General features: G+C 38.3%; 5 protein-coding genes across 7 annotated transcripts; 1 reads left to right on the plus strand and 4 right to left on the minus strand.

The window, feature by feature from the left end:
- Positions 1–17011: 17011 nt before the first annotated feature.
- On the minus strand, positions 17012–18382 carry LOC137946590 (3-ketoacyl-CoA thiolase 1, peroxisomal-like). The gene is made up of 2 exons (XM_068792928.1): positions 18187–18382; positions 17012–17742 (listed from the first exon to the last, which is right to left on the minus strand). Exons 1-2 carry the CDS (start codon positions 18380–18382, stop codon positions 17012–17014), a joined length of 927 nt encoding a protein of 308 aa, XP_068649029.1.
- A 3715-nt stretch (positions 18383–22097) lies between these two features.
- On the minus strand, positions 22098–23144 carry LOC137946591 (pyrophosphate-energized vacuolar membrane proton pump-like). The gene has a single exon (XM_068792929.1). The coding sequence runs from the start codon at positions 23142–23144 to the stop codon at positions 22098–22100; it is 1047 nt and encodes a 348-aa protein (XP_068649030.1).
- Positions 23145–50541: 27397 nt separating this feature from the next.
- On the plus strand, positions 50542–59119 carry LOC137945461 (auxin response factor 1-like). Of its 3 annotated transcripts, none has more exons than XM_068791357.1 (15): positions 50542–51432; positions 52460–52534; positions 53447–53562; positions 53854–53949; positions 54064–54120; positions 54334–54486; positions 54579–54663; positions 55813–55903; positions 56035–56199; positions 56303–56422; positions 56520–56595; positions 56795–56957; positions 57060–57550; positions 57734–57924; positions 58554–59119. In XM_068791357.1, the coding sequence occupies exons 2-15, from the start codon at positions 52489–52491 to the stop codon at positions 58732–58734; spliced, it is 2031 nt and encodes a 676-aa protein (XP_068647458.1). In that variant the 5' UTR covers positions 50542–51432; positions 52460–52488; the 3' UTR covers positions 58735–59119. The 3 variants fall into 3 exon arrangements, with proteins under 3 accessions (XP_068647458.1, XP_068647459.1, XP_068647460.1); XM_068791358.1 differs by having other exon boundaries at positions 54337–54486; XM_068791359.1 differs by lacking the exon at positions 52460–52534.
- A 2248-nt stretch (positions 59120–61367) lies between these two features.
- LOC137946592 (uncharacterized mitochondrial protein AtMg00810-like) lies at positions 61368–62388 on the minus strand. The gene is made up of 2 exons (XM_068792930.1): positions 61996–62388; positions 61368–61847 (listed from the first exon to the last, which is right to left on the minus strand). The coding sequence occupies exons 1-2, from the start codon at positions 62386–62388 to the stop codon at positions 61368–61370; spliced, it is 873 nt and encodes a 290-aa protein (XP_068649031.1).
- A 2578-nt stretch (positions 62389–64966) lies between these two features.
- LOC137946593 (uncharacterized) lies at positions 64967–65410 on the minus strand. The gene has a single exon (XM_068792931.1). It carries the CDS (start codon positions 65408–65410, stop codon positions 64967–64969), a length of 444 nt encoding a protein of 147 aa, XP_068649032.1.
- Positions 65411–72089: the final 6679 nt, after the last annotated feature.

The following is a 72089-nucleotide window of genomic DNA, read 5'->3' on the forward strand; positions in this document are numbered from 1 at the left end:
TTCACTTGGTGGTTCTAACTACTATGTGATATTTATTGATAAATCAAGCATAGAGGTATGGGTTTATTTCCTGAAGAAGAAATTTGATGTCTTTGATACATTCAAGAGATGGAGAGAAATGGTTGAGAATGAAACATATTTGAAGGTGAAGTGCTTGTAGTCAGATAATGGGGAAGAATACAGAGATTGTGATTTCAAGTAGTACTGTACTGATAATGGAATCAAGATGAAGAAGATCATTCCTGGAAAACCTCAACAGAATGGTGTGGCTAAGAAGATAAACAGAACTTTAAACAAGCATGCTAGGAGCATGAGATTACACGCGGGATTGCCAAAGATGTTCTGGTCTAAGGTTATTAGCACCACTTCCTATTTGATCAACAGAGGTCCCTCAACACCATTGGATTGCAAAATACATTAAAAGGTTTGGAGTAGCAAAGAGGTAAACCTTTCTTTGTTGAATATGTTTGGTTGTGTTTCTTATATTCTACTGTCAGAAGTAAATTTGATGTTAAATCTAAGATAAGTTTCTTTATTGGCTATGAGGGTACTAAGTTTGGTTACACTTCTGGGATGACCAAACTCGTAAGGTTATCCAGAGCAAAGATGTGAAATTCAATGAAGGTGCTTGTTACGGTCCCGGATCTGACACAAGGATTACGGTCCCGGATCATGGATCGAGTAACACGGCGTGGGAGTTGTGAATCCAGCAGTGGTACTGAGTTGCTGGATTCGGTAAGGAGGGTTAAAGGTCCCTTCTTTGGGTACTCTTCCACCAGTGATCAGTCTCCCTTTTTATGATCTCATTCTAGTGCTAAATTTATAGCTAGAATGGAAGTAATTCAGGTGGAGAAAGAATGGAGAAATACCTGTTTTGCTCACGTTAATCAGGGTTTCAACCCTGATTTGATGCAGCTCGTTCTAGGACTTGAAGACCCAGCTTGATGGGGCAGCCTTGGCTCACGTTGATGGCTGTCCTTGCTCTATTTTCATGATGAATTCCCAGCAAGAAGAGTTGCTCTAACCCTTCAAGTGAAAGAACCAGAATTACTCCTCTTTTGCTGCTCATCTAGAGGGGATTGAACCCAACTTCTTGTTGACGCTGGTGATGAGAGAAGATCCTCTCTTTGGGCTCGAAAAAGGGGCAGGAAACTCCTTTTCTTAGTATGGATGATGAGGGATGAATTTGGGTGAAGATGGATGGCAATGGAGGGTGAAGGATAGGTTGGATTTTTGGAGTAAACCCTAAACTCGAGATCAAGAGGTGATCTCAACCTGTTTAGACTAGGTTATTCTAAAAGCTCAAAGCATTGAAGTATTAAGAATTAGTTTAAATCTAGAGTAAAGAAGTTTAGAGTTCTCCTCAACGAGCTCTAGGGTTTTCAAGTTTCCCTTAGGCTTGATCTTTCCTTTTCGTCTTCCCCATGTCTTCCTACTATCCCTACGGTAATGCCTAGAAGACCCATAACCCGTGGTAGACCCCAGATCCTACCAAAGAATCCTTATGTCAGATCCGGGACCGTAACAAAGAAAAACAAAGTCCCCCAAAAAAAAAAATCTGAGCCACGCTGAGGTTCACGACAACAGAAAAATAAAACAGCCACCATTCATTTTTATTCTCCTTCCAGTAATCCCAAAAAAAAATGTCTCTTGCATTGCAGAGACTTCATTACACAGCAGCACGAATTTGGTCATCTAACCGCAAGATTGAATGGAAAAATGAGGTTGTCGAAACTTACCCCACCCAATTTGGAAATTGGGTTCCCTCTGTTTTTCTGAGAGGGGGATTGCGAGTGGGAGGTGGTAGTCGGAAGTCACATCCCACCGGACATGTTTCCAACAGCGCCGACGGAGCCTCCTCCGTGTCCGGTGGCGAATGGCAGCCCTTTGGGGTTTCGTCGCTTGTGTCCCGGTCGGAATAGTCGCCGAAAGATATTCCTTCTCCAGTTCGGGATGGTGTTCTGCTTGCCGTGAGTCGTGTTGGTGTGATTTCGGATTTGAGGTCTCCCCCAATTTGACCAACGCCAACGATGTGGTAGCAGAAAACCCCTCCGATTTCCCCAAATCGTTGTCGCCGTTCGACTTTGGATTTCCATGCGCGGAATCTTGATTTTTGTGACGCAAAGCCTCTCTGCCCATCCGGATCCGATATTGCCCCCAAAACTTCCGCAGAGGCTTCCGCTGGTAGATGGGACGAAGTGGTCAATTTGGTAGCCATTTTCCCGTCCGAGACTGCTTCTCGATCGGCTACCTCTTGTTGCATCGTTGGAAAAAAATACTTCATTCAGTTCGCACGCCATTTCTGTATTTTTTCCGCTACAATGCCTACTGCAGCCATTTCTCTGATTTGTCTGTGCATCGCCATCCATGGGTCTACTTGGCTCATCGTGTTCCTGATCTGATACCAATTGTTAGGGTCCCGGATCTGACACAAGGATTCTTTGGGAGGATCTGGGGTCTGCCACGGGTTACGGGTATTCCAAGCATTACCGTAGGGGTAGTAGAAAGACATGGGGAAGACGAAAACGAAGATCAAGCCAAAGGGAAGCTTGAAAACCCTAGAGCTCGTTGAGGAGAACTCTAAGCCTCTTTACTCTAGATTTAACCTAATTCTTAATACTTCAATGTTTCCCTTTCTCATTACTCTTACCCCTTAAATAGGGTTCCCCCTATTAGGGTTTAATAAAATATTACAAAAATATCCCAATGAATGAAATATTTCAAAATATCCCTATTAATAAATAATTCCAAAAATACCCCTATGACCTAAAACTGAAATAAAATAAAGTAAATTAAAGAAAACACTAAAATAATAATGTTATTGCGTGCATAACATTATACCCCCTTTGGAAGACGAGCTTGTCCTCAAGCTCGAAAGTAGTGTCTGTATGCCGACGTCTCCACCGGTGCCGAAGTAGCATCCGCGATAGCTATCACCCCCCCTCTGTTTGCCACTTTTTTTTTGTGGGGCCAGTCCGAGTTAACCTAGGTCGACTCATTTCAAAAACCCTGGTCTAGCGTGCGACTCAGCGGACCGGGCCGATTAAATTTTCCTAAGTTAGGAAAATTTAATTGGGACTCGTCTTCTTCCTTCGGCAGCTCCTGAACTGTGTGGCCGGCGGATCATTTCCTCACGGCACCGACGAAGGCCGGCGATGGACGTCTCCTTCCTCTCTCCTGGCACCGGCGGAGTCGCCTGATTTTCTGGTGGCGAATCGCAGCCCATCAGGGCTTCGCCGCCTGGATAGTTTCCGAGACAGAGGGCTCTCGAAAACTTGTGAATCGTCGTTGCTCAGCCTCCCGGAACCGAGATCACTTGCAGAAAAGTCGATTACGGCACCGACGAACTATCCTGCTTCTCCAGTGGAGAAGAGAAGCCCGTTGGGGCTTCACCGTTGGGAGCATTGCCGAGATAGAGAACCTCTGTTTCTCAGCCCCCCGGAACAAGCCAGCGGAAATTTTGCCTACGATGCCGACAGAATTTCCTATTCCCCTCCGATTTCGGATTTGCGCCACCCCCAAATCCTCCAGTGCAGACGAATTCAGAATTTCCTCTGTTAGGAAATCACCTCCCCGCTGCAGCTTCGGTTCGGAGATACGCACGGCGTCCATTGGTGAGCCCCTTCCATTTTTTAAATTCCGGTGTCTCCGCCGTTGCATTTTGGACTTTTGGAGAGCTTTTTCGAGACAGTCTTCTGTTCGTCCGAGAGAGCTTCTACTGTGTCTTCTGTGCCGTTGTCGTGCTCGGAGAATTCAGGTCGTGTGACCTGTTTTGCGGTAGCGCGTGGCTCCCTTGTCCTGCATTCCATAAAAATTTTATATAATGCTCGTGTTTCTCCAAATTCTTTGCATAGTTTGTCAGCGGAATTGTATACCTTCTCCATGCGAGCTTGTGTTCCTTCTTGAGATATCGAATAATCCATTGTGTTCCCGCTCTGATACCAGTTGTTACGGTCCCGGATCTGACACAAGGATTCTTTGGGAGGATTTGGGGTCTGCCACGGATTACGGGTACTCCAAGCCTTACCGTAGGGGTAGTAGGAAGACATGGGGAAGACGAAAAACGAAGATCAAGCCAAAGGGAAGCTTGAAAACCCTAGAGCTCGTTGAGGAGAACTCTAAGCCTCTTTACTCTAGATTTAACCTAATTCTTAATACTTCAATGCTTCCATTTCTCATTACTCTTACCCCTTAAATAGGTTCACCCTGTTAGGGTTTAATAAAATATTACAAAAATATCCCTATGAATGAAATATTTCAAAATATCCCTATTAATAAATAATTCCAAAAATACCCCTGTGACCTAAAACTGAAATAAAATAAAGTAAATTAAAGAAAACACTAAAATAATAATGTTATTGCGTGCATAACAGTGCTCTGTATAAAGACAGGTTGAGAACAAAGACTGAAAGCACAAGTAATGAAGCCAAGAAGTTTAAAGTGATTTAGTTGAGAGATCTTCCAGTTATTGAGATGGAGAATATTGCTCAAGAAGACCAGGAAAACATAACCCCATAAGTAAATTAGAACATTCTTGTGACTGAAATCTGGAGATGTGCTAGAACTAGCGAACCACCACAAAGGTACTCCCTTGCACCAAGTTATATTTTGTTGATTGATAAAGGTGAACTAGAGATTTATGAGGAAGTCGTGCAAGTTGATAAATCAACCAAGTGGAAGTTGGCCTTGTGGAATGAGATGGATTCACTGTTATCCAATCCTACATGGCAGTTGACCAAGCTACCAAAAGGGAAGAAGGCCTTGTAGAATAAATGGGCGTACCAAATAAAAGACGAACATGATGGCAGCAAGCAATACAAGGAAAGACTAGTGGTAAAGGGCTTTCGACAAAAAGAAGGCATTGACTACACTGAGATTTTCTCTACAGTAGTGAAATTGACTACTATTAGAACAGTGCTTGTACTAGTGGGAAATGAAGACTTGCACTTAGAGCAGTTGGATATAAAGACAACTTTTCTTCGAAGTGATTTGGAGGAAGAAATTTACATGATGTAGCCAAAGGGTTTCAAAGCACAAGGAAAGGAGAAAATGGTGTGCAAACTTCAAAAGAGCGTGTATGATCCTAAAGAAGCTCAAAGACAATTGTATAAGAAGTTTGATACCTTTATGCGTAGTAATGGTTTCTTGAGGTGCCAGGTGGATCATCTATGTTATGTGAAGAAGTTTGATGACTCCTACATCATTCTACTGCTATATGTTGATGACATGTTGATAGAAGGTGCTTGCAAATATAAAATAGATAAGTTCAAAAGGGAGTTTTCCATGAAGTTTTGTAATGAAGGATTTGGGTGCTACAAAACAAATCCTTGGGAGGAGGATTACTAGGGACATTAATGCCTTGAAACTATCACAAGAAGAATATGTGAAGAAGGTGTTGACAAGATTCAATATGAACGATGCAAAACCAGTGAGTACTCTTGTGGCTAGTCACTTTTGGCTATCTAATGAGAGAATTTACAGAACAAGAGCGAGCCCACATGGCCAATGTTCCTCATGTTTCTGCTATTCGCAGTCTCATGTATGACATGGTGTGCACTAGACCAGACATAACTTATACAGTGGGAGTTATGAGCAGATATATGAGTAATCTGGGTAAACAACATTGGGTAGCAGTGAAGTGGATTCTCAGGTATTTTAGAGGCACTTCAAACTTAGTCTTATGTTTGAGAAAGTCAGACTTGGGATTACAGTGTTATGTAGATGCTTACATGGCTAGAGATATTGATGGCAGGAAGAGTACCACCGGATATGTATACACATTGTGTGGTACAATAGTTTGGTGGGACTCTAAGTTGTAGAAGATAATTGCTCTTTCCACTATTGAAGCAGAATATGTTGCCGTGATCAAAGCCAGCAAAGAGATTGTATGGCTGCAGTATTTTTCTGAAGAATTAGGTCCTAAGCATGGGAAGAATGTGTTCTATTATGATAGTCAGAGTGTTATTCATTTAGCAAAGAACCCTGTTTATCATGCCAAAACAAAGCACATATAGGTGTGTTTCACTTCATTAGATTGGCCCTTGAATATGGAGTATTAGCACTTCATAAGATTCAAGGGAGTCAAAATCCATCTGATATGTTGACAAAGACTGTTATGATTAAGAAACTGAAGTTGCATGCAACTTTAGTTGGACTTCTCTTTGAGGATTGAGAAGTTGTTATCGTTGTAGAGGTGGAATTGATGATGGATTAGTCTCCAAGTGGGAGATTATTAAGTAGGGGAACCTAATTAATGCCTTACATTGAGTTGGTACGCGGGTTGACCTTTGCAGTAAGGTTGTCGTGAGGGTTGGAAGGGGGTGGGAAGCCTCCCTCCCGAGGGTGTGGGGGCGGAGCCCCTACTAGATCCATGATATATTGACTACTGTTTCATTAAGGGAAATTTTGGAATTTCACTCTTGTAAAGCGGTTGCCCTAATTTTCTCTTTATAATTGGGGAGGCGACGTTATTAGGGTTTTATGAATCATTCAAGGAGCATCAATTGTGGTCGAGAGAGGTTAGAGAAAAACAACACCATTAAGTGTGTACGATCTCTCTGGTAAACTATTTCATCTTCATAGTGGATTACTGCAGTGGCGGATGATAGGACGTAGTCTCACTTTGAGGCAAACCTATGTAAATCTTGTTGTGTTTTTTCCGAACATATTTTTTTCCTACTTTTGTATTCATTATTATTGCTCTCGTTAATTTGAAATTTGGGCGTCTAATTCCTAACACTTCCTTGGTAGAACATTGTTGATTCTTCTACTTGTTCTAGCTAAGAGGTGGATCCCTTGTCTAACATCCTAAGCATGGCAGCACAAACATTATTAAAAGAGGGTCTAGCGGAAGAGTTGACTACCTACGATTTTACAACATCAAATAAGGCTGTAAATTAACAAGGCATATGGTAGAGAATAAATATTCTTTCTATTTCTCTAGAGTTTCTATGTCAACTGAATATACTTTAGCAACTTTCCACTCTTGTAGAAGGCCTCTAAATTTAGAAAAGTATTCATGAAGGTTATCTCCATGCTGTGTCATACACATATTCTGAAAAATATCATAAATATTTCGGAGGATGTCAGGAGTGGAATAAAGTCTCGAACAAGTTTCCTAAATCTCCTTGGTGGTATCCAAGTGAATAAAGTTGTTAGCAATCGATTTATCTATGCTATTTACCAACCTGCTTATGACTAAAGTGTCATCTTTCAACCACTTTTGATATGAAGGATCATCTTCACTAGGAGATAGTTGAGTTAAATTTCCAGCAAGATCTCTTGTAATTAGGAACCTTTTTTATTGATTTGGACCAAGATGAAAAATTACTTAGACCCTTTAGTGGAATAGTGGTAATTCTCAAGAAATCATGTTTGCTCAATTCAGCATAGGAAGGAAGCTTTTGCAAACTTTTCGCCATTCGCCATTATAAACAGCCACAAGACTAAAAAAAACTCTAGTTTTTCAAGAGAATAAATACTAATAAAATTTGAACTTATGATGGAGATGAATTAACTACTTTCATTGTAAGTAACAATAATGGATGTAAACAACAACTTAGCACCCCAAATTCCTGCACCTATGCATACTCAATGTGCTTGAAAAAATAGTACTATGTAAAATTTGATTCAATTACACCAAAGCTGGACTAGGTTATTAATTAATTCAAGCATAATATTCCAAAAAAAAATCAGAAACCTCAGGTAAATCAAACACTTCAAGAAAACAAACTTTTCATTCAGCCATGAACTATAAACCCTAACTTAGGGTGACGACTTAAAATTGATAAAACAACTATTAAATTCTAGAAATTATAATCATAAATCACTTGGGGAAGTTTTAAGTTTTTAATAAGGAATTTATGGTATTAATTTAATATAATTTGAAGTCATATGATCAACAATTCAAAACACTACTTTTCACCGTTATGTAGGCCTCAAAAACGAATATTTTTTGGAGAAACTGTCAAATTGGGTCAAAGGCTCTATCCCAAAATGACTAGACACATAGGAAACCTCTTCTTCCAACTAATAAATGCAAGATTTTCATACTCACTAATGTATGTGGGACAATCCTTAACACTCCCTCTCACGTGTAGGCACGTGGATAATTTGGGTAGAGGCCCTCACGTGGTGGCACGTGGATAATTTAGGTGGATACCCACATATGTGAACATTGATCTGATACCATGTCAAATTGGGTCGAAGGTTTTATCCCAAAATTACTAGCCACTTAGGAAATCTCTTCTGCCAACTAATAAATGCAAGATTTATATACTCATTAATGTATGTAGGTCTATCCTTAACAGAAACTTCAAACTCCAATTTGAAGGACACTAAAGGAAGCATAAAAATGGATTATTGAGAATTCAAAAGGACAAGAAAAGATGTTTTATGAACCTGAATTTAAAAAAAGAGAATTTCTAGAATTTTTTCAGCACAAACCACCTTCCATACTTTGGTGAAGACACCCCCATCCATGCCTCCACCTCTTCAACTTCACAACACTTTTTAGCAACTTATTAGAACCATAAAATCCCTACGCTGATACCATGTTAATTTCTAGAGTTTCATGTCTAAAGAGTCTAGAGTAAGATGATGGAGAGAATAATGTAAGAGGAGAACTAGGTTAGAAGAGAGAGCTCGAGTTGAAGGTGTAGGGTTTACTCAATTAGGGGAGCTCGTTGGTTTTGAGCAGATCTCCCCCTCATTTCATATTTATATATGAAGGTTAGAAAAGCTAGTATATCAGAAAGAAAAATATCTTAAAGTATTTCATAATTACAAGTTGTGCCACTCATCTACATAATTACAAGATATGCCACTAATACTTCTTCAAAAAATTCTTTTTTTATCATGGGCACAAGGAGCATCAAAAGATTTTAATAGTGTCATTTATTATTTATTTCTGGATTCCATAATATTGAGATCTTCAACTTAGAGTGTAGGAGAGAAGAAGGAAGGAGAAGAGGAGAAGAAGTGAAGTGAGATGAATGAAGAAAGTGGTAAGAATGGATGAGAGAATGACAAAGAGAGAGAGAAGAGTGGGTAGAATAAGGGTTGCAAAAGGATTAACAAACACCCCCTCCTCCTTAACCTTTATTTATAGATGTCAAAAGTACATAAATTTTCAGTATACCCTTCACCCTAGAGAGTGAAGAAGAGGCAAAAATCCTTAGCTTGGTATATGCAGTGGAGAGAATTTTGGAGTTGACTGACTTCGTGAACATATCAACAAGTTGTCTATGAGTGAAGACATGTTTAAGGCTTATGATTCCTGTTTGTAACTTTTCTCTCACAAAGTCACAGTCTACCTCAATATGCTTAGTTCTCTCAAAACACTGGGTTGAAGGCAATGTTCTTGATTATCACAATAGATTTCCATAGGGCCTTCTTTGTGGAATCTCAATTCTGCTAGAAGAGATTTAATCCATAGAAGCTCACTTACCGTATGTGTCATGGCTTTGTATTCTTCTTTTGCATTGGACCTTGTAACAAGGTTGCCTCCAACTAGAGTACTATATCCTGAAGTAGATTTTCTATGATCTAGTGATCCAACCCAATCTACATCGACAAAACTTTAAATATTGAGATGACCATGACACTTATATAAGAGCCATTGTCCTAGTGCCTTTTTCAAGTACCTGAGAATCCTCTTCAATGTTTGCCAATGAGACATTTGTAGTTTATGCATATATTGATTGACCACTTTGACTACAAAAGAAATATTTGGTCCAGTCATAGTGAGATAGATAAGCTTGCCAACTAGCCTCTGGTACTTACCAACATCAACTTCTTCTCCCGAGCCAACACATAATTTTGTATTTGTCTCCATGGGGGTCAGTTAGGAAACATCCCATCATTCCTATTTCTTCAACAATTCAAGAACATATTTTCTCTGTGATCAGATAATACCATGCTTTCAATACCAAGAAAGTACTGAAGGAGTCCCAAGTCTTTCATCTTGAATTCATTGCATATCTTGTTTTTTACTTGACTGATACCATCAGTATCACTACCTATCAAAATACTATCATCCACTTATACAACAAGTAGTATGACTCCTTTCTCAGTATGCTTGACAAATATAGAATGGACCACAGAGCACCTTGTGAACCCAATCAAACCATTAATGACTAAACTTGTCAAACCAAGCCCACGGAGATTTATTCAGACCATATAATGATTTTTAAGGCAGCATACCAACTCTCCCTCAACCACATATCCAGGTGGTTGCTACATATAAATTTCCTCCTTAATATCACCATTGAGGAAGACATTCTTTACATCTAGCTGAAAGACATGCCATCGAGAATTAGCAACGAGAGATAATAAGAGATGCACTAAGTTGAGCTTGGCAACTGGGGAAAAGGTTTCCTCATAATCAATCCCATAACATTGGGTATAGCCTTTAGCAACAAGGCAGTCTTTAAGGTGGGTCACTGTGCCATCTATATTTTGTTTGATAGTGAAGACCCATTTACAGCCCATCAGCTATTTGCCAAATGGTGGGGAAACAAGGCACCATGTTTGATTCTCATAAAGGGATGTTATCACTTCATCCATGGCTGTTTTCCATCTTGGATTTTTTAGGGCCTCCCAATAAGACTGCAAAATAGCAACAGAAGAAATAAAGGCAAGAAAGTGATAGCACAATAGATATAATCGATGGGTGGATAAAGATTGAGCAATGGGGTGAAAGTTAGATGATCGGTTGCAGGCCCTAGGTTCTTTCCGAAGACCAATGGGTTGGGTATCAAATGGAGGACCAAAAATAGGAGGAGGAGGAGAAGAAGAGCCTACCTCAGAGGAATTTGGAGACTCCACAGGTATAGTGTCAGCCAATGCTTCAGAGGGTGAGGCAGGTATATCAATACAACCATGAGTTGCTAAGTCATCAATCGACTCAATAAGTTTAGGAAACTCATTGCCTGTAGAAAAACCAAGTGAGGCACCAGTGGATGGATAAAAGGGATCCTCAAAGAATGTGACATAACTAGAAATAAACAGTTTTTGAAGAGACAGATTGTAACTTACATATCTTTTCTAAGTACGAAAGTACCCAAAAAATGCATTTAAGAGCCCTAAGATCAAATTTTTTAGTATGGAGGAAGTTATTATGAACAAAATAGGCACACCTAAAAACTCTCAAAGGAAGAGAGAACAACTTATCACTAGGAAAAAAAATGAGAATATGTTGTCTGGTTGCCAAGCACTGAAGAAGGTAACTTGTTCATGCTGTGAGGATATCATGGGGCCAATAGAAATGAGGCGTGTGCATATGACGGAGTAGAACAAGAACAACCTCAAGAAGGTGTCTATTTTTTCTTTCAGCTACACCATTTTGTTGTGGTGTGTAGACACAAGAGGTTTGGTGAAGGATGCCTTTGTCTTGGCAAAAAGGTTGGAAGTTTGTAGACAGGTAATCCCTAGCATTATCGAAGCGAAGAATCTTCAAGGTAGTGTTGAATTGGGTAGTCACCATTGTACAAAAAGACTTAAAAAGAGGTAAGACTTTTGATCTCTCTTTTAATATGGACAACCGAGTTGTTTGAGAGAAATAATCCACAAATGTAACAAAATACTTTGACTGGGAAACATTTGAGATGTTCATAAGGCCCCATATATCAATATGAAGTAAAGAAAATGGGGCAACACTTTTAGTTTCACCACAAGGAGAATAAGTACTCCGTTTGTGTTTACTCTTGACAGTCTTCATAGTTGAGACTAGAAATGGACTATAATGTGGGAATAATATGTTTGAGGGACTGAAAGGATGGATTTCCAAAATTATTGTGTCATTGAAGAACCATATGCTGAGCACTGGTGGTCATTTTTGTTAAATTTATGGAAAAGTGAAATAATTCATTGACATCAATAACTTGTTGTAATCAGAGTACATGAACCTCTATTTATAATAGAGGAAGGTAGTAGAGTTCAATTACAATAAAACTACCCTTGTCCCAATTACACCCAAACTCTAACACTTAAGGTAAGTCCTAACGTGACCCTAAGATAAAGATACTTTTGTGAGTCCTTCTTGATCTTCCAACTGATGTGATAAGGATGCCAGCTTTTGGTAATCATTGTGGGTCATACTTCTTATAGGCTTGGGCCCATCTTGTGGGCCTTCCTTGGTCAAGTGGACCATCTCATAATAATCTTACATATGTGGGCCTTCCTTGGTCGTTTGGGCTTGATCTTATCTTCCAACACTCCCCCTCAATCTGGGGGTGAGAGAACAACATGAACTCCCAGGTTGTTGTAAATGATGTATAAAATATTTTTTTATAAAATGTCACATCTTCCAACATTCCCCCTCACGTTGTTGCATCCTTCCGTGAGGCCCTGCGACATTATAAGTGAGAGTACAAATCACTCCTAGCCGGTAAGTCATTGCTTCATACTCCAGTCGTAATGCTGGATGTAGGGCACACTCTACTGCTATCGATAGTGTGTCTATCGGTGTTGCTCTGAAGTGTCCAACATCGTGTCCCTCCATAGGGCAACGACTCTCAAGTGGTAGGAGACATAATAGCCATTAAATGGATGGGGGAAGGGAGGGGGGGGGACTCCCAACCACAAATAATTTTCCATCTTTTTTATGGGGATGAAGTTCCTCCATCATGGACTTCCAACCACAAATAATTTTCATCTTTTTGACAAGGATGAAGTTCCTCCATCGTGGACTCCCAACCACAAATAATTTTCATCTTTTTGACGGGGATGAAGTTCCCCCGTTGTGGACTCCCAACCACAAACAATTTTGATCTTTTTTACGAGGTAAAATAAATGATGACATGATGTCACCTCTTATTCAATAATAATGTCCCCAAAGAGACATAATAGTTACAGCTGAATATAACACGACCATCTTCCAACACATATTACACGAACCAAATAGTAAAATTTGTCAAAGAACCCATGAAATAATCCGATATAAAAATTTCTTCTTTGATGCACAAGCCTCAGCTTTTGTGCTCCCCATTTCTTGAATATTTTGGTCACATAAACTTATCCACAACATAAGGAATAAAATACATCCTTCTTGTACTTCCTCTACTTCTCCCCCTCAAGCTCCGAGGTAATGGCAGTGATCCCAGCTTGAACCAAATATCATAGATCTAGCAATAAGCCCAAATAAGAGAGATGTATAAATAAGCCCTCAAACCAGGGAGAAGTGAGATATTTTCCTGATCAACTCAAAAAGTAACAGGCAGAAGTGAGATATTTTCCTGATCAACTCAAAAAGTAACGCAAAACAATTGGCATAAATTCGGATTTTTCAATACAACAAGATACCAGAATGACCTTTGATTCTTCCAATTCGAATATATCTTTCAATATAGATCAGATTGACATGAAATTTTTTCCCTATGAAACTAGACTTAAATACCTTTCATCCAAGTATGATTTAACTTCATTAAATATAATTATCATAAGATAAATAATCTGATAGTTTTCAGTCACTGTCATCTGACTGAACTAAGTTCTGTTTCTCTTGTTTTTCCAGAACGACCATTCACTCTTCCAAGATCAATATCTCCTTATAAAACAATTATACCAAGAATTGGTTGAATACAGGTGAGGGGATGACCGATGCTTCAGGGGGTTGAGTATTATCTCTAGTAAACGGCACGAGCGGGCATGGAGTGCTAGGAGGAAATATAAATCCTGGAGGTGTAGAAGGAAGTGTCTTCAAATAAAGTCACATCTTGAGATACCATCAACCTCTGAAGGGTAGGATTATAACAAATATATCCTTTCTGAGTTCGAGAATACCCCATAAAAATACACCTCAGAGACCGAGGATCGAGTTTACTCTTTTGTGGTGAAGTATCATGAACAAAATATGTGCAACCAAACACTTTAAGAGGAAGGGAAAAAATTTCTTCACCATGAAACAAAACAAAATACGGAGTTTGATTGCTAAGCACTAATGAAGATAACCTATTGATGAGAAAGCATGTTGTAAGAATAACATGAAGCCAATAAAAGTAGGGTACCTTCATGGTGTAGATGAGGCCCCGCTTCAAGGAGGTGACGATTCTTTCTTTAAGCAACACCATTTTATTGAGGTGTATAGGCACATGATGTTTGAAGAAGAAGCTCATTACTCTCACAAAATGATTTAAACTCATTAGAAAAATATTCCTTAGCATTATCGGATCTAAGGATTTGAATTTTCTTCCCAAATTGTGTCATTATCATTGCATGAAAGTTTTAAAAATAGAAAGAATTCTGATCATTCTTTTAAATAAAAACAACCAAGTCACTTGGGTAAAATCGTCAACAAAGTAACAAAATATTGAACATGAGAAATGTTGGAGACCTTTAAAGTTCCACATACATCAGAGTGTATTGATGCAAACGAAGCAGCACTGGTAGTTGTAAGACGAGGATAATATGTGCTCCTAATATGCTTACTTAATTGACATACCTCACTATTGAAAGTAGACAAAGATTTAAGAGATGGAACTAAAGAACGAAGTGACGAGATAGACGGATGACCAAGTCCCCCCCCCTCCCCCCAACAAGGGTAATACCCAAACATAGATTTTCTATCATCGGGTGATCCAGCCTAATCTACATCTGAGAAGCCTTCTATATTCAAGGGCCCGTGTTTTTTACATAGTATCAGAACAGGTACTCATATTTGGGCATCCACCCAAATTATCCACTTGTAGAACCACAAAAGAGGGCCTACACATGAGCTGGAGTGCTAAGGAATAGTCCGATTAGTGAGTAGAAAGATCTTGAGTTTATTAGTTGGGAAAGAAGCTTCCCAACTTGGCTAGTCTTTTTGGGATGGGCCTTGGATCCAATTTCACATTATGACATTCATCATCAAGCTACCCCACTGAGATTAGATTACGCATTAGTTTTGGTACATCCCTTGTGAATTTTCCTCATTGTCTCGTTTGACATATCGAACTGACATTACCAATACCGACAATATCCAAAGGTTCTTCATCAGCAAGATACACCTTCTCATGATCTCCAGCAACATAATTCTCCATGATCTCACAGTGCGTAGTGGTGTGAAAAGAAACTCCTAAATCTAACACCCAAGAGTCAATAAAATTATTAACCGACAAGAGTAAATCATCTTGTACTGCTAAGTTGGGAACTTTACTCTTGTAATGTGGTTGCCCTAATTTTCTCTTTATAATTGATAGGCACCGCTATTAGGGTTTTATCATCTTCTACCGAGGAGCATCTCAAGTTGCAGCCCGAGAGGTTAGAGAGAAACACCTATAAGTGTGTGATTGTTCTTGTAAAGTATTCCATCTTCATAGTGGATTACTGCAGCGGCAGAAGATAGGACATAATTTCACCTTGAGATGAACTTGTATAAATCTTGTTATGTTTGTTTTCGTGCTTGCTTTTCCTTTTTTTCAATTATTATTATTGTTCTCGTTAGTTAGGAACTAGGGTGTTTAATTCCTAACATGTACTTCTTCAGTCACCGCATTTGCAACATCATTTTTCTTTTTATCCTTCTTCGATGCTCTGTAGTTCTTCTTTATGTAGCCAGACTTGCCACAATTCCAACATTCTATATTCCTTCCGAATTTGGACTTGCTTCTACCATTCCTTGACTTCCCTCTTCCATTGCCCTTGTTGGAATTTATCTCGAAGTTCCTGCCCCTAATATCAACACTTAGGGAAAAGTTAGATGTCAACGATTCTCCTATGTACTTTCTATGAACTTCCTCCACAAGAATGGTATCCCGAACATCATTAAAAATCAAATTCTCGTTGCCTATAGAGTTGTTGCTCGTAGCCTTCATAGGTTCCCAACAATTTGGCTGAGAAGCCAAAAGAATTAAAGCACGAACCTCATCATCAAATTTAATTTGAATGGAGGCCAATTGATTGACAATCGTGCTAAACTCATTCAAATGCGAAACCACTAATGTATTTTTTGTCACTCTTAAATTGAAGAGCTTTTTTCATGAGATGTATCTTATTATTTTCGGAAGGCTTCTCATATATGTTGGACAAAATCTTCATCATCCCCGTTGTGGATTTCTCTTATACCACGTTGTGATTAACGTTCTTCGACAGTGTTAACCAAACTACTCCCAACACCTGTCTATCGAGGAGATTCCACTCATCATCTTTCATACCTTCCGGTATCATATCCAAAAGTGGTGCGTATAGCTTTTTACTCTACATATAATCTTTGATTTGCATCCTCCAAAAAGTAAAATCTATACCATCGAACTTGTTGATCCCAAGTGTCGATCACTCTCCGCTAGCCATTGCTCTTAATCACAAACTAAAGCTCTAAATTCACTTGTTAGAAATTAGACGCCCTAATTCCAAACTAACGAGAGAAAAAATAATAATAATCGTGGAAGAAAGGAAAAGGAAGCACTAAAAATAACAAGATTTATACAGGTTCGCCTCAAAGTGAGACTATGTCCTGTCTTCCACTGCTACAGTAGTCCACTATAAAGATGAAATAGTTGTTATAGTCCCAGATCTGACACATTGGTTCGTAGGGAGGAAGAAGAGAAAAACGAAAATCAAGCCAAAGGGAAGCTTGAAAACCCTAGGTTCTTTGAGGAGAATGCACACCCCTGAGCTCGTTGAGGAGAACTCAAACCCCTTGTTTACTCTAAATCTATGCTTGTCTTTTATCATTACTCTTACCCCTTAAATAGGGTTCACCCTTACAAGGTTTAAGATGAAATATTACAAAAATACCCCTATAGATAAAATATTACAAAAATGCCCATGTGGCCTATTAATTCTTTTACTAAAATAAATTAAATTAAATTAAATAAAAACAATTAATTAGACTCTTAATAATGTTATTGTGTGCATAACATTACACCCTCTGGAAGAAAAAACTTGTCCTCAAACTCGAAGGTAGGATCTGCTTGCCCATGCCAACGTTTCTACCTAATCCCAAGTAGCATCTGTGGTATCTGTGTCAGCCCTCTAGATGACAAAACTGAAGCATTCCACCCAAGATTTTTTTTTTTGGACACTGCAAGCATCACTTGTTGTAGCACACCCCAATACGGTAAAGCACCATGACATGGAATGCAGGAACTACTTCCTCAAATAGCGCCTTTACCGTAGCAGAAAATACAACAGGTTGATCTATGCCCATTACAGCACGGTCCACACCAACAGCAATAAAATTGCTGAATATGCCAAGAAATGGTAATGCCTTCTGCTCTGCAAATGAACTTCTCATAAATAGGATTGCACCAGCACCATCACCTACTTGGCTCGAGTTACCAACAGTGATCGTGCCATCCTTCTTGACAACCATCATCTGTGTAGCCTGATCGGACACAAATGCATTATGAAAGCAGCCATCATCCATAGAAAGCCCAACAGTTTTGTCCTTCTGTTTTTTAGTGTCAATGATCTTTATAGCCACTGATGTAATTGTTGTTGCAGCTTGGTTATGGGAGAGAAAAACAGAAGGGTCTTCATCTTGCCTGGTGACACCAATTCGATGAGGAACATATTCAGCAGTAATACCTAGAGAAAGAAAATCTGGAGCTTTCTGGAAATTATTTAGCTTAGGGTGGATTGAGCCTTCCCACGTCATAGGATTTGTAGTCATCGAATCTAATCGAGCGCCAAGTCTTATGTCATCGAAGCCAGTTTGTATAGCGGCAGCAACAGTGGTAACAACTTGAGGGCTAGAAGAACCTTGTTGTTTCATAGTTCTGATTGGCACAGTTTCTAAAAACCTAGCATAGCACTTGCATCCTACAAACCCGCATACTAACATGAGAGGGAAAACTAGCAGCGGCGTCTAAAGATGCAGGATGATCCAACCCCAACACTAAGGCTATTTCATTCAACACTGCCACTGCATCACTGTTTGCGTGGCTGTCAGACAGCATTGTGTTCTACACTGCCATAGCAACAATGTGCCCTTGGCACAACAGCATTGTTTTTGGTGGAAGAACCCATGAGCCTCTCCAAAATAGAAAACACCATGGACTTCACAAGGCACTGTTGGTTCTACTCTCATGACTATACACACTGTTTTTAGCAGTGACACTGTTGGCAGCATTGTGTTCTGCAGTGTCAAAACAGCAGCAGCTCTGATACTCTGTTTAGACGCCGCCTAGAATTTAATATTTTTCTCGTCAACAGCCATAAAAATCATTCCCCGCATTACAACATTTAAAATATGGCTAAGAGAACCTTCATCATTGAGATTCTCCCCATCTACCAATAACTTCTCAAAATAAATGGTATTAAGACAATCTTTACCAAAGACAACCCCTCTGCCACATATAATTTCAATTGAGATGAGATCAATGGCTGGTAATTCATTAAATACACCACGAGCAGCATCAATGTTCCCCCCATGCACAAGCACATTCAAGTCTTGCCTCATTTGGTCAAAGTCAAAATTTTCCAAGTGGTGTTCAGTTGTATTATATTTTGCAGTTTGTAGTTTATGTTGGGGTGCCCTTATCTTCACTGCAATAGCAACAACAATATTAAATATCAGTAAGAACATAAATTATTTTTTTTGTTGTCCATGTCCGGCCAAAATTAGCTACATCCTGCAGAGGAGTATCTGTTGTGACCACAACAACAGATAATTGTGCGCCATAAGTCACTGCTGCTACCAGAATTACAAGAGAAATTGCACACACTTACAAGTGTTTTCTCTAACCTCTCTCAGGCTACAACTCCAGCTCCTTCTCGGTGATGATTAAAACCCTAATAGCAACACCTCTCAATTATAAAGAGAAAATTAGGGAAACCATGTTATGGTCGCAAATCTAACACATGGATTTGTTGTTACGGTCACGGATATGCCACTTGGATCGTAGGGAGGCAACATGGATTCGTAGGGAGGAAGAAGAGAAAGATGAAGATCAAGCCAAAGGGAAGCTTGAAAACCCTAGAGCTCGTCAAGGAGAACTCCAAACTTGTTTAACCTAAAATGAATGCTTGTCTTTCTCATTACTCTTACCCCTTAAATAGGGTTCACCCTTACAAGTTTTAAGATAAAATATTACAAAATACCCCTATAAATGAAATATTCCAAAAATACCCATGTGGCATAAAACTGAATAAAATAAAGTAAATTAAAGAAAAATAATTAAAATAATAATTTTATTGTGTGCATAACATTACACCCCCCTGGAAGAAAGAGCTTGTCCTCAAGCTTGAAAGTAGGGTTTGTTTGCCGACGTCTCCACCTGTTCCCAAGTAGCATCCGCGGTAGCTAAGTCAGCCTCCTGGACACCCAAAACGGGAGCATTCCCCCAAGTAATTTTTTTTTTTATTTTGCACTACCAACATCAGTCGTTGCAGCAAACCACCTGACAGATAAGCAACCAAACAACAAGGTTGGTCCACCCACAGTATGAATCTATCACCTGCTCCTCGTGGGCAACTGATAGGCTGTTCTGGTCAGAAGTAGACCATGACTGGCCAACCAGTCGTTTCCCCCTAATCTGCTGAAAACAATGTGAGAATAAACCCACCAATGCAAAAGTAGACAAACTCGCGCTAAAACTAGGCACTCCACTGCCATGAGCTTGAAGAAGATGTCAAGAGATGGTCCAGATGTGTTCTGCAAGGGTCCGCCTATAGTGTCACCGATCACTGCAGCTTTGAGGCAATCTGAACCCGTTGGGCCCAATGACTATGCATGCTCAGAGGTAGGGGTGGCATCGAGCCGAGTCGAGCCCGAACCTGCTTATGTTCGAGCTGAGCCTCGTCTCGAGCCTAAAATTGTTATCGAGCTTGAGCCCAATGAGTTCGAGCCGAGCTCGATCCTCAACATACATTTAAAACTTTTCAAAAAATATACATCAAATAAAATGTATATAAAATTATGCATACATTTTACATAAAATTGGGCATGACCTCTACATAAGATTGGGCATAACTTATATATATAATACATGTATAAGATTGGGCATAACCTCTACTCAAAATTGAGCATAATATATATATATAATACATGTATAAAATTCGGCATGACCTCTACTTAAAATTGAGCATAATCAATATACATAATACCTGCATAAACACTCCATAAACACTCCATAAAATTGTCTATACATTCCATAAACACTCCATGAAATTGTTTATACACTCCATAAAATAGTCTAAACACTCCATACACTTCATAACATTATAAATATACTCCATACAATAATCAAACACAACAAAATTAAATAAAATATCACTATCAATTTACAATCACCCAAATAAAAATTATAAATCCTTTAAATAAAATCCTATTACTATTACAGACTTACTAGAAAATTAGAAGAAATATTTTAAACTTTTCTTAGGAAAGTTAAATGGACCTCTTATTGCCTTTTCTAAGGAAATAAATAAAAATAAATAATTAATCTAATATATTATTATACTTATCGATAAATTTTTAATCACATAAAATGTCAAACATAAAATTGCTATGAAAATTGCCTCATGCTCAAAGTATTATATTATCAACTGTCAAATACTTATTCAAAAATTTTCTATATGGTTTTCTAACCCATCTTGGCAAGAAAATCTTACTTAGAAAATTATATGATTTTTTAAAAAGAATTTATAATTAGAAAAATATTTTTGAAATAACATGAGGCAATAATGGTCCCTATATTTCTACTAAAAATGTCTTTTCAACATTTATTGAAAAAACCACTAATAGTCTTTAGAAACGTATTTCTACTAAAATATTTTTTTCAATTTCTTTAAGAGCCATGAGGAAGGGACAAAGAGGTTTTTTTCTTCCTTGTTTATGATCTCGCACGTAGGGGTGGCTTTGAAAAAATTATATATAAAATTATGCATACATTTTTAAAAAATATAATGATATGGGAGGTTCAGGATTAAATTTCAATAATGGATTAAAATGCACCAATATTAATATTTTTTTATCCAATTGTTGTCTAGCTTGTTTTGTAATTTTTGAATCTGGCCATAATTTATTATGGCCTTCTTAGTGCCCCTAGATGAAAATTTATATCCTAGGAAAAACTAAAAATATTTTTCCAATGATACATATTCCCAAAAAAACTTTTAAATAAAATTTTATTACTATTAGTGACTTATTATAAAATTACAAGAAATATTTTAAAATTTTCTTAGGAAAGTTAAATGGACATTTTATTGTCTCTTCTAGGGAAATAAATAAAAATTTATAATCAATCTAATATATTATTATACTTATAGATAAATTTTTAATTAAATAAAATATCAAACACAAAATTGCAATGATCATTGTATCATGCTAAAAGTATTACAGCATCAACTGTTAAATACTTATTCAAAAATTTTCTATACAGTTTTCTATCCCATCTCGGTACGAAAATCTTACTTAGAAAATTATATGATTTTTAATAAAAAATTTCAATTATAAAAATGTTTAAAAAAACATGAGACACTAATATTTTATAGAAACTTATTTCTATAAAATTTATTTTTAATTTTTTCCAGTGGAAAAAGTTTTTTTTTTTTTAATTATGATCTTACACGTGCGAGATCATCTTCGCGCGAGGGAGGAGGGAGATTATTTCTCCCCAAATTTCTCCCCTGAACTTAGGTTCTGGTTTTCCGTCGAGACGACGTGGAGGGAAGAGGATTACGACGCCGGGGAGGACCTATCGTCGGGAATGACGGCTGCGACGGAGGCGGCGGCAACGGAAGCGGTGGTGACGGAAGTGGCGGCGACGAAAACAGAGGTGACAGCGAGGAGAGAAAGAAATCGAACGGACGGCCACAGAGGCGGTCGTCGAGCAGCTGCAACGGCGGTAGAGACGTCCTGCGAACAGCTGCGATGGCGGTAGGGGCAACGACAACAACCGACGGGTGGGGTCGGCGGTGACGAGGGGAGGAAAAAAATTTCCCCCCCTCGCTCTCGATCCCGCTCCCCCTCCTGCTCCCCCGCTCGCTCCCGATCCTGATACCGTTCCGACTCACTTCGAACCGGCTCATGAGCCGACGAACCAAACTTGGCTTCGGTCGAGCTCGGCTCGTTAAGGTAAACGAGCCGATTTCAGCGCTCGAGCTCGATAGATAATGAATCAAACTGAGCCGAACTCGAGCCATTCGCGAGCCAGCTCAGTTCAAAGCCACCCCTACTCAGAGGCACCAGCTTCTATGTACTTCTTAGCATTATCCCAAGACCCGCCAGTATTTGAAGTAGAGATGGCAACAAGTGCACTAGAATTTTTCCCCATTTGTAAGGATGCACTGCCCACAACCTGCATGGTCATGGCAGAGAACCAGTATGGAAGCATTGCACCCACAATCAACCCAATGAACACTTTAGGTGTCAAAACATCCACTGGGGAAATCTCAGCACGACTCACAAAGGTACCAAGGAGAGCAAAAGACACCAGGGTGGCTAAACCAATGGCAAACCCTTGTCCAATAGCAGTAGTAGTGGGTCCAGCGGCATCAAGGGCATCAGTTCTATCGCGTATCCTGTGACTCATGCCAACCATCTCAGCAATACCTCCAGCATTGTCATGAATGGGACCATATGCATCAATGGTCAAACCAGTAGCAATGGTGCTCAGCATTCCAAGAGCTACCACCGCAATGCCATACATGGCAACAGGGCTGAAGTTGATAATAATGCTAACAGCAATAGCAAAAAAGGAAATAATGATAGACTTATATCCTAGAGCAAGCCTAACATTCACAGTTGTGGCAGCACCTGTCCGATAGGAACTAGCATCATCATGGACAGGGTTGTAAGCATTGCTAGTGTAATACCGCTTCAATGAAGATTCATAGCCAAAGAGGAGCATTTCATCAATTGTGTGAATTGCCCACTCCTCTAGATCTGCTTTAGCAAATTCACTAATCGATGATGACCAAGTGACAACATTAGGACAAACACCATCTGAGACCATCTCTTCTTGTATTTTCCGTGCTAATTGCCACATTGTGGCCTCTACAGAAACCTTTATAATTGTGCTATAGGGGATGACATGCAATCTGCAAGCCCCAACTAATTTTACTTCCTCATAATCATCTTGTGCCCTCACTACACTCCCAGCCAGACAATAGGCATTTAGGAGGATGGTATATGTCACCAGATCAGTAGGGACATGTAATATTTGCATTTGATTGTAGATATGCAATGTATAGGGTAAACGACGTCCATTCACATTCATGAGGCTTAACTTAATAAAATCTTGCACAAATTTTCCATACCTGATTATGTTCTCACAAACAGCAACATACTTCTTCTGTTGAAGTATTTCTCCATCCGCAAACCAATATGGTTTAGGCCTGAATTGGTAGTAGCAATGTTGCTATAATTCTTCTGAGAGGACTCACGAAGAGAAATTAGTGCTCTCTGGTGAATTTATGTAGTAGCAGCGGGGAATTTGGTGTTCATTGTCTCGACAAGTTGAAACCGTCCCATTGAAATAGAGTGCAAAATTGTCGTTGCACCTCCCATCTCAATTTGCACGATTTCAACCCTGCACCCAGCTCTTGTCTAAATACTACTTAGCATTCCTACATATATTGGGCAAGCACCAAGATCATTCCAGAACATATCCTTTGTAGTCCATCCCCTTCTGAGAACGAAACCATGACAAGACTGCCCACTTTGAGTGTCCCCTCTCCAAAAAGCAATAGATGACACATCCGGTTGAAGACCACTTTCTGTCACCCCACTGAAAAATTTTGGTTCAGTTATTGGGTCATCTTGTTGTTCATATGCAGGCAGCATATAGTTCCATGTTACCAGATCTCTGCATGCTCTGTAATCATATACTTGGTAGGCCTCTCTTGCCCAACCCAATGTTGCACAACTATGAATCAATGCATTGGACACAAAAGCTTCCAATTCAAAACCAAGACGTGCAGTGCTTGCTCTTGGTAGAAACAAGTCTGTAGATTTGAACTCATGAAATTTTGCATACTATTTCATCATAAAAACAAAGAACCAAGAGTTTCCAGAGGAAATACTCCGATCCGCCATTCTCTCAAACACCTCTGAGGATTTGATAAAATGAGCTGGAGTGTCAATCCCGTACCTTCCAAACCCACCCTGATTTCTGTAAGGGTAGGTCAATTCGGATGGCAGCTCTCTGGATGTGCACTTCATCACTTCGGTGGTACCTCCCTTGAATCCATACGGTTTGCTGCCCATGGCATGATCCTGCAAATAATCATAAGTGCCGGAATGAACATTGTGGCCGCTAGGAGCCTGTCCTCCCGTTAATACAACGACAATGTTCAATTTTCGTTCCTCTTTGCAGGCTGTTGGAATAAGAGAGCTTGTTCCCAAGTTGTTGCAATCTGCCGAAACAAAGGAGGTTGTGCCCAAGTCGGTTTTCCATTCGGATGTCTAGAGTGAGAGTGAGAGCGCGAGACTGACCTGTTCCCGATGGCGAACAACAGCCATATGAGGCTTCGCCGCTTGGATTTTTTCTGAGACAGTGGAGGGATGGCCGAACTGATTCGCCGAGACACAGTGGGATCGGAATTTTTTCGTCTGCTGTTTTGGAAGAGATTCTGCTGGCCGTGAGGAGTGATTTTTTTAAGGTCGAACCCAAATCAACCCTTACCAACGAGGTTTTAGCAACATACTCCTCCGATTTCAGATTTCCAGGGTCCCTGTCTGATTGTGAGAGTTCGGGGAGCTTTTCTGAGACCGTGAGCTCTAGGAGTTTCATGCATCTTCTATTCGGGAAGACGTATGGTGTCCAATGCGAAAGGAATTTCTGAGTCCCCAATTTTGGATTTCGTCACCGCTGGATATACAGAGAGCTCTCAGATTTCTTGCGTCTCCTGCCCATCCGAGACAGCGTCTCCAGCGACTACGGCAGTGATTTTATCTATCGCAACAACTAGGGGTGGCATCGAGCCAAGCCGAGCCCGAACCTCGTCTCGAGACTAAAATTGTTATCGAGCTCGAGCCCAAAAAATTTAACCGAGCTTGAGCCAAGCTTCGAGCCGAACTTGAGCCTCAACATACATTTAAAAATTTTCAAAAAATATATATCAAATAAATTGTATATAAAATTATACATACATTTTACATAAAATTGGGCATGACCTCTACATAAAATTAGGCACAACCTATATATATATAATACATGTATAAGATTGGGCATAACCTCTTCTTAAAATTGAGCATAATCTATGTATATAATACCTATATAAAATTCGGCATGACCTCTACTTAAAATTGGGCATAATCAATATACATAATACCTACATAAACACTCCATAAACACTCCATGAAATTGTTTCTACACTCCATAAAATAGTCTAAACACTCCATACATTGCATAACATTATAAATAAACTTCATACAATAATCAAACACAACAAAATTAAATGAAATATCACTATCAATTTACAATCACCCAAATAAAAACTATAAAGCCATTATAAAATTACAAACTATAGTTGTTTCTCTTAATGCTACAAAATAATATATGTCTCTACATGAGCAAAATCTCCACCTATGACAAAAACAAAAAAATAAAATTAGTTACCGTCAGATAAAAAAATACTCTTCCACTAATAGTTACTTAATGTCGTTAAAAATATTAAAATTACCATGATGAGAGAAACATGAAAAATCATGTAGCTGGTAGCATTATCTCTACAGTCTTCTTCTCAAGCTGTAATCATAAAACAAAATTTTAATAAATAAAACTAGAAAATATACTAAAAAATATCATAATAAATAATTAATCAAAAAATTCACCTTTTGATTTTTCTCTACACCGTGAAGAACCCGAACCCAATCACTACCACAAATCAAAACTTGAATTGTATTTGGTGCCAAGGAAGAATGATATGAGTCTATTACTCTACCACCAGCACTAAATGCAGACTCTGAAGCTATTGTGGATATGGGAATTACAAGGATGTCTGCAACCATCTTAGATAATAACCGAAATTTCATATGATTCACTTTCCACCATTCTAAAACATCAAAATCATACTGTGAAGTTTCCTCACAACTATATACACCTTCTTCAAGGTAAATTTCCAATTTTGACCTTGGTGAATTAACTACATCCTTTTGTTTCATATAACTCATTAACTTTGACCAACCTGAACTTGATGAAGGCCTACGACTTGTGGAAAGACCCATAGAGCTAGTACTTGAAATAATCTCTTCATTTCTAATATCCACATTATATAAGGATGCATATTCATCGTAGATCTCATATAAGGTGCATAGAACTAAATTTATATTACTTTAGAAATATATCACTGGAAAACACATTTTGATCAACTTTAATTTGACCCTTGGATCCAAAACTGAAGCAACAGCCATCAATAAATTGCATTCGCCCTAGTACATCTCAAATCTCTCTTTCATTCTACAAACCATTGTCCTAATGAAAATATTTTCATTTGTAGAATGAAAATCCAGAACTTCTTTTCCCCTATATACCTCACTAAGCTAGAAATTAGAAGTAGGGTAGTCACTCCCAGAAATTATATTAGTAACTGCATTAAAAACTTCTAGAATCTCACACACTATGTCAACCTTTTCCCATTCATCAAAACTTGGCAAACAATCATAAGTTGGTTCTCTAACTTTAAGTCTAGAGAATGCATCTTTGAATTTTAATGTAGAAGACAACATGTCATAAGTGGAGTTCCAATGAGTTACACAATAAATAACCAACCTCTTTTCACCAAGTTCTAATTGTTGTACAATTTCAGAAAAAGTGTGAAGTCTAGCCTTAGACAGATTTATGAATTTGACACTTTCACGCACATTATCAATGATATCCTTAATCTGAACAAGACCATCTTGGACTAATAAGTTAAAATATGAGCACAACAACGCACATGAAACAACTTTTCACCACACCCCAAATGTTTTTCCTTGAAAAATCTTGTTTCAAAACTCTGATACAAACATCATTATATGCAGCATTATCAACTGAAATACTAAAAAAATTATTTTAGATCTCCCACTCTTTCAAACACTTGTAAATAGCATTTGCTATATAAACGCCACAACGAGGAGGAGGAACATGCACAAAACTCAAGACTCATTTTTGTAGCTTCCAATTACTGTTAATAAAATGCCCAGTAATAACCATGTATTCAATCTTTTGATTTTGGGACTTCCAAAGATCCGTGGTAAGACTAATCTTGTTAATCTCTTTTAACAAAATTTTCAATTTCTTTTTCTCTACCTCATACACCTCCATACACTCCTTCTTAATGGTCTTACGGGATATTTTCTCATAATTCATATTTGTCATCTTCATTACAAAATTAAATCCCTCCTCTTCTACTATCATGAATGGATGTTCATGCATAAGAATCCAATGTGCAATGAGTACTCTCATTTTAGCTTGATCATATTTTCCTCCAAAATCCATAAAAGGAAGTCTAGATGGACTCTGATCAACATTTGACCCCGCACCCATTGGTTGAAAGTTTAAGGTTTTTTGTTTTCTCATTGCCACTTTTCTACCAGTGCAACGTTTCAAATGTCGACTCATATGTGTGGTCACTCCACTACTAATAACACTCAAATTGATTTTACAATGAACACACTGAGCCTTTTTGTACCATTCAGTGATACTTCTTTGAATTCCAACCACACATGAGACTTTTTTTGTCTTTTTGAAGTATAGGTAGAGTCACTTTCATCCTCATTTATGGTAATTTCATCTGGGCCCACTTCTATGATAGAGGGTAGTGACTCTGGTGGAGTTGAGTCACTATTTATGGCCACACTAGAACTAGTGTTAATTATTGATGTCAATTGAGGAGGTGTTGACATTCTTACTTGATCTGTGTCAGGACCTTGAAGAGACCTATGAACATTTGACAAGGTTTAGGCATCATATATCATCTAATGAGTGAATTTAAGACATCAAAGGTTCACACACAAGATCTCAATTTTCAAAAGATAGAAAAGGAACTATCAAATCACTTTTGCTAATAGATCAAGCCATATAACATTGTAAATAGCAGCAGATATAAGTTCAATGAGAATTAAGAAAGAAGGACAAAAACTAACATTTTTAATTCTTTTTTATAATAAAGAGAAGTTGGATGCAATTAAGAAAGCTCCTGATTCCATTAACTATAATAGAGTATTATTGAATAGAATATGTTATCAACACTAACATTTTTTGTTTTTTTTACAATAAAGAGAAGTTGGATGCAATTAAGAAAGCTCTTGATTCCATTAACTATAATAGAGTATTATTGAACAGAATATGTTATCAACACTAACATTTTTTATTTACTTTGACAATAAAGAGAAGTTGGACGCAATTAAGAAAGCTCTTGATTCCATTAACTATAATAGAGTATTATTGAACAGAATATGTTATCAACACTCAAAATCATGAAATAAAATTCCATTGCTAAAATATATCAAGTAACAATTTGAATACCATTATTGTTTATTGCTGAAATGTATGATAAACGTACAAAATTTTATAAAAGGTCAGACACCTAAAAATAAGAAGGCAAAAAAGAAACAAGATCCCAAAACATAAAAATATTTGAAAGTCTAGAATAATAACTTCATTTATGAAGAACAGTGGAATTTAAACAAAAAATCATTGATAACTAACTATTTTCCAAACATTATAGCACTTGAGCTTAGTAAGTCATTCTGAGATATACAAAAACATAACAAATGACAAGGTGGGGGATTTTTCTCCCCCACCCTTCCTTTCCTTCTTGAATGTCATAACTCAGTATGAAGTTTCCTGGCTCTTAGCCGGCTAGAATGCAATTGATGGCACACTAGAGCAAAAAATAAAACAAAATGAAAAAAAATTAAGAGAATAAAATAGGTCGGTGTCACTGAAGCACCATTGAACTATTTGAGATGCAAACAATTGCAAGAAAAAAAGAGTATACCAAAAACTCATCTAGTGGAGGAACCTATATAACAATACCAACTGCCATAATTTGAATGCCCCATACAGATATTTTCCCAATTAAATTTATCAATATTCATTTTTAAGTGTCTTTCAACTGATCGTTTCCTTGTCCAGTTTACCAATTCATCAAGCTAATTCCTTCATCAAGTTTCATAATATTTACTTCCAAACTAAAAGTCACCTAAACATTGACAACCATTTTCACCTTGACTTGTAACCTTGTTTGCACTCACTACAATAGGCATATATGTATGCCTTCGCAAACACTACCTCTTGTTTTACAATCATCCCCACAGGAAACTACTACCTCAGATAAAGTCCACAATGAATTTTGTGACCTTTTGCATTGGAAATGGACACCCTTTGTATTATTCTTTCCATCAATCGGTATCCCCTATTAAGAGTTCCAAGGAACTATCTTTGAGTGGATATAACCATTAAGCACTTTTGAGTCAGTCAGAGGGAACGAAGAAAGATGATGGGAAAACATACTTATGAAATCAACAGAATCTAGAAAATATGTGTTTAAAAAGTAGAATTATAGAAAGAAGGCAGTAACTTACTTGAATTGGCAAGAAGCTCAGAAGAGAACCCCGTTGGAGTGTTTGCTGGTAGAGCTTTTGGCAATAAATGTTGTTCTGCTAACCCACGCGAACAATATCTTCTGTAGAACAGCAAAAATAATATAGCTCGAACAACTTTACTGGATGTCTTTGTTGCTTCCTTTCAAGAAGAAGAAGTTGTACACCTCAGCTAAGAAGGGGTGAAAGGAAGAGAGGCCTATACCCCGTTATTAAACAAAAATGATACTTAAAAGTTTACTTGTCATTATTTTCAAATCCCAAATATATAACCAAGCTTTAATAGAGGGGTCTACCTGTTTTTATTTGTTGATATAAAAATTTTAAAAAAGTCATAATTCGCCCCTCACCCACTAAAATCACTTAAAACTAATTTTAACATTAACATTAGGATTGGAATTTTAAAGGAGATTTCCTTGAAACAGTGGAGGTTGTGCAGATGAGACTTGAACTAAGACATGAGAACAAAGAGAATAATTATGACCATCTCTATTGGAAAATCCATCCCCCAAAGCTCTTTTTCTTTAAGTTCTAGAGGAAAAGGAAACATCCTTATACAATCTATATAAAATGATCTTCCTAGTACGTTGTGACAGTGCGTTTCCTTCTACCCTTAAATCAAGAACTCACCATTTCAAAAAATCAAATAGTATTAACACTCAAAATCATGAAATAAAATTCAACACTCAAAATCATAAAATAAAATTCATACCGGTAGTTTCTTCCAAGGATTTCTTCCCGAGTGTACTTTGTAAGTTCAAGAAAACTGTCAGGTGCAAATATCTGCAAAAAAAAAAAAAAATAGATCGTTATCTTTGCTTAAGCATAACTGCATTCTACTACAGAATATTTCACTTATAGAAACAGAGTGTTCGTCATTCGGATATCCAAAAAGACTTTCCAAGATAAAGGAGCACTACTGAAACGAAACGAGAGTTAGAGATTTTGTAGGGTTAGGTCGGCGACGAAAAAAAAATAGAAGATTAAATAAAAATCTTACTTCCTTCCGTCGAACTGTCGCTTTCGTCTCATCGACGAGGAAAAACTTTGGATGAAGAAATCGAAGAGGAAGAAGAGAAAGAAATTGCAGAGGAAGAAATTGAGGAATTGAAGAGGAAGAGGGAGAACAAGGGATTTGAAGACCAAATTCCCCATTTCCCCTGAATACCTGCCGACGAACAGCGATTTCCGCAAGAAATCATGCTAAAACGGCATGGAAATGGTAAAGAGAAGTATGGGTTTCACAGGCGGAAAGACGAAATGAAGAGACGATTTCCCCAAAAATTTCCAAATCCCCGAATCGCTCATTAAATTAACAAGTCAGCTCGCGAGCCGATGAGCCGAACCTGGCTCTGCTCGAGCTCAACTCATTAATCTAAACGAGCCCATTTATGAGTTCGAGCTCAGCTCGAGATCGAAATATAATGAATCAAACCAAGCCGAAACCAAGCCAAACTCGAGCGGCTCGTGAGCCGGCTCAGTTCGAAGCCACCCCTAGCAACAACAAGTTGAGGATTCCCGTCCGAGAGAGCGTTTGTTGCCTCTCGTTCTGTGAATTTTTCATGCTTGGAGAATACCTTCTTTTCTACGGCAGCGAGTTTCTCCATTGCAGAATGTTCTGTGATAGCGATTTTCTCCCTTGCCAAACGAGTTGCTATCGATGTGCATATTTCTTCCAATTCTTTGCGCATGGCCATCCATTTTTCTTCGGATATCCAATGGCCTAGTATAGAATAGTCCATTGTGTTCCTGCTCTGATACCAGTTGTTATGGTCCCGGATCTAACACATGGATTCGTTGTTCAGATATGCCACCTGGATTTGTAAGGAGGCCACATGGATTCGTAGGGAGGAAGAAGAGAAAGATGAAGATCAAGCCAAAAAGAAGCTTGAAAATCCTAGAGCTCATCAAGGAGAATTCCAAGCCTGTTTAACCTAAAATCAATGCTTGTCTTTCTCATTATTTTTACCCCTTAAATATGGTTCATCCTTACAGGGTTTAAGATAAAATATTACAAAAATACCCCTATAAATTAAATATTCCAAAAATACCCCTATGGCCTAAAACTGAAATAAAATAAAGTAAATTAAAGAAAAATATTTAAAATAATAGTGTTATTGGTTACATACAAAATGGCAATATAATAGTAAAATTCCAAAATTACCCTTAATGAAACAATAGTTAATATATCGTGGAATGGGCGTTGATTAGGCTCCACAAGTTAACAGAATCTGACGTGCTTGACATGTTTTTAAGGATCCCAAGATTTGGGTTTGTCAAGACCTATAGTCAAGAGACTAGGTACATGCAATTAGGGTGTTTTAGCAACTTAACTGCAATGCAGTTATTTTCTATTTTTCTATATCATTTTTTACAACATGACCCACATTTGGAGATTAAAAATCAGGTATATGTGGACTATGTAGCTCTCTTAAATAGAAGCAAGAGGGTCAAGTGGAATATGTCCACCATCTCTCTCTCTCTCTCTCTCTCTCTCTCTCTCTCCTAAAATTCTTTTATCTTTCAATCTCATCTTAAACTTATCTACTTTTATTGCTAATTGATCTTAAAATACAAAGCCCTAGGAAGATACATCTACAATTTCCATTAGAAAAGTTGTTAGTTCATGGGGGAAATCCCCAATTGACACATTGGGGGGGGTTGTGCACAATGTAAGTGCAGAAGGAAAGTGGAATACAATGAAAAGTATTCCCTGGGGAAAGTGAGAGGGAATGTAAAATATTTGTTTGTGTTAGTGTGTGCAATGGAAAGTGCAGTGTAAAGTACTTGTTTGTGTTAGTGTGGTGTAAAGTGCATATAGATTATTTATTAAATAAAATATTTTGATATATCTGACTATCAGAAAATTAAATTAATATTAGTTAATAAATAAAATATATTAAATATAATAATTAAACAAATGCTCACTTTTATATTATTAAATTTGTAATCAAATTTTAATTTTGTAATATCTAAATATGAAATAACTATACAAATATCGTACTACATAGCGTACTACACAAATATCGTAATAATAAAAAAAAATAATACAAATATAACTTAATCACCTTTTTAATATAAAAAATTATATATGTTCTTACAAAAGTACAACACAAAAAATATTTAGTGGCGTTAAAACATAATAGTCAATAATTTTGCGACATCTGAATTGCTAAAACATCTCGATAATATGATGCTCTTGCAAATTGTACTGCGAACTCCCTCTAGGTACGTGCGACTAGAATAAATTATTAAAAATAAATAAAAAATAACATAAGTGAATATAATAAATAAATAAATTATTTTTTAATAACATAAGATATTTTTAACATTAAAAAAAACTAATTTAATACAATAATAAAAAAATTAATATAATAAATAAATATATATTTATCAATAACATAATATATTTTTATGTATTATTAATTAATAATATATTGTTACAAAATTTAAAACTATTGGTTTAATTAATTATAGCAATGGGATAATTAAACCAAAACAATATATTAAATATTTATTTTAACAATATTTTAATTATAACTATTAAATCACTAATTTAATATAGTAATTATAAAATAAATATATTAAAAAAATAAAAATAACTATTTTAAAAATATATATATATAAATTATTACGACGGTTTAATTTTTCCTAACTTAGGAAAAATTAAACTATCGTCTTCCTCACGGCGCGCGTCGTCTTCCTTAGCGGCGGGAGACTACAGCGACGGGCCAGCGGGCAAAGGCGACATAGGAAGCGGGCCAGCGGGCAACGGTGACAGAGGAAGCGGGCCAGCGGGCAACGGCGACGACGGGCCAACGGGCAACGGCGACGGAGGCGGCTCTCCGACGGTACGCCGAGAGGGAGAAGAGAGTGAGGCTGAGAGGCTCTGCGAAAAAGGTTCGGCCTCCCGTGCTCTGCGACGGAGGTCGAGAGAGAGAGGAGAGAGAGAGGCCAAGAAAGAAGAGAAGCCGAAGTAGGGCGATTGAAGTTGCCGAAGGTTGTGAACAAGCGAGAGAGAAAAAAAATTCTCTGAAACCTCGTTCGACAGAGGTTCCTTCATGACAGCCCGAGCCCGAGATGTATTTGAGCGATGGTAAGTGAAATCAGAGCTCGACGCCTCTGATTTCACATACCATCGTTTTATGCCTAAAACGGGGGAAGCGAAATACAACTGTATTTCCCTTTCCCTCGTCACTTACAATGCGCACTAACGCGTTTCGGCCCACTTTGCCCAACGTAAGTAAAACACATTTCACTTACGCTGCGCACTAACAGGCCCATTATCTCAATCTATTGTTATCACTACTGCATGGATATAAGGGATACTCAAGTAACAAAACCATTAACTAACTATTATTCACTCAACTTGATTGAAGACAACCTCCAAAAATCATCTTTGTAACCTATTACTACCTCAACCCTATGTTATCTAAGAATTATACTCGTTCTTCCAAGGAAAGAAAAAAAAAGTTGCAAAAATTGATAGGGAGAAGACCACTATAAGTTTAGGTAAACAAACTCTTCAATGGTAGGAATATCTCCAATTTTCTTGAGTGTCTCTTTACTAGGTTCAATGGCAGGAATATCAACATCGATAGCCATTGTTGCATGCTTTCCTGAGACTATTCTCTCCACATTCATGAAGCTCATATTAATATTTACCTCACCCCAAATATTACCTATTGTGCCAATCATACCCGACCGGTCGACCAATAAACAAAATGTATTCATACCAAATAAAAATAATCTTCAATAAATGCTCATTCTGTAAAATAATCTTTCAACAAAATATATTTCATAAAAATGAAATATTTTAAGTTCAAATTTACCATCCACTAGTTGCATAACTGAAGTAATACACAACCCTTATGCAAATACAACAAAAATAAGAAACAAAAACCAGAAAATTGAAATAAAGATGCGTAATACAGAGATAAATAAAATAAAATAATTAATTATTACATAAAATAAAGATACACAAACCAAACCAACAGTTATTACAATTCATGTGAATTGGTAGACATTGAATCAGAACACTGTACCAACTCTAATAGATATTGAACAACCAATATAGACAATTTTCACCCAATTATTTTTAAATCTAAAGAAGAAGATGGATACTTTGCTCTCGGAGCGGTAGAGAAGCTTATTGTCGCCGCTATAATGGGTAGACCTAACAAGGTCGAGATTGTGAGTCACCAACTCGACAAGAACAACAGATAGAAGTAGAGAAGTACTTTGATAGGAGAATAACGTCAACTCAGTCACCAACTCGACAAGAACAACAGATAGAAGTTGAGAAGTACTTCGATGGGAGAATAACGTCAACTCTTGCAGCAAAGATAGGAGAAAACCAGGAAGATAGCAATGAGGATAGGAGAAAACCAAGAAGAGAGCAGTGAAGATAAGAGAAAACCAAGAAGAGAGTCAATTCCCGCAATTCGCAAGTTAAGTCAAGCCCAACGATTTTCCAATTAACAAATTTTCGGTTGTCTATTTGCGTGAAAAAAAACTGCCTAGAAAATCATTCAATTTTCTTAGCTAAGTAGAAATGGGTTTCCTAGAAATGTGGGAGACTAATGATCCTTAGAAATATAGTTCTACCAGGAAATGTTTTTTTTTAGAATTTCCAAGTAGATAAAGGTTTTCTAAAATGTGGGGGACTAATGATCCTTACAAATGTAAGTTCTACTAACAGATTCTGGAAAAAAGGCACTAATAGGACCTAAATAGATATGCATTTCCTGGAAAATTTGACACTACTGATCCTTAATGGTCATTTGAATTGGATTTCTATTTGGAAATACGTTTTTTGTATTTTTCTATTTGAAATGCTGAAATGGTATAAGGGCAAAATATTGCACCAATGGAGAAGATTGTCATGAAAAAAAATTCTATAGACTATTTGGATATTGGTATGTACTAGTGGGCTGAATATTTCTCTTAAATTTTGTAACAAAAAAAATTCAAAAAAATTTAAAAAAAATTATAATTCTATTAGTAACATTTTAGTAATTTATTTCCTGTTTTTTTAGCTAAAGATCCTAAATTAAACCTGATGCGGAAGCGAGCAGAGCAGGAGATGCACCAGGCTCCAGCCATCCGCAGTTGCCAACCCACGTGGGTCCCACGTAACAGGAAGGTGCAGGAATAATAGATAGCATGCGAGTCACTAGTTAATTCCCTCCGGCGCTCCTGAGCTTCTGACTAGGACCATACGTATCTGCCGGCCGAAAAACCTTATCCTGTGGGCCCCACAGCCAGTAGAAAAATAGTTAATAATTAATCCCACGAGGAATGAAAACTTCAAAACTGTTGCTTGTACTGCCGGGATATCTGTCACTCGCCAGACGCTCTGCCTGCCACAAAGCAGACACATAATTTAAGTCGCGATTTTAAAGTAAAATATCGATCGAGAACCGCTTTATTGGCGCGTAGTTAACGGTCAACGAGACGGCAACGTAACGGCGTCAGGCCGTGCCATCGAAATGGTACGCCGGATCAAACATAAGTACTGATACTATCTTTACTCTTTCTACCTTTCGTATATTAATATTTGTACTCATTTACCATGCAATTATAATTCCACATTTTCTCTCTCTCTCTCTCTCTCTCTCTCTCTCTCTCTCTCTCTCTCTCTCTCTTTCTTTTGTCTTTTTTTTTTCAATATTGTGGTTTAGTATGATTTTATTCTGCTATTTTTTAGTAAAAATATATATAAGACAAAGTGGTTTAGTATACTTTTGTTCAATGGAAAGGACCATATAAAGAACCTTGAACTCTTCTTTATGTGCAACTCTTAGTGACAAGATTCTTTAAGTATTATACTTCATAACGTGGTCATAAAATAAAATCTAATAGACAATTATAGTTGCAGCAATAATTTTAAAAAATTTAAATATTTTATTTAATTTTCAATATTTAATATTTGGTTAAAACCAAGTGGCCACTTTTTCTACTTGTATAAGTTTTTTTTTTTTTTTCCCTATTCCTCCAACCCCTCCTAGGGTTGTAAAAATTCGAAAGAGCATGACCCTCTCCCATAGAAGGGGAATGGGCCCTTTTTTCCCTCCTTCTATTAGGGTCCTCCCTTGTTTTTGCAAGGAGGGGGTCTTTATATAAACACCTCTATTAGGGGTGAGCACGGGTTGGTTTTTTGAAAACCCAAACGGTTTTTTTCCCCTAAGGCGGGGGTGGAACCCCAATATTTGAGGTCAGGTTGGTCGGATTTTCCATGAAACCCGTCCAAATGCCAACCTTTGATCTCCTCTATTTCTTTTCCATTCAAACAAAAGTGGTTTGGACATAGACAAAGAGGAAGAACAATCAAGATCAGCATTATTATATCAAAGAGGTGACTGTGGGGGCAGGCTAGGAGACTTTTCCTTCTCCCACATTACTTGAAAAAAGGGGCCGATAAGTGGGTTCATTAACTTTTTATTTTTAAATAATTTAATTTTTTTTTTGTAACCATATTATTCTATGCCTAAATTTAACAAATTTTGAATGCCATATTTAAAAAATAAACAGAAGGTTAACCATAACTAAAATTACAACTTCTAAGAGGCTGCATTAAAATTTTATCCTTGCAAATAATGTAATTGTAGATGCAATGCTTGGAAGTTGTAAGTGACAAGCTCTTAGTTCTAACTATAAGTTTTTGTTTTAAATGTTGAACTTGAGCCTTCTAGTAATTTCATTATGCTTTATTTAGAAAAAATTTCAATCTATCCAAAAAGGTATGCATAAATTATAGTTCTATTTTTTAAACTAAAATAGTTGACTACTTCAACACTATCCATTGCTTCTTAAATGGCCTTTGGTCCAGATATCAAAGAAATTATTTTAGAAAAGAAAATCGAAGAATCATGGTTTATGTATAATTTTATCAATAAATTATAAAATTTTAATTATATATATTTCATTTATCTAGGTGAGTAGAGTTTTAGTAAGTGTCTTAAAAAAAACCAGACTGGACCGATCATGACTTGAATCTTTAATCCTTGTTGTTGTGTGGAGGTTCCTCCCTTTTCTCTCCATAAAACTAGTTCGGTGGAATCTTCCTTCAATTGAGTTATTTTTTTTTAATTTATAGATATAAGATAACTAATGTAATTGGTCAATCGATCAGATTTAGTTGAACTTGAACTGAACCCAATTATGCCATTTTTATAACAATGGAGTTAGTCAAAGTCATTACAACTTATTGGGAGGTATAATTTTTTTTTTAATATGGAATAAAGACAAAAGCAAGACAATCGACCATATTCTTTGGGGCAACTATTAGTCCTCAAACGGTACCAGGATTGTAAATTTTCTCCATACTCATGTTAGAACAAATAGTTAATTCATGTTTCTCCATTATTTTAATAATAACAAAATAGATAGTTTGAAAGTGTGCTATTAAGTGTGTTATTAGTGTATTTTAGACACATGCCTTCCAACACTATATTACGAGGTCTATGGCAAAAATTCAATACAAAAGAATTATCTATCAAGTTGTCAAATCAAGACAAAGTTAAAACATATTAAAAATTGTTGTTGAGAAGAAGAACTTACAAAAAGAAGAAGAACAAAAATTTGAAGAATAGAGTCAAAGTCAAATAGAACATCTCAGAAGTCTAGATAGCCAACCAAACTTCAATTTTTAAGCACATTTATGTTATGGAGCTTTAGGGCATAAATATTTTCAAATTTTTATTTAATCAATGCATATTAATGGTTAAAATTTGCTAGAGCACCTGAGGATAATTTTTATCATTCTTAAAAGTAATTTTAAAATACTGGCAATTGGCATGATCGATCATACTACTAGTCATGATCGATCATCCAAAGTGTAATTTAGCAACCAATAGCAATCATGATCGATCAACCTGGCTGGTTTGAGCGATCATAGTATCCTACTAGAATAAGCTATAAATCATGATTGATCATCCAAACTGGATTGATTCATCATACTAAGTCTAGGCATAATGAATTATAAAGTTTGATCCATCTTATCAATAGGCTTGATCGATTGAACAAAAGTATACCATAAAGGGGCATAGAGCATATCATATACCATAAAGGGATAGAACATATCATATCCCTTTACAGGATCAATTGTATTGACTTCGGCACAGCCAAGGCTATAAATCATGATTAACCGATCAGGTAGGATTGATCTATCAATCGTGTTTTTTTTGTTAAAGGCAGGAAAACTTGTTGAACGATGCTATGATCGATTAATAACCTTAATGAGTCATAAAAATATAGTCGTTACACATGATTGATCACTCATAGCTTTTTAGTGATCGATCAATGTGTTTATCAGCTTTTTGATAACTGGCAAAAAAGGATAGTTTGGCTAGGAAAATTATAAATAGGGCTCCAAACAAGTTAAGGACAAACCATTGAGCTATGGAAAAGTATTTTTTTGCTTCAAATTTCCATTCTACCCTTTTTGAGAGAAAAAAGTTGCATTTTCTTAAATGCCTCTTCTTCTCTCAAATTTCCTTGCTTACATAGTTCCATCAAGCTCCTAACAAATACGTGCTTAAAGATATTGAGGTTTGGATCTCGCTTGGAGAAGGGATATCTCTCCAAAAGAAAGTTATAAATTTTATTTTATTTTTTAATTTTATAAACTTTATTTGTAGAGGTTCTCTAGAACCTTAAAGCTAGATCAATCGACATTCAGGAGCCTGTAATCTAGAAAGGGGAGAGATCAATTGAATTTCTAGGGGAGAGATCAATTTGTGTAATTGGGGATTACAAGTGCTTAAGAGAGAGCCTAAATCTCTTTGTATTAGCAAATAGAGATATTAGTGGAATTTTCCTGAGCAGTTCTTAGACGGTGACTACCTATAGGAGAACATCGAGAAAAAAAATCATTCTCCTATAGTTGTGTGCTTGTTTTTATTATTTGTCAAATTTTATTTTAGCTCTCAATTGTCAAACACCTAGCCAATACAACCCAAGAGACCGGTCTGTTAAGTGCAGAAAGCAAAGTACTTAACCCATGACCACCTTTGACACCCACCGTTCACCCCTGTCGACATCCACGACAACCCACACTAATTTGGAAACTAGGTCGCCCCTTCCGGGATTCGAACGCGGAATGTGGTGCCTAACTCTGATACCATGTCAAACGCCTAGCCAATACAACCCAAAAGACCGATCTGTTAAGTGCGAAAAACCAAGTACCTAACCCATCAGGGGTGGACGGAACCTAACCTTGGTGGACTGGAACCACCTAGCTCTGACATCAATGTGTTTTTATTTTTAACTTAAAATCTCAATTCACCCTAGAAAAACCATTGGACCAACAACCCTTATTGGCCCTTTGGCCAAATGTCTTATAAAACATTTTTAAATAACATAATAAAACTTATACATGATTATAAATTTTAATAACTGTAAAATATAAACAATAGAAATCAAGTTCTAGCTATTTCTTTTAAAAAAACCATAATAGAAGATTTTATTTAAGAATGAAATTTCCACGTTACCTTCAGGCTTCAACATATGCAAAATTTTAGGAGATTAAGTAATTCTGTATAAAATACTTTGATCTACATGCTTTTAATCATGAAGATTATACAAAAATTATATTTTATAATGTCAAACGCCTAGCCAATACAACCCAACAGACCGGTCTGTTAAGTGCGGAAAGCCAAGTACCTAACCCATCAGGGGTGGACGGAACCACCTAGCTTTGACACCCACTGTTCCCATTCCCTACCGCTTCCATCGGGATTCGAATGCGGAACGTGGTGCCCAGCTCTGATACCATGTCAAACGGCTAGCCAATGCAACCCAAAAGACTAGTATGTTAAGTACGAAAAACCAAGTACCTAACCCAGGTGGACGAGGGGTGGACGGAACCTAACCCAGGTGGACCGGAACCATTGAGCTCTGACACCCACCATGCCCGTTCCCGTTCCTGTTCCCTACCACTTCTGTCGGGATTCGAACGCGGAACATTGTGCCCAACTCTGATACTATGTCAAACGCCTAGCCAATACAACTCAACAGACCGGTCTGTTAAGTGCAGAAAGCCAAGTACTTAACCCAGGTGGACGGAACCTAACCCAGGTGGACTGGAACCACTTAGCTCAGACACCTATCGTTCCCGTTCCCTACCGCTTCCGTAGGGATTTGAACACGGAACGTGGTGCCCAGCTCTGATACCATGTCAAACGCCTAGTCAATACAACCCAAAAGACCGGTCTATTAAGTACGGAAAACCAAGTACCTAACCCAGGTGGACTAGGGGTGGACGAAACCTAACCTAGGTGGACCGGAACCACCTAGCTCTGACATATAATATAAATTAATTCAAAAGAGAAAAGACCATGTTATGGTCCCTTACCATGGATCTAGTAACTCGACGTGGGATTGGTGAATCCAGAATGTGAAAGACGAATTCAGCACTGGTACGTGCTACTGCTCTAGGTAACAGGTATAGGAGCCTCTTATTGAACTCGGAAAAGAGATTTATGGCTCCCTTGTTGCTCATGGAAGAGAGGTTGAGAAACCTCTTACTATTCACTATAAGAGAGGTTGAAAAACCTCTTGCTGTTCACGGAAAAGAAGATTAGGAACCTCTTGTCTCTCAGTAAGGGTTTAGGGAATAAGAGAGATAAAAAAGGGATAGGAGAGAAATCAGTTTCAAGAGAGAACATGGACCATGGGCTCGTCAAGGAGAACTCTTAACCCTATTTAACCCAAAATCAGATTTGTCTTTTCTTTATTCCTTTGCCCTCTAAGTGGGGTTGACGCAAATAGAGTTTAGGATTTAAAATTACAATTTTGCCCCTGTAACATCTTGACTTAAACAATTAATGAAAAATATAACTTAAAACCAATATAAAATATGAAATTAAAAGCAATTAACTTAGTGAGTCAGTGGCGCCTCCTTTGGATGACTCAGTTAGCTATTGAGTCCTCAACAGACCATTTGTATTGTGATATAAAACCCGATTAGCCTTGTTAGTAGGGGTGGCATCGAGCCGAGCCAAGCTCGAACCTCCATATGTTTGAGTTTGGCTTGATTTGAATTATTCGAACTCGGGCTCAAACTCAGGCCTAAAATTGGAATCGAACTCAAGCGCATGAATTTTAATTGAGTTTGAGCTTGAGTCAGGTTCGAGCTCTAACCTATATTTAAAACATTGCATAAAACACATATCAAATAAACTATAGGCGTCTGCATCAAATTTTACATAATCTGTTTACAATTTTCCATACACTCTGCATAAAATTGTTCATAAACACTGATAAATTATGCATAAACTTTGTTCAATAAATAATGACAACATAATAGAAAGCTTAAAACAATTTGTTGAATCAAAACTATAAAAAGAACCTTATGTGACTCTCTTTTACTTGGTAACATCTAGATTATTAAAGTTTCAGTAATGATTGATACAAAAAAGTATATGATAGATATTTTTTTCATACTAGTTCAATATTATGTTCGTTCCGGTCACTTAATTTTGGGCTAAAAATTTCCAATACAAATATGATTGGGCCTTTGGTTGGCTTCTAATTTCAGGTCTTCGGTTCAGTCATAATATGATTTGGTGGGAAGTGTGCATAATCATCGGTTACAAAGGAAAAAAAGAAAAGAAAGAAAAGGTTCCATTACAAGTGAGAAGTATTATCATTCAAATTAGATTCTCACCATAAAAACAAACATTTGGTCACGCCACACTTGCACTACCTCCAAATAGCTATGCCCTTTTCTTAGTTTTTACCAATTTACTTGCCCCCAATACCACCAAAAGTTCCAAGATATGATATTTCACTGTTCTGCAATACCATCAAATTTGAATGGTAGCTAACTGTTCATCACATGCCATTAGTTTCATCCATGCAAAATTCTGCAATGCAAGTCAACTGTGGCTAGTTATAGCATTAAGTGAAATTCAAATGGGTCATGCTCAGGATATCACATCTTATTCGTATTGTTAAGATAGTACATCAAATCACCTCAAACAAATTAAGGCCATGCAGTTAAAAAGTTTACTATTTTCCAAATTTCAAAGCATATTTCTTCTAGTTAAATTATTTCCTCTACTTAAATCAAATCCAATATCCTAGTTCTGCCTGCAAAGGGAAAAAAAAAACTAAAATATTTTACTGAATAAGTGAAAAAAGGACTCACCCTTTCCTTATTGGCATCTGTAAAATCCCCTGGAATGTTTGGATTGTTATCGGTGTGTCAATGTGCTGTGAAATTCATCCAATTTTATAAACGAAGATGAATTGATGATCAAAATGAACTAAAAAAAAGATCAATAAAAAGAAAGAGAAATAATATTAAGAAAAAAACTAAAGCTCACATAATTTAGTGCGGTGGAGATGGAATAAGACAAAAAAGATTTGACTTGTAACATGAAAGAGAAAAAATAAGACAACAACAGAGACAATGAGAGGAAGGGAGAGGCAACATTAATGAACATGAGATGGGCAAACAATTGATGAATCTCAATGAGACATTTGCTAAGGCAACCGGCGATCGGAGAGAACATTGTGACTAGTGCCTTGAGAAAAAGGGGTGTAGAGAGCGCAATAGGGGTTTGGGAATGTGTCGTCCTCGAGAACAAAGTGGCCACTGAAAATCGGAAAACTGGAAAAGGAATGGAGGATTGGAGAGAACTGGGGGAGACATAGACTATGTCACCGATTTTTCTGTTTGGAGTCTAAGAGTTTCGAAAGAGTTCGAAGTCAAATCGAAAATGAAAATAGACGGGGACATGCAGAGAAAGAGAGAATAAGATCTAATCAAAATCAAAATAGGAAAGATTAGCTTACACCTGGTCTATTATGTGACTTTCATCGTTGTGGGTAACAGCTAAGTCGACTAGATCGTGAAGACGCCGAAGAGCGAAGATGAACATGACTTCCCCTAGTCTCTCGATGAACGCCTCTGCTAGGCTGAATACTCGCCCAAAGAGTCAAATGCCCTTATTCCCCCTGTTGTCCATTGGTTTAAGTAAAAAAAGCCAACTCCCGAGCTGCAAACCTAATAGCCACTCATTCGAGCTTGACTCTTTTACTTAAACAAACCCCGAATCAAATCTTGAATTCGATTCAAGATCAGAAATTTTTGAATTGAAGCGAGCCGAACTCAAGCTATTCACTAATCGGCTCGGTTCAATGTCACCCCTAGTTCTCAGATCCTATTCCTTATCTGTTATGGGCACCCTGGTCCTGGGCTAAGTACCTATGCCTTCCGCTCCTGACAGGCCGGTCTTTTGGATAGTATTGGTTAGGTGCTTGTTTGGTATCAGAGCGGGGAAATATGGGAGAGACGTCAAGCCAAGAAGAGAGGTTGGAAAGGTTCAGGGAAGAGATGCAAGCTAGGCAGGACGAAGCAGAGGGTCGCTTGGCAACCCTGCTAGACAACAGGATCTCTTTAGTCTCTCAAGTGTTCTCTCAACAAATGGAAGAGCTCACAACCCTGATCTGAAGGACACCCACTCCAAATGGGGGACACACAAAATACCATGGATAGGGGGGACAATTCAGTCCAAATGGAGGATGTCCCGAGTATACTGGCCCGGGCAATGGCACCATTCCAAGGTACACTAAAATGGATTTTCTAGTCTTTAATGAGTCAGAGGACCCTTTAAGTTGGTTGTACCGATGCAAATTTTTTTTCCCACCAACGTACTGCTACAGTAGACAGAGTTGGTTTGACCGCATTCTTGTTATGGTCCTGGGTTAAGTGCTTATATCTTTCGCTCCTAACAGGCCGGTCTTTTGGGTAATATCAGCTAGGTACTTAATATTTGGTATCAGAGCGGGCTCCCATGTCGCGAGTTTGAGTCCCAGAATACGCAAAGGCCAGATTAAAATACTGGTAGGTCCTTGTGATAATCCCTTGGTCGGGCCAGTCGTTGTGCCGCCATGGTCGTCGGCTCGTGAAGGTGGGGTGTGATGTTATGGTCCTGGGTTAAGTACCTATGTCTTCCCCTACTAATAGGGCGGTCTTTTGGGTAAAAGACCGACCTGTTAGGAGCGGAAGACATAGGTACTTAACCCAGGACCATAACATCACACCTCACCTTCGTGAGGCTGACGCCCACGGCGGCCTACACTGGAGACGACCCACTTCTGACGACGACCCACTCTAGCAACGGCCCTAAGGTGCGGAAAGACACTCAGGTCGCCCCTTCCGCTTATAGCGATGGCCCATGGTGCGGGAATATACTCTGGTTGCCCCCTTCGCCCAAGGCTACACACCTCCACACGTCGCTTGCAGCACATGAGAATCGAACCCGCGACGTAGCGCTAGCTCTGATACCAAATATTAAGCACCTAGCTAATATTACCCAAAAGACCGGCCTGTTAAGAGCGGAAGACATAGGTACTTAACCCAGGACCATAACAAATGTTAAGCACCTAGCTAATACTACCCAAAAGACCGGCCTGTTAGGAGCGAAAGACATAGATACTTAACCCAGGACCATAACAATTCCACATGCTCGACGAAGGGCAACTGTGGGGCCACCAACTGGAAATGGAACATCTAGACATCATTTGGGAGGAATTTAAAGAATTGTGCATCATTAGGTTTGGCCCACCCACCCACACCAACTTGTTGGGCGATCTAGCTCTCTTAAAACAGACCGAGAGTGTCGCGGAATACCATAAATTGTTTCAGAAGAGGTTAGCCCGAGCTAGCAAAATCGTCAGAATGGATCAGCACATTAGTTTCTTCACAGCCGGGTTAAAAGAGGCCTTGAGGTTGGAGGTAGAACTCCTTGCCCCCTCAGATTTGACACGAGCTATGAATCTAGCTCGAGCCTTGGAGGCCAAAAACATGTTTCAAAACAGAAAGCCAACGTGGCCAATCGGGAAACCCACCTAGGGCGTGTCTTCCACCACCTCTTAATGGCGCAACATTGCTTACACACCTCCTCCTTCCACCCAACAACCCTCTCCCACAAACCCACCATTCATAAAAAAACTAACCAGACCAAAACTGGAAGCCCGGAAAGAAAAGGGATTATGTTTTAATTGTAATGAACACTATACCTTCGGGCACCGCTGCAAGAAACTCTTTTGGTTAGAAATGGAAGAGGACGAAGAGGAAGAACCACCGATGGAACCCATTGATCCCGAGGAACCTGTTGTCTCCTTACATGCCATCACATGCATTAAGACCACCACCACAATGCAGGTTTGTGCTTTGGTTGGCGCCCAACCACTAGTAGGACTAGTGGACTCAGGTAACATGCACAATTTTATTAGCGTCACAACAACCAAGTATTTGCAACTTTCGGTGCAATCTCAACCAACTGCTTCCATGTCTGTGGTGAAAAAGTGCTGAGCTATGGGGTCAATAAGTCTATCCTGTTTTCCATTGCTGATCATACCTTCTCAGCAGATTTCCTCATCATTCCCCTAGCTAGTTTTGATTTATTTCTGGGCATTAAGTGGCTCCAGACATTAGGGCCGATCTTGTGGGACTTCACAACACTTACAATGAGCTTGAATTGCACAACCACAAAATCACACTACAAGGTTGTCATACAGAGGGTTCAACACAACTTCATAGCATCTAGCACCAATAGTCTACAACAACCACGTTGGAATTACTGTTGGATGAGTTTACAGATCTCTTTCACCTACCCAACAGCCTCTCGCCATTGCGCCACTGTGAGCACAAAATCCGTTTGAAGGCTAGCTCCGAGGTGGTAGTGGTGAGACCATATAGATACCCCCACCTGCAAAAAGATGAGATTGAAAGACAATGCGCTGTCATGTTGGACCAAGGCCTCATAAGACCGAGTACCTCTCCCTTCTCGTCGCCAGTCCTGTTGGTGAAGAAGAATGATCACACATGGCGGTTTTGTGTTGATTACCGGGAATTAAATGCCAAGACCATTAAGGACAAGTTTCCAATTTCGGTGGTGGATGAGTTACTAGATGAACTCCATGGGGAAAAAAAATTCACCAAGCTAGACTTGCTGTCCAGCTATCATCAAGTCCGAATGTACCCTCCGGACATAGAGAAAATAGTCTTCTGCACTCACCATGGTCATTTCAAGTTCATTGTCATGCCCTTCGGTCTATCCAATGTATCATCCACATTTCAGGCATTGATGAATGAGGTATTTCACCCCTATCTCAGAAAATTTGTTCTCGTTTTCTTTGACGATATCCTGATTTTCAGCAAGAGTTGGTTGCAACACCTCAAAGACCTGCGTCTGGTCTTCAGCCTCCTTCAGACTCATCACTTATATTTGAAGCGCTCCAAGTGCTCCTTTGGTCATCCACAGGTGGCCTATTTGGGTCATATGATTACAGCCACCGGAGTTACTATGGATCCCACAAAAATATTGCAGTGACCACCACCCCGAAATGTTGCTGCTTTACGAGGTTTTTTGGGCTTAGAGGGGTATTATAGAAAGTTCATCCAGAATTATGCACACCTCGCAGCGCCCTTATCTAGCCTTCCTTTGGACTGATGCAACAAAGACCTCATTCCACATGCTCAAGCAAGCTCTAGCCACAGCACCGGTACTTCAGTTGACTAATTTTGAAGACGTGTTTGGGCGGGAACAACGGTTTTGGGGCAATTCTTCATCAATCCCAGCACCCCATTGCATACTTCAGCCATCCGCTAGCCCTCCACCATCATAAATTGCCAACCTACAAAAGAGAATTAATTGGGTTAGCGAAGGCCGTATAGCACTGGAGACCATATTTGTGGGGCGGCTTTTTCGCATCTGCATTGATCACTCCAGTTTGAAGCTCTTGTTGGACCAATGCATATCCACCTCACCACAACAACAATGGATAAGCAAGCTCATGGGATTCGATTTTACCGTTGAACACAAGCCTGGTCCCTTGAACCGAGCCGCTGATGCTCTCTCCTGTCGCTCAGACGAAGCACTGCAACTTGCAGCCCTCAGCCAGCCTACGCCTCTGCTGCTAGAGTCCATACGTCAGGAGCATTAAACCACAACAGAATTACAACAACTGTCTCAAAGAATTACAACAGGCCAGATGGCATCTCACTGGTCCATCCATGATCATCTCATCTTGTACAAACGGCGCATCTACCTACTACATTCATCTCCATTGGTGCTGAGTATTTTATCGGCTTACCATGACAACAAGCATGAGGGGCTCCACAAAACTTTATAGAGGATACACAACGATTTTTATTGGGCTGGGTTGAAGTCGTAGAAGAGTATGTTGCTGCGTGCCTGGTGTGCCAGTGCAACAAGGCTGACCATTTGTCTCCGGCTGGGGTGATTCAGCCCCTCGACCTAGCCACTCAGGTATGATCCGACCTCTCTATGGATTTTATGGAAGACCTTCTGAGAGCAGCGGGGAAATCCATACTTTTTGTCGTGGTTGACCGCCTTTCCAAGTATGCCCAATACATTCCCATGGCCCATCCGTATACAACAGCCACAGTCGCCCAAGTTTTTTTTGACAATATTGTGCGTCTCCATGGCATTCCCGAGTCCATGGTTAGTGATCGGGATGTGATCTTTACCAGTAACTTCTGGAAGGACCTCTTCAGATTATGCGGCACGAACTCAAATATTCTTCGGCATACCACCCTCAAACCGATGGTCAGACGGAAGTAGTGAACAAAACCATCGAGATGTACTTACGGTGCCTTGTGGGGGACAACCCCAAGAAATGAGTTCAATGCATTAGCTGGGCAGAGTATTACTGCAACACCTCATTTCATACAACCTTATAGGAAACACCCTTCAAAATTCTCTATGGCAGGAACCCATCCTGTTTGCTCTCATATACAAAAGGGTCCACCCGAGTGGACGCAGTTGATCACACCCTGTAGAGTAGAGATAAGTTGTTAGCAAATGCACTCGACCGCCTTCGGAAAGCTCAGGCCCGCATGAAGCTCCAGTATGATCAACACCACCGGAATGTGCAGTACCTTCCAGACGACTTGGTCTCCAGCCATACTGCCAACACTCCATTGCCGGTATGCGCGACAAGCTTTCACCCAAGTACTTGGGCTCTTTCGAATTCTGTAGCGAGTGGGACAAGTTGAATATCAGCTCCAACTGCCACCAGAGTCCCAACTCCATGATATTTTCCACATTTCCCTGCTCAAGCCTCTTAAGAGACCAACACCTCAGTCCATCCCTACACTGCCGCCGATAGAGGACAGTAAGGTCTCTCTCACTCCGATCAAAATTTTGAAGACTCAGGCAGCTCGCAGACAACACGCAACTTTTGGTTCAGTGGTCACATACTGATCCTATAGACGCCACTTGGGAAGAACTACATGCGTTCCAGAACGTCTATCCTTCATTTGAGCTTGAGGACATGCTCTCTTCCCAAGGGGGGAGTGATGTTATGGACTCGATAGCCGAACGAGTCATCCAAAGGCGACGCGATTGAGGGGCAACGCAAAGAAGATCACTCAATTACTTATAACTTATGTATTGATTTATTTCAGCATTTACTCATAACTTATGTTTGAATTATTTCAGCTCATAGAGCATGTAAGCCATAATGGCAATTCTGTAAAACTGTATTGGTCCTCAGCGAGCAGCTTAAGAGGAGAACATAAATGAAAATGAGACATGTCGAATTTGAAAACAGAACAAGGTTCAGGTTCATCGGAGAAAATGAGACATGTCGAATTTGAAAACAGAACAAGGTTCAGGTTCTCCTCCGATGAACCTAGGTTGTGGACTCCCTTAGAGCCGTAGGTTACAGTCTCCCTCAAAGTCGGGTTATCTCCTACCCCCTTCAATCCATTTCCGAGCATTCTCCTTTCCCCCTTCCCTCACGCCATTCACCCAGAAATCAGAACCATAGGCAAACCAGGACGTCAACAACGCCCTGGTGTTGAACCTGAGCTGGACGCATATATCTCCTTCCGTTGGATTACTCGGTCCATGGTCAAAGACTATAACATCATCAAGTCATGCAAATAGAGGACAATGAACTCAATGATCCAACCCAATCATGACTTCATGTGCCCCATGCAAGGGAGATAAAAGGGAAAGAGGCTAGCCCTAACACTAGCGAAGAACGGTGAGGAAGAGGCACCGGCCTCCCCTGCCTATTCTCCCAATGGAACAAAAAATCACTCACTTGAGCTTCGATTCTTGATAAAAAACAATTTTACACCGTCCTTCAAGGTCGCCTATAGTGTAATCCATTCAACAAAGGATTACAAATTAAACCATAAAATTAATCAGAGTAAAGCTACTTACTTATAGCCATAATGATAAGCAATAATGAATTCAAAAGGTCAATCCAAAGCTTTCTCTCTAGAAAGGGATTTCCAAAATGGGTACGGGAGCGTGTTATCCCATTTGAAGAGGGACCTAGTAAAATGACCCAAGTCAGTTACTTTCTAGATGATTAATATTTGGATATTATAAAAGTATATGAATTATTTTATTATTTTATTTTTATATATTACTATTTTTAATATTATATTTACTTATTATTTTAAGAGTAAGAATTTAGATATTATAAAAGTAACAGTTTGATTAAGCATTTGGATATTATAAAATTAATTTTTGTTTAGGTATTTTATTCTTATATATTTAATTAAATAAATAAAATTAATTTTAATTTTTAATAATTTAGATAAGTTAAAATTTATCTTAACTTATTAACAGAAAAATTAAATAAAACTATCTTATAAAAGTTAAATCTATTAAAATATTTTTTTATGTACTTCTTACTAAAAAATAATAATTTATAATATATTTTTAATTCTACATATTAATAAAAAATAATATACTTTTACTTTCACTTTTGCTATGTAATTTTTTTTTCAAGTTCACTAACATCCACGGGTTATACTCGTTAGACGTTGGATTGTAATGATTGCTAAAGGCTGAAGTTATCCTGGCCGTCGATACAAAATAGTGCAGATACATGACCCACCATATGCGTCTGACGGCAACCCACTGCAGAGGCTGCATGTGAGCCGGCTGCTGGGGAGGGAGGGGACCAGTTCCCCATTACGGTCCAAAGGGGGTCATTTCGGCATTTACGCAATTCATCTAACAAATGAGGGTGCTTTCGGAAAGAGAGCGTGGATGATTTTCCTCTGCGCTTGGAGGGGAAGCTTGTGGGGATTTTACGGGGCACACTTCGGCGTCGGTGTGTGGACATAGGACTATGCGCATTGCGCACACTCCTCGATCTCCTCTAGAGAGACAGAAAAGGATGAGAGAGAAAATTCCAGCAACATCAAAAACCTAGAAGGGAAGACGAGCCCGAGAGAGAAGAGATTGCGATCTTCGACAGGGAGCTGAAAAAGAGGCGGAGCCGACAGCGATCTTGCAGTGAATTTCTTTTTTCTCTTTTCGAGGGAGGCGTACTCTCGACAGGAGAGCTGAAGTTAAATGGTTGAAGGGGTTTCTCTCAGCTGCTCTCGATTATTCATACCCTCTGTGAGCTGCGATAACTAAGTCTGATTCCATTACTGCTCGGTGACTCTCGGAGGGAAATTTCGTCATCTATCGAGCATTTCTGGCCGATTTATAGTTTCTACCGGCTGAAGCAGTCTGGAAGGGGGGCGACGGCGATCCGGCGTAGTTGACAGTGATATCGGTGTTTCAGTGCATTTTGTGGGTTTTACGCTGCTTCTAGCATGCGATCCTGTGGGTGACAGCGATTATACCCATCTAGGGTTTCTGGTAGCGGACTTTTGAGAAGAGTCATTGAATTTGGGTGGACTAGTGAAATTTTCGGGCAATCTCCTCAGCAAGGAATTCGTTGCACATTTCGGCACATCCGTCACAAAGACTTGGAGGTCGTACGCTTGTTGTTGAGAAGTCGGCAACTTACTTGAGCCTGAAGAAGGCTGTAGAGTCGATTTAGATTCTAGGGCAGGTGGCCTCTCGTTGGTTTTATGCTAAAAATAGTGTGTAAAATCGTGGAGTTGTCTGAGTTTACTTCCTGACTTTGTTGAAGGAATTCGTGGCTGCTGATAGGGATGCCGAGCTTTGGTGTTTTGGGTAAGATACTAGGATAGAAACGTTAAATGTTGAGCATAGATTATTAGTTTCGTTTTAAACTAAAGTATTACAAATCAAGCATGATTTAACTCTCTTAAGCTTTTTTTTTTTTAAATTATTTCCTTTTTTCTTTTTCCTTTCAAATTGATCAAGCTGGAGAAATGTTCCGACCACAGGATTTCTTTGGTTCCGTGGCAAGTGGCTTTCGAATCTGGGAAAGTTTTTTTTTTTTATCAATGAATGATGGATCTGTTTTGTTTTCCCGGAAATTCTGTGTTACTTAATGTAGTGCCATAAATCACTGATGTGGTGAAACATAGAAAAATCTTGTCTCTGTCTCTCTGTCTCTCTCTTCTTTTGCTCTTTCCCGTCTGAAGTTAAGAGTTTTCAAAGATGTTGCAAATAATCCGGCGTTTGGGAGATTAGGTTAAGTTCCACTTGAGCTACAAGAGTTTCGGTTTTCAATTTCCGCTTTACAACATGGCAAATTTTTTTCTCTCTAGCGGATTTGACGTTGAAGATGTTTCTGAAGCACAAAAATCCAGCAGATCCTGCTCCATGAAACGGGTAAATTGTGAGTTTTCCGTTATACATTGAACCTCTCCCCCTTCCAGCTATATGTTTTCTAGAATTTGGGGGAATCTTATGAAGCTGCCATTAAAAATGATACTGTTCTTCCCGGAGACGTGGTTGTACGTTTTTAGGGTGTTGGACGAATTTAACTTCGAGATTACGCAACCTTAGGGGTCCGTTATTGTTTTCAGTTGTCTCTATCACCGTCCTTCGGCTTTTTTTTTTCATATAATCAAGGAGTTTTAGTCATTTGGTTTTTGCCCATGCGGTTCTGAAAGCTAATGAGTAACTGCGTGTCTAAAATAGTGGTTTTGAATGATAGAAGCTATTTAGATTGGTGATATTAAAGGTTTTCATCTTTCATATTCCTGGGTTTTGCTTCAATTCATTGTTTGTTTTAGTTCACTCACAAAGTCATTGCCGATGTCTGTTGATCTTGGAAAAACTGTTCTAGGTCAAATGCTTTGAAGATTTTTTATACCGATGTCCCTTCCAGCTTCTTCTCACTCGACTGGAGGTCCCTGCTCAGGTTAGCCTTCTGACGTCTTCCACCTGCTGGATTGTTCTTTCTTTTATGTTGTCTAGGTATTCATTGTGCGTTTTTAGTACCCTTTGTCTATTGTTTTCTTGCTTCCCACCCCCCCCTCCAAAAAAAAAAGTGACCGATAGGTAAACATAGTCATGGATGCAATGTGACATCCACTTGGCTTTGGATCAAAATGTATGGCTAATTTACAGTTGTGCGGCTTCTATTCTTTATTGAAAGTGTAAATTTTCCTTTTGTATCCTGGTGGAAATTGCACATAATACTTACTGTTCCCTTTTCCAGCTCATTTATGCTCATCCTTTCTTCCTTTAGTGTCCTTTGGATAGATTTGGTGACCTTTGTATGAGAATTACCTATCCTATGTTGTTGCTTGTCCTTTTTCATAGCTGCATTTTGTCTGCCTGGCGTCATGTAAATGTTAGTGCATCATGAACATTTGCCAGTCATGTTTCATCATGCATTTTAGTATGTTTTTGATGTGGCATTTGGTTGATGAATCTATTCATGTTGGTGTCAGTTGGATATATTCTGTCTCATCATTGTCATTTATGTTTGTTAGTTGATATATGTATTTTTTCTTGAATTTTGAGCTTGTATAATTTGGTAAGCATCACCGTCATTGTTTACACTTTTCATTTACATTTGATGTAGTTGTTGTGCTGTTACTGCTAAAACTGGAGATTTGCATTTCTGAAATAGCTTCTGCATTATTTTCCCTTATGATTTGATTGTTGTCTCCAGAATGAAATGGGCAAATGCTGTTCACCATTCTGTCATACTTTGCTGGGAGTCTTTTCGTACCAACTCCTGATCATTATGCATCTCCCCTATGTTTTATTCTGAAATGTTCTATCTGGTTTTATACCAGCTGATTATATGATTCCTGATTCTTAGGGGGCTCTGGTGATGTTTTATATAAGGAACTCTGGCATGCTTGTGCTGGCCCTTTAGTTACTGTGCCTCGTGAAAATGAACGGGTTTATTACTTTCCTCAAGGTCATATGGAACAGGTATAAGGATTTCTATGATTGACTTTTTATTATCTTAATGACATATTTTAACGAAACTTTCAAAATGCTTCAAAGTTATGAAATTGGAGCCTTCAAGAACTAGTGGTTGTTCTTTAATGTACTCAAATTTAAATAATTAATTGGTGTCCTTAACTGCTTAGTTTATTTGTCTTTTTTCAATACCAGTATTAGCATTTATTAAACAATGTCAATGCCGTTTGTTTGGGCATAACAAAAAGTTGCACTTTCTCTGTTTACATTCATTTCTTTCCATTTCGGTTTCTTTTGTAGCTTGAAGCCTCAACTCATCAAGGCTTGGATCAGCAAATGCCTTTGTTCAACTTGCCATCTAAGATTTTGTGCAAGGTTGTCCATGTTCAGCTTAGGGTAGGTATTTTTCATTTACTTCAATTTTTTATTAGTGTTAAAAGCTTTTTCTTGCAGATGGTATCATGTTTGAGAAACTTGCTGGACTAACACTCTTTTATTTCTCAAATGTAGGCGGAGCCAGAGACCGATGAAGTTTATGCACAGATAACACTGCTGCCTGAGCCAGATGTGAGTTCTTACTTTTTTGAAAGACTAGCTCTAATTTTTGAAGCACCTGCAGTTGTTTGTAACTTAGGTGACAATAACTTTTCTTATGGACAAGTTGCCATCTTTGCGAGTTCTTGATTCTTTGTTTTCACTTCTAACTTTGTCTCCACTTTTGTGCTTTTTGGTTTTTTTTTTTTTTAACTTCTATATTTTCCCACTATTACTGTGTATCAGCAGCATGAGATTACCAAGCCAGATCCTCCACTTCCAGAACCTCCACAGGTTACAGTGCACTCATTTTGTAAAACACTTACTGCTTCTGATACAAGCACCCATGGGGGTTTTTCCGTTCTTAGGAGACATGCAGATGAATGCTTACCACCATTAGTGAGCTCCTAAAACTTTTTCTTCTTATTGATATCATAGCATATGGGTTTTCTGCTCTCACCCTTTTAATATCTCGATGCTCTTCAATACAGGACATGTCCCAGCATCCACCCTGGCAGGAATTGGTTGCCACAGACTTGCATGGCAATGAATGGCATTTCCGTCACATTTTTAGAGGTCAACTCTATTCCCACATAACTGTTTTCGTTAAAGTTTAAGAACATGGTGTAACATTTGTGATGAAATTGACAAAGGAATAAGCTTTTCACTACAAAATAGTGGATAGATATGCATTGATGTAGTTTTGTGCTTATGGGTTCCATCATGAACTATGGGCGTTGGGATGGGCTACCCTCATATGAGATTTATGGGAATGGCTTGAGTTTCATCAGCTGCTGAAGGTTTGGCTTGTTATTAATGTACTTAATGGTCCAGTGTCATGAATTGGTCTTTTTTTTTTTTTAGTGCTTGACATTGCATGGGCCAGTTTAGTAATGCTGGAGTATAGGGTAGACTTTTGTGGCAGTCTACCTGGTCATTAACTGACCTATTATTTGTTCACCATAGGTCTTTGGAAATTATAAGTTCTAAATGTTAGTCAGAAAGTGGCTTGTTTTTTTTAGCTCTATAAGATAAAAATGTAATTTGTGCTGAAGCATTGAACCTGGCTGAAATTGGTTGCCAGAGACTTTCATGGGAATGAATGTCAGTTCCGTCACATTTTTTGAGGTCAACACTTATTCCCAAAATAAATGTTTTCCATAAGGTTTAAAAGCTTGAGGTAGTCTTTGTGATGAAATTAATGATGGAATAAGTGTTGCACGACAATGTGGTGGGTAGATGTGCATTGATGTAGTTTTGTGCTTATGGGCTCCATCCTGGGTAGTGTATAGGTTGCTTGGCTCTTGACTTCCATCAGCTTTTGAGGGTTTTTGGCTTTATTAATGAGGTACTAAATGCTCCAGTGTCATGAGTTGATCTTTTTCTTTTTATTGCTTAACATTGATTGGGCCAGTTTATTGATCTATTAAGATTTATGGTCCTGGAGAATGGGGTAGACTTTGAAGTAGTCCTTCAGGTCAGTAACTGACTGTTATTTGCCCACCACGCCCTGTGAGATTATAGATTCTGAATGTTGGCCAGAAAGTCAATTGGTATTTTTGCACCGTAAGATACAAAATGTAATTTGTGTGGAGGGTAGTTACTTTTATTTTGTTTCTTGTAGTAAAAAGAACTCAGCAAGGTCTTTGTGCAACAACAGCCAAGTGCACCGTGTCTCTTTCTTCTAAATCAGTTACGAGTTCTGATGTGCTGCATTTTGTACAGGGCAACCTAGGAGACACCTGCTGACCACCGGTTGGAGTGTATTTGTTAGCTCCAAGAGACTGGTTGCTGGTGATGCTTTTATCTTTCTAAGGCAAGTTAATGATTAGGTCTTAGTGAGGGGTCTTGGATTCAAGTTGTATGGCTTATAGTAGTAAGTCTTTTCTCAGTGTGTGCATGCCTGTAGTATTCATGAAATGATGCACATTGTGTGGTCTGTGGCAGAGGTGAAAATGGAGAGCTAAGAGTTGGAGTGAGACGGCTTATGCGGCAACTAAATAATATGCCCTCATCTGTCATCTCCAGCCATAGCATGCATCTTGGTGTCCTTGCTACTGCATCTCATGCCATACAAACAGGAACCCTTTTTTCTGTTTTCTACAAACCAAGGTACTTGTCACATTCACCTCTACCTTTTATGATAGTTAATTACATTCTATTGTTTTTGCTGTTAGATGAAACTCAGTTTTAATGGACTACTCTTTGATCCCAGAACAAGTAGATCTGAGTTTATTATAAGTGTCAATAAATATCTTGAAGCCCAAAATCATAAACTTTCTGTTGGAATGCGGTTCAAGATGAGATTTGAGGGAGAGGAAGCTCCTGAAAGAAGGTATATATTGTGGTTTAAGCTAATGCCTTTTTTTATTTTTTTTTATTTTAACAATTAAGAAACTAGAGAGAACACATGGTGGCTTTACATTTTACAGGTTCAGTGGAACCATAATTGGTGTGGGAGACAGCACATCATCTCGTTGGGCAGACTCAGAATGGAGGTCTTTGAAGGTAAATTTTAGTTGGGTCTTCAGGAAACATGATCATATGTCCTGGCGCTAAACATTAGAAAGCCATTTGGTAATCACTTTGTGCATCAGATCCAAGTGCTTCTTATAACCATGTTCTGCCTCTCTTGCTATTATGTGCTTGTTGTATTAAATTTATTTGAGATGCATTGGTGGTTAAAAGGGCCTGAATTTATGTGAAGGTTCAATGGGATGAACCTTCATCAATCCCAAGGCCAGACAGAGTTTCACCTTGGGAATTGGAACCCCTTGTGGCAGCTGCTCCTACTACTTCCCAACCAGCACAAAGGAACAAACGGCCCCGGCCTACGGTTTTGCCTTCGACACCTGAAATACCAGCATATGGTATGAAATGTCGTAACTCCGTCTCTGCCATTTATTTGTTAGCTGTTCTTGTTGGTTTCAGTTGTTTCACCAGTAAAGAGTTGTGCTTTTTTACTGCCCTAGGTATGTGGAACTCCGCAGACAAGCCAGCATCAAATTTATCATATCCCAATCTGCAACGAGGACGAGAAGTTTATCCATCCCCAGCTACTCCTCTCTTCTCTATGTCAAATCCAGCACCATATGCCTTCATTGGAAACAACACCCCATCTTATTGGTCTAACAGAGGGGAAGCTCCTAGTGAGTGTTTCACTTCAGGTGGCAAGAAAGAACATGGAGAAACACGTCAGGATGCTGGTAGCAATGGCTGCCGGCTGTTTGGGATCCAGCTTATGGAGAATCCCCCTGTAGAGGAGACTTTGGTTGCACCAACAGTTTCTGGTGGTCTTGTGGATGATCAACCTGCTCCTTCTGTGGAAGGAGAGTCCGATCGTCAATCTCAGCCATCAAATACTAATCAATCTGATGTGCCTGCTGTTAGCAGCGAACCTGAAAAATCATGTCTGAGGTCTTCTCAAGAAATGCAAAGCAAACAAACACGAAGTTGTACCAAGGTAACTTCTATAGACTCTCTGTCATCTATTACGTGTGCTACTCTTTTGAGCTTGCTTAGTCAAATAATATTGTGGCCCAATGCTTATGCTGATTTATTTTCTTATGAATACCAAAATATGTTGATTCTTAATCATTTTCTGACAAGTTCTGATGTTAAAGATCTCCAATATGATGGTTCTCAGGTTCATATGCAAGGTATTGCAGTTGGGCGAGCAGTGGACCTAACAAAATTTGACCAGTATGAGGACCTGCTTCGGAAACTCGAAGAGATGTTTAATATTGAAGGTGAGCTGTGTGGTCCAATTAAGAAATGGCAGGTGGTCTACACAGACGATGAGGATGATATGATGATGGTTGGAGATGATCCCTGGTGGTAAGTTCCCTTAACGTTGTTCCTGTTGGCTTTATTAAAACTGGTTTCATCTCAGTGATGAAAATGATGGAGCTGCCAAGTTAAGACTCTACTACAAAGTGCTTCTGATTGCTGGTAGTCAGCTATCTTATTTGGTTAACTACAGCTAGAGAGCATGTTCTCTCTGCCCCACTGACATTTTCTGCATGATAAATGATGGTCTTTACTCATCCCTTCATCTCTACTTTTCTTTTTAGGCAAAGATGATATTTTGCTTATTAATGTGTCTGGCGGATATTTTTTAGTTTTGTAACAAATTGAAGCTTTTGCTGAAAAAGTCTGATATCACTTCAAAACTTGCTTTTGATATATGCTTTTTTTTGTATTCTAAAAAGAAGCCCTATATTATGGGTAGTTCACAAAATTTTCTTTTCTTGTTCTTTTGTGGCTTTTGTTGCCTATAATTCGTTCATGGGAAGAAGGGTATAAGTGGACCCAATTTCAGATACATGAGGTAAGTTGATAAATGCAGCGGAAAACACGAGTTCCTCTGCTAGGAATATCATGAGAAAGAACTTGTTTGCTGCTAATGATTTTTTGTTGTTATATCAGTCAAGTAGATAAATTCGTCTTTTGATATTTTCTTCCAGTGAGTTCTGCAACATGGTGAGGAAGATCTATATTTATACTCATGACGAGGCAAAGAAGCTCTCACCGAAAACCAAGCTACCTCTCCCCAAAGAGATCAAATCAGAAACTAAACCAACTACAGATGCTGAAACAGTCCAATGCGGCTCCGAAGATCTGACCTCAGATGGTAATGGATGCTAACGTTGTTAACCAAGGAGAAACAGGGAAACGGCAAAACCAAACAGGACTGAGAGAATGTCCTACCTTTGAGTTCTGCTTGTAGGAACGCATAGTGTCTGAAACCAGGTCCCATATTTCTGCCACTTTGCTTGAAACCACTTTTGTGGCTGTGGTGTTTCTGTTTTCCGCTTGGCAGTATGTAGGCCTTTCTTTTGCGTTGTATTTTGTTGTTGGAGAATCTTTCAGTGCTTTTTATCTAAAGCGGGCTGGTGGAAAGTTGAAAGGGATATGGCAGGTTTAAGCCAAGTGTCATTTGAGAGGAGGCCGACGTTGATTATGGGATCCAAAAGTATATTTGTATCTTTTTCTTATTCTGTTTTGAGAAAGTAGACGCTCTGTTTGTATCTTCTTGGATAGATTCCGAGTTCCCCGTCAATTTTTTTTTCATTTTGTCAAAAGTTTTTTCTTGCTTTTTTTAATTACGATGGTCGCGAGCTATAAGTAGAGTTAACAAATATATAATTACACATTATAAAATTATTATTTTGGTCGTATTTTCATCCTCCGTAAGGTACTTGTAATCCCCATTTATACAATCGATCGTTTTACCAAGAGATTCAATAAGAAAGTCATAGAATTCTCTTTCTAGATTTGAAGTCATAGAATTCCAATTGATTAGCTTTATCGTACTAGAGAACCTCTATAAAATAAATTGTAAAAATACAAAAAAAGTCAAATTCACAATCTTTCTTATTGAAAGATGACCTGAGATCTAAGTATCTAAAACTTTAAGCACGTGAGACAAGGTGTTTGGAGCTTGATGGAATTATTGAATGCAAGAAAATTCGAGAAAAGATGAGGGATTGGAGAAAATGCGGTATTTTTTTTTCTCTAAAGGGTAAATTAGGAATTTTTAATTTTTTCCAAAGGTTTGGTATGCTAATACAAGCTCAATTCTTGATCCACTACATGTTTGATGGCCTATTTATAAGTTTTTCAACCAAACTAGCCTTTTTTGCGTGTTATCAAAAGATTGCAAAAAATGTTAATCAATCATTGGAAATGTATGATCAACCAAATTTGTATAATGACTTTATTTTTTAGGTTCCCTAAACCTATTGATCGATTAGGGCATCAATCAACGAGTTTTCAACCTTTTAGAAAACTCATCGATCGAACGTACCCAATTCGATTGATAGATTTGCTTCATTGAAGTGGCTATGGTGAATTCTTTATTATTGATCATGAAACAAGAGATGGTTGATCATGCTTTATAACATCTTTTTGAAAACATTCTGTATGATCGACATGTTGAGTCAATAATAAATCATGTTTATAAGTTATGCCATACTGCATTCTGGATGATTAATCATGCCATAGGTATGATCTATCATATCATATGCAAGTGTACTATTTTGACATATAATCATGATATAATCTATGTTAACTCCCATCTTGATTTTGATGATACTAAAACTTAATAGAGCTGGCAATTGTAAATCTAGCATTTCAGATACTTTTCCTTCAAGAGACATCCATTTCAAGGTCTAAAACATCAAAATGAAACAAGCTTCTCAAAGACCTCAAGTTTCATGGAAAGTCAAGAACTCTTGGGGCCTGTTTAAAACACACACAAAAAAAAAAAGAAAAAAGAAAAGGATACAAAACCATTTTCTGTTGTTCGGTAGTAGATAATCATTGAGAGAGACTAAAATAAGAAAAAATCACTCTTCGTTAGTTAGTAAATTTTTTCTCACAAAATGATAGAATTTGTAGAGAAGAAAAGAAATAGAAACATGACAGAAAATTTTAATCATCAAAATTCTAAAATAATACTATTTTATTTTATTTTATTTTCCATGTGTATTCAAACAAGAGAAACTATATTTTTCTTCCATTTTCTTTCTTATTTTCCGAGGGCATCCAAATAAGAGAAAATAAACCTCTTTTGTTTTTTCTCTCTTTCTCTTCTCTTCATTTTGTTTTCTCTCTACCTTTTGTGTTCTAAACACAGCCTTGAAGAAGCACCCTCAGAAGATGAAGACAATTGTGACAAAGATTTTTAGGTGAATAAAGGCTGATGAGAACAACCAACGGAGTTGCTGGAGAGAGCAGCAACGACCACCATTGAACGCTGACGGAACAGCCAAGAACAAGAGCTCCAAGCTCTGAGTTTGCATGGACAAAAACACCACCAAGTGAAGCTGACGACATAACCAAGAACAAGAGCTCCAAGCTCCAAGTTTCGTGGACAGAAACACCACCACAAGAGGCTAGCGGAACAACCAAGGACAAGAGCTCCAAGCTCTGAGTTCACCGTGGATAGGAAGACACAAGAGGGGTTGGAAAAACGGGAAGAGAGAAAAATGGGAGTGCTGCTTCCCTCTCATTATTTTCTATTTAAACTTTAGGGTTAGGTTAATTACAATACATCCCATTGGCTAAATATAGTACAACCCAACCCAATTAATCCCTTTCTAATTAACCTATTTACATGTAATTATCTATACAACAAATGTTAACATAAATCCTATCTTATATAAATTCCAATGTATGGTAACATTCCCCCTCAAATTGATGCTGGGAAGTCAACCAACAACAACTAGAAAATTATGTCAGGATTAAGGCATTGCTTTAGTGAAGACATCAGCCACTTAAAGATCTGAAGAGATGTACGAAAGAGATATTACCTGGCGCTCCAAGGTATCGCAGATAGAATGACAATCAACCTCAATGTGCTTGGTGCGCTCATGGAAAATAGGGTTGGTAGCAATCTGAATAGCACTCGTGTTATCCGCATGGAGAGGTGTAGAGGTAGTCTGAGGAAACTGAAGCTCAGCAAGAAGACCGCGTAGCGATATAATTTCAGAACACGTAGTAGACATGGCACGATACTCGGCCTCAGTAGAGGACTTGGACACCCGGTCTTGTTTCTTACATTTCCAAGGAATCAATGCATCCCCTAAAAACATACACCAACCTGTAGTAGAGAGACAGATACAGGGGCACCCAACCCAATCAGCATCACTACAGGCAAAAAGTTGAAGCGCGAAGCTTGTTGGAAAGAATAACCCACGAGTAGGAGAACCTCGCAGATAGCGGATGATGCGCTGAACTGCCACAAGATGAAGATGCTGAGGAGAAGACATAAACTGACCTGATGAACAACATAGGAGATATCGGGGCGAGTCGTGGTCAAGTATATGAGACTCCCAACCAAGGTCGATAGATAGTAGGATCATCAAGAAGAACCCCTTCATCTTTCCTGTATTTGACATTTACCTCCATAGGAGTAACAACTGAAGAAGTATCCTCCAAACCAGCTAATGTGATAGTATCTTGAATATAAATATGCTGGTTTAAGAAAATACTGTTGGCCCGATGATGTACTTCCAACCCTAAGAAGTACTTGAGCTGGCCAAGATCTTTCATATGAAAAGTTGCATGCAATAACTGCTGAAGCTTAGTAATCAGGTTAGAGTCAGTGCCAGTATTGAGAATGTCATCCACATAAACCAAGAGAATGACCATGCCCACCGCAGACTTGTGATAGAAGAGAGATGAATCATATTGACTTTGTGTAAAACTGGAGAATAAGTGTACAACAAAACTTCTTAAACCAAGTCCGAGGAGCTTGCTTAAGCCCATATAGAGAACGGCGTAGCTTGGAGACATCATCAGGAGAAGAAGTAGTCATACCAGAGGGATACTTCATGTAGATTCTTCACATCCATCTGATGCAGTGGCCATGACTGTGAGGCTGCAATAGCTAATATGGTTCAAACCGTGGTCATCTTGGAAACTGGAGCAAATGTATCCTCATAATGAATCCCATATTCTTGCTTGTTCCCAAGGGCTACGAGGCTGGCTTTGTATTAATCCAAAGAGCCATCCGATTACAGCTTTACAGAGAAAACCCATTTACTCCCAAGAGACCTTATAACAGGGGGGCAAATAACAATATCTCAAGTGTGATTCTCCTCAAAAGCTTGTAGTTCTGTTTACATTGCCTTTTGCTAACACTCATGTGCCATTGCCTATTTGTAGCAAGAGGGAATGCAAATAGATGATAAAGTAGTCGCAAGAGAGACAGTGGAGGAGAAACCATACCTATCAGGGAGCGAGAAGGGCGAGTAGACCGATGAAGAGTGGTAGAAGAAGGAGCAGAGGGAGGATCAGAAGTAGGCGCTAGGTCAGGATCATGAGGGGGCACAAATGAAATGGAATGAGACTCATCAAAGCTAGGCAGAATAGATAAAGATGCAGATGGCAGCACAACATGAGAAGGAAAGAAATATTGATTTTCAAAGAAAACGACATTCCTAGAAACACAGATACGATGAGCATCCGAATCATAGCTATTGGAATATATGATGTAATTAGGGTGGCACTGATGTAATTAGTTTACGTTTCCTGTCTCTTCTTCACTCTTATGAGGGTGAAGGGTATACTTGTAATATTGGTAGTTTTGATGTCTATAAATATACCTTATGGGGGAGGGTTTGGATCACGTCCATAACCTCTTCTCCTCCCATTTTCTCCCAATGGTGTCTCTCTCATTTTTCTCCATGACCTAAATTCACGGAGTCCTGAAAATCAACAATAGCAAACATAACCTTTTTGAGAAATAGCATAACCAAGAAAAGCACACGTATCTGATTGGGCTGTAAGTTTATGTCGTTCATGAGCAGGTAGATACACAAAACAAACACAACCGAATGTCCGAAGATCAGCATATGACAGAGAATAACCAAATAACTTAAAGAATGGAGAAACATGATGCAGTGTAGGAGAGGGCAAGCGGTTGATTAAATGAACCGAAGTAAAAAGTGCTTCACACCAAAAACGAGGAGGAACAAATGATTCAAGTAAAAGAGTTCGGACCATATCAAGAAGATGATGATTTTTCTGCTCAACAACGCCATTTTGTTGCGGTGTCGAGGGACAAGAACGCTGAAAGATGATACTTTTCCTTTGAAGAAAATCCTGGAACTCATTAGACATGTACTCGCCTCTAGAATCAGAGCGCAGTACCTTAACGTGGGCAGAGAATTGAGTCTCAAGAAGCGCAAGAAAGCGCTTAAATACTACAAAAACTTTAGACTTAACTCGTAGGAAGTAGACCAAAGTAAAATGACTGAAGTCATCTATAAAGGTAACAAAGTACTTATAATGCGCATGAGAGACAACAAGAGAGATTCCCCAAACATCACTATGAATAATATCAAAGCAGTGGGAGACATGAGATGCATGATGAGAAAAAGGTAGAACCTTACTTTTTCCAAGTTTGCATGATTAACACTCAAAAGAAAGATCAAGAGAAGAGCATGTTGTAATTCCTAATAAACTAGAATTAAACATTGTACAAAGAATATCAGAGTTTGGGTGGCCTTGACGTCTATGCCACATCTTAGTGCCATAATCAACAACATTACATGAAAAGGAAAGTAAAGGAGCACGAGGACTAATGGTAGAGAGAAAGACTTTAGTAGAAATAGTCGTCCCACTTTAGGCCCCTTCACGATCACCTTCCTTGACACTTGATCCTGCACAACACAACCAGAGCGAAAGAACTGAACATTACTATTTTTATCAACCAATTGACCAATAAAAAGAAGATTTTTTGAGAGGTCAGGGGACACAAAAACATTAGCTAAGGTAGGGGAAAGATCACCAACAACATTGATAGGCAGAGAGCTGCCATCAGCAGTGTTGATTTTCAGATTTCTATCATATTTTCAGACATTGGAAAGAGACACGGCATTGTTGGTCATATGGTTAGAAGCTCCGGAATCAAAATACCATGGCTGAGTAGAGACTTTATGCTTACCTGAGAGACTAAAAGTAGAAAAATCAGAGATGAACATCTGTTGTACCATTTTGGGGGTGAGTGTGTTGGATTTGTGGGGGCTGTAGGAACAAGAGTTGGAATAATCGGGACGACAATCGACAATGCTGCAGAACTAGAAATACCAATGGAGGCATGATAAGCAATACTCTTCTTATTTTCAGCACGAGTAGGACAAGCTGTGATGAGATAACCTGGTTTCTTGTAGTAGTTTATAGGACTTCTTTGGGCATTTATGAGAAAAAGGACCATAATCTTTTCAATGAAAGCACTGGACATAACTCATGTCCCGACCCTTATTTTTCCCTTGTGTTGCATAGGCCACAGTAGCAGAGGCATCAACATGGGCCTGATGTTCCATGCCAGCCTTAGTAGCAGTGCGTTGCTCCTCCCTAAGAAGTTCACTCAAACATGCATCCAGAGACGATTCATCAAATGAGAACGGGCAATCTCAAACTCGGAATGGAGCTTCATCAAGAATTGATCTCTCTTGCTGGTCTCATCCACGACTTGAACAACAGAGAGAGCAAAAACTGGAACGTTCTCATAAACGATGTCGGTATAGTTAGCCCAAAGCTTTTGAAAACCAGAAAAGTATTCTTCAATTGAAAGGCTTCCTTGTGTGAAGTTAGTCATCTCATACTCCACTTGAAAACGCCGAGCCGTGCTATTTTGATGATAAAACTTGTGGAGGCATTTCCACACATCTGCTGTAGTTTTATAGGGCCTCAGATTAAGAACTAGGTGAGGTACAATAGAGCCAAGTATCCAGATCATGACCCTAGCATCCATGGTGGTCCATTTTGACAAAGCTTTGGCCTCGCGAGGTGTTGGATCACACCCATTCATTCTTTTCCCATGACAAATAAACGGAACTGAAATGCCCAGGCACTGTAGTTTTTACTCGTGAACCATATAGGATAACAATCCAACTTGTTCGTTGACATGATGAAAGACAGTAAGCCGAGAGTAAGAGTTGCTGAAATGCAAGCCCCACAAAGATGTTTTCCGAAGGCAACAAAAATGCTTAAACCCTTGAAAAAAATTCCAAAACTACCAGAACTAAAGTGACCAGACCCAAGGTCACTGAGCTGCTGAACAACAGAGTAGTAGAGCACGTTCAGCCCAGAACAGCAGAGCCACGCAAAAAAAAAATTCGAACAGAACCTTGACTCCTTGAATAGAAACCCGAGCTCCAAGCTCACATTTAACATAGAGCAGCTGAACCACCACGCCCAGAAAAAAAATGTTGGAAGATGTGCTCCAGCCCACAATACCAAGGAAGGCCCACAGGATGGGCCCAAGCCCATAAGTAGGACCCACCATGATTACAACGAGCTGACATCCTTATCACATAAGTTGGAATATCAAGAAGGACTCACAAAGGCATCTTTATCTTATGGTCACGTCCTAGAAGAGTTCTAATTTGAGTTATGTTTGTCTTTTATCTATATTGAGTTATTTAATTATGCTAGGACTTATCTTTAAGTGTTAGAGTTTGGGTGTAATTGGGATAAAGGTAATTTTATTGTAATTGGACTCTACTACCTTCCTCTATTATAAATAGAGGTTCATGTACTTTGATTATAATAAGTTAATGAAGTCAATGAAGTATTTCACTTTTTCATAAATTCAACATGGTATCAGAGCAAGTTCTGTGAGTTAACTTGGTCAACCCACAGAGATAATGAGATCCTTTTCTCTAAACCCTAAACCCGAAGTCTAGGTTTGTAGTTATTTTTTTTCAATCCCTACACCAGTAGTTTGCCTTGCCTTTTTAACGTCTATACTGAGCTTTTCATATTTTAAATTATATATTGACGGCAATATATTTGAGTCTACTTTCCAAGGAAAAAATATTTTTTCCAATCAGAATTATCTAAAAAGATAGATCGATATTTGAATGAGCGAAGGTCAGATTGCAAAAGAGGTTCGAGCAGCGGTAGAAAGCTTCAACTTCCAAGGTCTTTTATGCTATCAAGAACGGGAATTCATATGGAGATATATATATCAAAAGAAATATATATATGTCTATTTTCTTACCTATTCAACCAATTTTCAATCGGATTTTTCTAAAAAGAGAAATCGATATTTGAACCAGCAAAGGTCACATTGAAAAAAAGGTTCGAATAGCAGCAGAAAGCTTCAACTTCCGAGATATTGTATGCTATCAAGAATGAGAATTTATATGGAGAATTATATATGAAAATAAATATCTATAAGTCTATTTTGCTTAAATATTCAACCAATTCATGGTATGATGTTTTTATAAGAAGATATTGATCTTGGAAGAGTCAATGGTCATTCTATAAAAAAAGGAGAAACAATACTTAGTTCAGCCAGATGTCGGAGACCAAAATCTATCAGATTATTTATCCTCTATTAAATTATATTTTTTGAAGACATTTTATACTTGGATGAAATTTATTTAAGTCTACTTTCATAAGGAGAAAATTTCATGTCAATCTGATCTATATTTAAAGATATATTCACATTGGAAGAATCGAAGGTCATGTTGGTATTCTGTTGTATTGAAAATCAGACTTTATGCCCATTGTTTCGCGTCACTTTTTGAGTTGATATATCAGGAAAATATCTCACTTCTCCTTGGTTTGAGGGCTTATTTATACATGTCTATTGTTTTGGCTTATTGCTACATCTATGATATTTGGTTAAAGCTGGGATCACTGCCATTACATCCCAACTTGAGGGGGAGAAGTAGAAGAAGTACAAGAAAGAGGTATTTTATTCCATATGTTGTGGATAAGTTTATGTGACCAAAATATTCAAGAAAGGGGGAGCACAAAAGATGAAACTTCTACATCTAAGAAAAATTATTTATATCGGATTATGATTATTTCATGGGTCCTTCTACAAGGTTTATTATTTTGGTTTGTGTTATATGTGTTAGAAGATGGTAGTGTTATATTCAGTTGCAGCTATTATGTCTCTTTGGGGACATTATTATTGAAGAAGAGGTGGCCTTAGTATCCTTTCTCATACCATTATTTATTTTTCCTCGTAAAAAAATATCAAATGTTAATGGTTGGGATTCCATGATGGAGGAACTTAATACCCCGTAAAAAATTTAAAAAATTTCAACGGTTGGGATTCCATGACGGTGTAACTTAAGACCCCGTAAAAAATATAAAAAATGTCAACGGTTGGGATTCCATGATGGAGGAACTTCATACCTCGTCAAAAATATCAAATGTCAACGGTTGGGACACCATGACAGAGGAACTTATTATTACATCCATGTTATACCCCCCTGAATTGGCCACTTGAGCCCCATGGAAGAGAGCACCAACATGAGGGGGAGTATTTTGGAAGATGGGAGGACTGCCATTTTATACAAAAGATTATATATATCATTTGTAGCAAGCTGGGAGTTCATGATGTTTTCTCACCCCTCACTAGAGGGGGAGTGTTGGAAGATGGGCTCCAGCCCACACGACCAAGGAAGACCCACATATCTAAGAGTATTATAAGATGGGCCACATGACCAAGGAAGGCCCACAAGATGGGCCCAAGCCCATAAGAAGTAGGACCCACCATGATTACCATGAGCTGGCATCTTTATCACATAAGTTGGAAGATCAAGAAGGACTCACAAAGACATCTTTATCTTATGGTCACGCCCTAGAAGAGTTCTAGTTTGAGTTATGTTTGTCTTTTATCTATATTGAGTTATTTACTTATGCTAGGAATTATCTTTAAGTGTTAGAATTTGGATGTAATTGGGACAAAGATAGTTTTTTTGTAATTGGACTCTACTACCTTCCTCTATTATAAATAGAGGTTCATGTACTCTGATTATAATAAGTTAATGAAGTATTTCTCTTTTCCATAAATTCAACAAAATTTTTGTACAAAACCCTTGACTCCTCAAATAGAAACCTTGAGCTCCAAGCTCACGTTCAACACAGAGCAGCTGAACCACCATGCCCAGAAAAAATTTCGATAACAACTCCAAGCTCTGATACCATGACAAAGATTTCTAGGTGAATAAAGGCTGATGAGAACAACCAATAGAGTTGCTAGAGAAAGCAGCAATGGTCACCACTGAAGGCTAACGGAACAGCCAAGAACAAGAGCTCCAAGCTCTGAGTTTGCATGGACAAAAACACTGCCAAAGGATGCAGATGGCACAACCAAGTACAAGAGCTCCAAGCTCTGAGTTCCATGGACAAAAACACCACCACAAGAGGCTGACGGAATAGCCAAGGACAAGAGCTCCAAGCTCTGAGTTCACCATGGAGAGGAAGACACGAGAGGGCCTGGAGAAACTGGAAGAGAGAAAAATGGGAGAGCAGCTTCCCTCTCATTCTTTTCTATTTAAACTTAGGGTTAGGTCAGACCTCTATACATGTAATTATCTATACAACAAATGTTAACATAAATCCTATCTTAAATAAATTCCAACGTATGATAACAAATTGAAGACTAGAGTTTTAGGATTCATCGAGAAATATAAAAAAACTTAGTCTATGTAAAGAGAGTTGTCCACTCCTTCCAAAATTTGAGGTTGTTGAATTTATGGAAAAGATAAATACTTCATTGACTTATTTAATTAGAGTACATGAACCTCTATTTATAATAGAGGAAAGTAGTAGAGTCCAATTACAATTAAACTACCTTTGTCCCAATTACACCCAAACTCTAACACTTAAAGATAACTCCTAGCATAATTAAATAATCTAATATAAATAGAAGACTAACATGACTAAAATACTTTTAAACTGAAACTCTTCAGTGAGACCTCCTTCCATAATAATTTTGGCTCTATAAGACTTCTTCTTGTGTAAGATTCATCATGCCACCTCACGCGATCATGGTGGGTCTCACCAGCTCGTGTGATCATAGTGGGTTCATATATTATAGGCTTGGGCCCATCTTCCAACATTGTTGAATATGTGGGTCTTCCTTGGTCATGTGGGCTTGGGCCTATCTTCCAACACTCCCCCACATGCTGGCGGTGAGAGAACATCATGAACTCCTAGCTTGCTGCAAATGATGTATATGATCTTCTCATAAAATTGGCAGTCTTCCATATCTTCCACCACTCCCCCTCACACTGGTGCTTTCTTCCATGAGGCCCAACTGGCATCAGATAAGTGAGAGTAAAATCACTCCAAGCCGTATGACATCACTCCATACTCCAGTCATAACCCATGCTAGATGTAGGGCACACTTCTATCATTCTCAGGTAGTGGCACTCCTATCTTTCGCATGTAGTGGGTCTATATGCAGTGCTCAGAAGTGTAGTAAAACTCCTCCATCACCGTATCCCTTCACAGGACAACGACTCGCAAGTGGTAGGAGTAATAAATGCCAATTAAGGGGGGTAACATATATGTACTAATAAGCTCCTCCATCGGGCACCGACTCTCACAGGTAGAAATGGGTGATAAATTCCTGTCATTCACAAGATGACGATAAAATAACGACGGGTATATATATCTCAAAGGACTTAAAACATCGAACCATGATGGACTTAAACTCCCAACCGAAGCAACACGCAAGAGGTTGGCCCAAAGAGGTATGTGAGAGTCAAATAAAGGATGGTAGGAGAAAAACTACCAAATAACCAATGGGTAATGGGTAAAGAGGAAGATAGGATGCTGAGGACACCACTTCTTCAATATTAATATCTTATCCAAAGAGACACAATAGATGCAGCTGAAATGGGCCTGGGCCCATATAACATGAACTAAAATAAAAATCCTTGTAAAAGGACCCATGAAATAATCCCATGTGAGTATCTACACCAAATAATATGCTGACCAAGGAATATGTTGCAAATACCTCAAAATAATACCAGCCGAAGAAATAAAATCGAGTCAAGCAGAGTCAGGTATCACTAATAATTACAACAATTATTATTGTGAGTCAGGATTCTTGGTATTCAATTTTTTTTGTTGCAAAATTTTCTTCTTAGATGCAAAAGCTTCATCTTTTGTGCTTCCCTTTTCTTGAATATTTTGGTTACATAAAACTTACCACAACATATGGAATGAAATACCTCTTTCTTGTACTTCTTCTACTTTTCCCCCTCAAGGTGGGAGGTAATGGTAGTGATCCCAGCTTGAACCAAATAACATAGATGTAGTAATAAGTTCATCAATAACAACAACTCAAAAAGTGACGCAAAACAATCGACTTAAATTCGGATTTTTCAATGCAATAGGATAACCTTTGATTCTTCCAATGCGAATATATCTTTACATATAGGTCAGATTGACATGAAATTTTCTCCTTATGAAACTAAACTTAAATAAATTTCATCCAAATATAACTTTTCTTCATAAAATAAACTTCTATTGAGATATCTAATTTGATATACTTCAGTCTCTTTAATCTAGCCGAACTAAGTACTCATTCTCCTTTTGCTAGCATGACCATTGACTCTTCCAAGATCAATATCTTCATATAAAAAAATCAGACCAAGAATTGGTTGAATAGGTAAGAAAATATACTTACAAATATTTCTTTTGATATATAATTATCCATATAAAGTCTCGTTATTGATAGCATAAAATAACTCAGAAGTTGAAGCTTTTTGTTGCTGTGTAATCTGACCTTCGCTGCTTCAAATATCGATTTATCTTTGTAAATAACTCCGATTGGAAATAATAATTTTTCTTTGGAAAGTAAACTTGAATATCTTTCTGTCAATATATAATTTTCAATATGAAAATCTCAGTGTAGAGGTGAAAACATAAAAAAAATAATGGATATAGGGACTAAAAAAAAGATAAATACGAACCTAAACTACTAGAGATAATAAATCAGAAAAGTTCACATTACCTCTGTTGGTTGATCGAGTCAATTCACAAAACCTGCTCTGATACCATGTTGAATTTATGGAAAAGAGAAATACTTCATTGACTTATTTAATTAGAGTACATGAACCTCTATTTTTAATAGAGGAAGGTAGTAGAGTCTAATTACGACTAAGCTACCTTTGTCCCAATTACACCCAAACTCTAACACTTAAAGATAAATCCTAGTATAATTAAATAACCCAATATATATAAAAGACTAACATGACTAAAATACCTTTAAACTGAAATTCTTCTGTGAGACCTTCTTCCATAATAATTGTGGCTCTGTAAGACTTCTCCATGTGTAAGACTCATCATGCCACCTCATGTGATCATGGTGGGTTCCACCAGCTCGTGTGATCTGTTATGCACGTAATAAAATTATTATTTTAATTATTTTTCTTTAATTTACTTTATTTTATTTCAGTTTTAGGCTATATGGGTATTTTTAGAATATTTCATTTATAGGGGTATTTTTGTAATATTTTATCTTAAACCTTGTAAGGGTGAACCCTAATTAAGGGGTAAGAGTAATGAGAAAGACAAGCATTAATTTAGGTTAAACAGGGTTTTGAATTCTCCTCAACGAGCTTAGGGGTGTGCGTTCTTCTTAACGAACCTAGGGTTGTCTTTCTCTTCTTCTTCCCTACGAATGCATGTGTTAGATCCGAGACCATAACAACTGGTATCAGAGTGGGAAC

Source organism: Aristolochia californica, unplaced genomic scaffold (assembly GCF_029961685.1).
Source record: "Aristolochia californica isolate CCGP_79_NKW_82.1479 unplaced genomic scaffold, dmAriCali1.0.hap1 SCAF_12, whole genome shotgun sequence".
Lineage (NCBI taxonomy): Eukaryota > Viridiplantae > Streptophyta > Magnoliopsida > Piperales > Aristolochiaceae > Aristolochia > Aristolochia californica.

Excerpts from the sequence above, each read along its gene's own strand:
- LOC137946590 (XM_068792928.1), bottom strand. The coding sequence starts at position 18,382 with ATGAGGCAAGACTTGAATGTGCTTGTGCATGGGGGGAACATTGATGCT. Across the intron at positions 17,743-18,186 it reads GGAGAATCTCAATGATGAAG|GATGCAAGTGCTATGCTAGG; the intron begins GTTCTCTTAGCC and ends GCGGGTTTGTAG.
- LOC137946591 (XM_068792929.1), bottom strand. The coding sequence starts at position 23,144 with ATGAATGTGAATGGACGTCGTTTACCCTATACATTGCATATCTACAAT.
- LOC137945461 (XM_068791357.1), top strand. The coding sequence starts at position 52,489 with ATGTCCCTTCCAGCTTCTTCTCACTCGACTGGAGGTCCCTGCTCAG. Across the intron at positions 53,563-53,853 it reads CTCAAGGTCATATGGAACAG|CTTGAAGCCTCAACTCATCA; the intron begins GTATAAGGATTT and ends TTTCTTTTGTAG. Across the intron at positions 55,904-56,034 it reads GATGCTTTTATCTTTCTAAG|AGGTGAAAATGGAGAGCTAA; the intron begins GCAAGTTAATGA and ends GGTCTGTGGCAG.
- LOC137946592 (XM_068792930.1), bottom strand. The coding sequence starts at position 62,388 with ATGTCTCCAAGCTACGCCGTTCTCTATATGGGCTTAAGCAAGCTCCTC. Across the intron at positions 61,848-61,995 it reads CAGTTGTTACTCCTATGGAG|CATCTTCATCTTGTGGCAGT; the intron begins GTAAATGTCAAA and ends TCTTCTCCTCAG.
- LOC137946593 (XM_068792931.1), bottom strand. The coding sequence starts at position 65,410 with ATGAATGGGTGTGATCCAACACCTCGCGAGGCCAAAGCTTTGTCAAAA.